Source organism: Oncorhynchus mykiss, chromosome 5, assembly GCF_057628025.1.
Source record: "Oncorhynchus mykiss isolate SJ-2025 chromosome 5, ASM5762802v1, whole genome shotgun sequence".
In the NCBI taxonomy this organism is placed as follows: Eukaryota; Metazoa; Chordata; class Actinopteri; order Salmoniformes; family Salmonidae; genus Oncorhynchus; species Oncorhynchus mykiss.
The window spans coordinates 15,102,545-15,165,000 of NC_143026.1; the positions used below are offsets into that span (position 1 = coordinate 15,102,545).

At 44.0% G+C, this 62,456-nt stretch overlaps 2 protein-coding genes and 2 long non-coding RNA genes across 15 annotated transcripts in view; 2 read left to right on the forward strand and 2 right to left on the reverse strand.

Moving 5' to 3' along the window:
* Positions 1 to 23,823, forward strand: part of sh3glb2b (SH3-domain GRB2-like endophilin B2b) — a 51,680-nt gene extending 27,857 nt beyond the window's left edge. For 5 of the 10 annotated variants that reach the window (XM_036976869.2, XM_090233835.1, XM_021601830.3 and 2 more), the window contains 5 exons: positions 4,536 to 4,625; positions 4,963 to 5,063; positions 5,187 to 5,201; positions 12,181 to 12,436; positions 22,217 to 23,823. In XM_036976869.2, coding sequence (XP_036832764.1) covers positions 4,536 to 4,625; positions 4,963 to 5,063; positions 5,187 to 5,201; positions 12,181 to 12,436; positions 22,217 to 22,324 — 570 coding nt within the window. In that variant the 3' untranslated portion in view covers positions 22,325 to 23,823. The remainder of the gene's footprint in view (positions 1 to 4,535; positions 4,626 to 4,962; positions 5,064 to 5,186; positions 5,202 to 12,180; positions 12,437 to 22,216) is intronic. The other 5 variants (XM_021601841.3, XM_090233839.1, XM_090233836.1 and 2 more) reach the window with 1 other exon arrangement.
* A 12,884-nt stretch (positions 23,824 to 36,707) lies between these two features.
* LOC110523275 (lymphotoxin-alpha) lies at positions 36,708 to 40,029 on the reverse strand. The gene is made up of 4 exons (XM_021601842.3): positions 38,799 to 40,029; positions 38,627 to 38,669; positions 38,462 to 38,503; positions 36,708 to 38,033 (listed from the first exon to the last, which is right to left on the reverse strand). The coding sequence occupies exons 1-4, from the start codon at positions 39,003 to 39,005 to the stop codon at positions 37,603 to 37,605; spliced, it is 723 nt and encodes a 240-aa protein (XP_021457517.3). The 5' UTR covers positions 39,006 to 40,029; the 3' UTR covers positions 36,708 to 37,602.
* Positions 40,030 to 41,102: 1,073 nt separating this feature from the next.
* Positions 41,103 to 52,336, reverse strand: LOC149983171 (uncharacterized). Of its 2 annotated transcripts, XR_016495877.1 has the most exons (3): positions 47,812 to 52,336; positions 42,765 to 42,836; positions 41,103 to 42,543 (listed from the first exon to the last, which is right to left on the reverse strand). It is a non-coding gene; the product is annotated as an uncharacterized LOC149983171 (long non-coding RNA). The 2 variants fall into 2 exon arrangements; XR_016495876.1 differs by having other exon boundaries at positions 42,765 to 52,336.
* Positions 52,336 to 60,745, forward strand: LOC110523276 (uncharacterized). 2 transcript variants are annotated; one of them, XR_016495879.1, is made up of 3 exons: positions 52,336 to 53,980; positions 56,019 to 56,505; positions 57,638 to 60,745. It is a non-coding gene; the product is annotated as an uncharacterized LOC110523276 (long non-coding RNA). The 2 variants fall into 2 exon arrangements; XR_016495878.1 differs by having other exon boundaries at positions 52,336 to 56,505.
* The last annotated feature ends 1,711 nt before the right edge of the window (positions 60,746 to 62,456 follow it).

A 62,456-nucleotide genomic window follows, 5' to 3' on the forward strand; every position in this document is an offset into this window, starting at 1 on the left:
CAGACTAAAAAGGTCATAGACTGCTTTAGAGGTGTGTGTGTGTGTGTCCGTGTCCCCAGTGACCTCAAAGTATTTGGACAGTGAAACATTTTTTTGGTTTGTTTTGGCTCTGTCAACTAAAACACTTTGGATTTGAAATGATACAATGACTATGAGGTTAAAGTACAGACTGTCAGCTTTAATTTGAGGGTATTATCATCCATATAGGTTTAAATGAATGGTAAATAATGTATTGGGTCATTTTGGAGTCACTTTTATTGTAAATCAGAATAGAGTGTTTAGAAACATGAATATTTTTATTTACAATAAAAGTGACACTAATGCATTATCTACCATTTAATTAATATTGGGCACAAAATCTGAAACAACCAAAACAAACAGCAAATGCATCCAACAAATTTGTGAAGTCACAAGCTTGATGTAGTCATTGCGTGCTAGGAATATGGGACCAAATACATAACTTTTTACTACACATTAGTGAATTTGTCCCAATGCTTTTCGTGTAACACCCGTCGGAAGAAGTGGACCAAGTTGCAGCGCAGTACATGTTCATGATTCTTTATTTAATCTGAACACCAAACAAAAGAACAACGAACGTCACGTTCTGAAGGCTACACAGAGCTAACAAAAACAACATCCCACAACCTAAGGTGGCAAAACAGCCTGCCTAAGTATGATTCCCAATCAGAGACAACGATAGACAGCTGTCCCTGATTGAGAACCATACCCGGCCAAAACATAGAAACACAAAACCTAGAAATAAAGAACATAGAATTCCCACCCAAATCACACCCAGACCAAACCAAATAGAGACATAAAAAGGCTCTCTAAGGTCAGGGTGTGACATTTGGTCCCCTAAAATGGGGGGACTATGTACAAAAAGTGCTGTAATTTCTAAACAGTTCACCTGATATGGATGAAAACACCCTCAAATTAAAGCTGGAGTACAGCCCCAAAAACTAAATAAATGTAATTGTTCCAATACTTTTGGAGCTCACTGTACATGCATGTGTGCATATACACTGAGTGTACAAAACATTAAGAACACCTGCTCTTTTCATGTCATAGACTGAATCCAGGTAAAAAACTATGGTCCCTTTATTGAAGTATCTTGTTAAATCCACTTCAATCAGTAGATGAAGGGTAGGAGACAGGTTAAAGAAGGATTTTAAGCCTTGAGACAATTGATATATGGATTGTGTATGTGTGCCATTCAGAGGGTGAATGGGTAAGACAAAAGATGTTAAGTGCCTTTGAATGGGTAATGATATTAGGTCAAATTTATTTAAATCAATCAAATTTATTTATGAAGCCCTTCTTACATCGGCTGATGTCACAAAGTGCTGTACAGAAACCCAGCCTAAAACCCCAAACAGCAAGCAATGCAGGTGTAGAAGCATGGTGGCTAGGGAAAACTCCCTAGAAAGGCCAGAACCTAGGAAGAAACCTAGAGAGGAACCAGGTTATGAGGGGTGGCCAGTCCTCTTCTGGCTGTGCCGGTTGGAGATTATAACAGAACATGGCCAAGATGTTCAAATGTTCATAGATGACCAGCAGGGTCAAATAATAATAATCATAGTGGTTGTCGAGGGTGCAGCAGGTCAGCGCGTCAGGAGTAAATGTCAGTTCATAGCTGATCATTCAGAGTATCTCTACCGCTCCTGCTGTCTCTAGAGAGTTGAAAACAGCAGTTCTGGGACAGGTAGCGCATCCGGTGAACAGGTTAGAGTTCCATAGCCGCAGGCAGAACAGTTGAAACTGGAGCAGCAGCACGGCCAGGTGGACTGGGAACAGCAAGGAGTCATTGTGCCAGGTAGTCCTGAGGCATGGTCCTAGGGCTCAGGTCCTCCAAGAGAGAGAAATAAAGAAAGAAAGAGTATTAGAGTGAGCATACTTAAATTCACACAGGACACCCGATAAGACAGGAGAAATACTCCAGATATAACAGACTGACCCTAGTCCTCCGACACATAAACTACTGCAGCATAAATACTGGAGGTTCAGACAGGAGGGGTCGGGAGACACTGTGGCCCCTGTCCGACGATACCCCTGGACAGGGCCAAACAGGCAGGATATAACCCCACCCACTTTGCCAAAGCACAGCCCCCACACCACTAGAGGGATATCTTCAACCACCAACTTACCATCCTGAGACAAGTCCGAGTATAGCCCACACAGATCTCCGCCATGGCACAACCTAAGGGGGGGCACCAACCCGGACAGGAATATCACGTCAATGACTCAACCCACTCAAGTGACGCACCCCTCCTAGGGACGGCATGGAAGAGCACCAGTAAGCCAGTGACTCAGCCCCTGTAATAGGGTTAGAGGCAGAGAATCCCAGTGGAGAGAGGGGAACCGGCCAGGCAGAGACAGCAAGGGCGGTTCGTTGCTCCAGAGCCTTTCCGTTCACCTTCACACTCCTGGGCTAGACTACACTCAATCATAGGACCTACTGAAGAGATTAGTCTTCAATAAAGACTTAAAGGTTGAGACAGAGTCTGCGTCTTTCACATGGGTAGGCAGACCATTCCATAAAAATTGAGCTCTATAGGAGAAAGCCCTGCCTCCAGCTGTTTGCTTAGAAATTCTAGGGACAGTAAGGAAGCCTGCGTCTTGTGACCGTAGCGTACATGTAGGTATGTACGGCAGGACCAAATTGGAAAGATGGGTAGGAGCAAGCCCATTTAATGCTTTGTAGGTTAGCAGTAAAAACTTGAAATCAGCCCTTTCCTTAACAGGAAGCCAGTGTAGAGAGGCTAGCACTGGAGTAATATGATCACATTTTTTGGTTCTAGTCAAGATTCTAGCAGCCGTGTTTATTTAGTGCTTTATTCGGGTAGCCGGAAAGTAGAGCATTACAGTAGTCTAACCTAGAAGTGACAAAAGCATGGATTCATTTTTCTGCATCATTTTTGCACAGGAAGTTTCAGATTTTTGCAATGTTACGTAGATTGAAAAAAGCTGTCCTTGAAACAGTCTTGATATGTTCGTCAAAAGAGAGATCAGGGTCCAGAGTGATGCCGAGGTCCTTCAGTTTTATTTGAGACGACTGTACAACCATCAAGATTAATTGCCAGATTCAACAGAAGATATTTTTGTTTCTTGGGACCTAGAAGAAGCATCTCTGTTTTGACAAGTTTAAAAGTAGAGAATTTGCAGCCATCCACTTCCTTTGTCTGAAACACTTACAGGGAAGGCAATTTTGGGGCTTCACCATGTTTCATCGAAATGCACAGCTGTGTGTCATCCGCATAGCAGTGAAAGTCAACATTATGTTCCCGAATGACAAGCTAGTCGGAAGACTTCCAGTTTGGTGTGGCGCCATTGCCGTTCCAATTTTCTGGAAGCTTGCTTCAGAGCTCGGGTATTTTCTGTATACCAGGGAGCTAGTTTCTTATGACAAATGTTTGTTTTTTTTTTAGCAGTGCGACTACATCTAGGGTATTTATTACGCAAGGTTAAATTGAGTTGCTCAGTTAGGTGGTTAACTGATTTTTGTCCTCTGACGTCCGTGGGTAGACAGAGGGTGTCTGGAAGGGCATCTTGGAATCTTTGGGTTGTCCGAGAATTTATATCATGACTTTTGATGGTCCTTGGTGGGGGTCTGAGCAGATTATTTGTTGTGATTGCAAACGTAATAAAATGGTGGTCCGATAGTCTACTACAAGGTCCAATAAGAACTCAGTGAGGAACGCGGCAGCGTAGCCTAGTGGTTAGAGCGTTGGACTAGTAACCAAAAGGTTGCAAGTTCAAATCCCCGAGCTGACATATCTGTGATCTGCCCCCCCAAGGCAATGTTCCTAGGCTGTCATTGAAAATAAGAATTTGTTCTTAACTGACTTGCCTAGTTAAATAAAGGTAAAATAAACGCTGTATATGGCCCAGGAGGCCTGTAAACAGTAGCTATAAAAAGGTGATTGAGTAGGCTGCATACATTTCATGACTCGAAGCTCAAAAGACAAAAACTGCTTTTTTGGGGGGGGGAATTGAAATTTGCTAGCAACACCTCTGTGTTAGCATCACCTTTGCGGGATGCGCGGGGGATATGGTCACTAGTGTAACTAGGAGGTGAGGCCTCACAGTAAATTCATCAGGCTTAAGCCATGTCTTAGTCAGGCCAATCACATCAAGATTATGATCAGTTCATTGACTATAACTGCCTTGGAAGTGAGGGATCTAACATTAAGTAGCCTTATCTTGAGATGTGAGGTATCACAATACCTCCTCTGCACAGATGGGCACTAAACACAATTAGCCCTCCTACCCCAGTTTACCTTGCCTAAATCAGTCCGTCCCATATCTGATTTGAGATGTGCAAGAGATTAGTCTCTTCAACTAATCTTGGTTACCCAGAAGTAAAATTATTGTAAAAAAGTTGTCACTTCCAGTTTAATCTGTCCACGAGAGATGACTCAATTACTGATAGGGGGGGGGGGGGGGGGGTGCAACTCAATATTTGGAATGTGTCTTTAATGTTTTGTACCCTCAGTGTATGTGGGTGTTCATGTGGTCTCTCCCGTCTTCTCCTATAGGCGGAGCAGGAGCTGCGTGTGGCTCAGACAGAGTTTGACAGACAGGCCGAGGTCACCCGGCTGCTACTGGAGGGCATCAGCAGTACACACGTGAGTCCAGAGACATCACACACACACTAGTCACGGGAGGATGCTGGATCAGGGCTAGAGATCAGGGGTAACTCTACTCCATTAAAGCAGTCAAACAAACAAAAAAGCAGGTTCTAACCAGTTCTCACAACCTATGTGTCTAAGATGGGTGAGTGATTAGATATTTAGAGCCTAAACAGATGGGACAAGTATTCAGCCAATTTTGCTCCAGCAAATATAAACTGTAACGTTGCGGTTTAGTAACAATCATTGTGAAAACCATTGAATGTGTGAAACCAGGCTTTTGGAAGTACAACTTGTTTCTTGTCTTTCACCCTGTCCCCCCTTTCCCTGATAGGTCAACCACCTGCGCTGCCTGCATGAGTTTGTGGAGGCCCAGGCTACATACTATGCCCAGTGTCACCAGTACATGCAGGAGCTGCAGAAAGAACTGAGCAGGTGAGCACTTTACTACGGAGGTATAGTTGGATGAATCATAACCCTTATGAGTGGGTTGAAGTGGCTTTGTTTACATACATGGGAAAATTCTTCAACATTTCCCTTTTTTCTCTCTGCTGGCAGTGCTAACAGCAATACGTAAGTAACTAGTGTTGTTGTTGATGATAGTGTTGTTTGTAGTGTTGCGTTTGTGTGTTTTTAAGAGTGATTTGTGCGTATTTGTAAATACAGTGCCTTCAGAAAGTATTCACACCCCTTGATTTTTTTTCTACACATTTGTTGTGTTACAGCCTGAATTTAAAATAGATTCCTTTTTTAAAAATTAGTATTACGTTTTTTTTTTTTTTATGCGTCACTGGCCTACATACAATACCCCCATAATGTCAAAGTGGAATTATATTTTTCAACATTTTTCCAAATTAATGAAAAATGAAAAGTTGAAATGTCTTTAGTCTAAGTATTCAACCCCTTTGTTATAGCAAGCGTAAATAAGTTCAGCAGTAAAAATGTCACATAATAAATTGCATGGACACACTCTGTGTGCAATAATAGTGTTTAATATGATTTTGACTTCCTCATCTCTGTACACCACACATACAATTGTCTGGAAGGTCCCCAAGTCCAGCAGTGAATTTCAAACACAGATTTAGCCACAAAGATCAGGGAGGTTTTCCAAAGCCTCGCAATGAAGGGCACCTTTTGGTAGATTGGGGGGAAAAATACAAAAATAAACAGACATTGAATATCCCTTTGAGCATGGTGAAGTTATTAATTACACTTTGGCTGGTGTATCAACACATCCAGTCACTACCAAGATTTGTATTTATTTATTTCACCTTTATTTAACCAGGTAGGCAAGTTGAGAACAAGTTCTCATTTACAATTGCGACCTGGCCACGATAAAGGAAAGCAGTTCGACACATACAACAACACAGAGTTACACATGGAGTAAAACAAACATACAGTCAATAATACAGTATAAACAAGTCTATATACGATGTGAGCAAATGAGGTGAGATAAGGGAGGTAAAGGCAAAAAAAAGACCATGGTGGCAAAGTAAATACAATATAGCAAGTAAAACACTTGAATGGTAGATTTGCAGTGGAAGAATGTGCAAAGTAGAGAGAAATAATGGGGTGCAAAATAAATAAATACAGTAGGGGGAAAGGTAGTTTGGGCTAAATTATAGATGGGTTATGTACAGGTGCAGGGATCTGTGAGCTGCTCTGACAGCTGGTGCTTAAAGCTAGTGAGGGAGATAAGTGTTTCCAGTTTCAGAGATTTTTGTCCGATAGACCAATTCAGATAGCAGCCGATAAGACAGCTAACGATTAGCGGGCCGCAGATGGGCGTTCAGGTAACGTCGCGACGGAGGGGCCAGTTGGATAACACCCTCGGGCAGTTAACGTCGGTAGTCCAGTCGTGAAGGCCCAGTGGGGCTCTGCATGGGCAGTAAAACGGGTCTGGATAGGTGATTGTAGCCCAGGAGTGGCTGATGGAACTCTTCAGCTGGCTAGTTCCGGAATAATTTATGTTTGCTCCGGGATCGACGTAAGCCAATAGTCACACGGATGGCAGCTAGCTAGCTGCGAGATCCAGGTGTAAATGTCCAGAGCTTGGGGTTGAAATCCGGGGATATGAAGAGAAAAATGGGTCCGGTATGTTCTGGTCTGAGTCGCGTTGTACAAAACTGGCGATAGCTTTTCGAGTAAACTGGCTAGCTTCTGGCTAGAAAAAGATATAGCCGTCTTTCCTATCTCCGTTGCCGGAGAGGAAGGAAACTGCTCAGGAATTTACCCATGAGGACAATGGTGACTTTAAAACAGTTAGTGTTCAATGACTGTGATAGGAGAAAACTGAGGATGGCTCAACACCATTGTAGTTACTCCACAATACTAACCTAATTAACAGTGGTAAAAGAAGGAAGCCTATTCAGAATAAAAATATTCCAAAACATGCATCCTGTTTGCAACAAGGCACTAAATTAATAATGCAAAAAATGTGGCAAATCAATTAACTTTTTGTCCTGAATACAAAGTGTTATGTTTCGGGCAAATCCAATACAACACTTTACTAAGTACCAGTGGCGGTCGGTGCCGTTTTAAGATAAGGGAGAACGATCATTTTTTTAATGAGCACGGCCTTATTTCTATTACAACATATTGAATCATGTTCATTCATATTCCATTCACCCAGATCAATGTAACATCTATAGGTTTAGGCTACTACCTGTAAAAATTGTGCTATTTGGTGTATTTTTTTTTGCGTTATTTGTAACTTATTTTGTACAAAATGTTTCTGCCACTGTATCTTATGGCAAAAAAGAGCTTATATCAGGACAGCGATCACTCACCTCGGATTAGACAAAGATTTTTTTCTTCAACAAGCAGGACACACAGAATGTACTTCAAACACCCGACAAGGCCAACATCCCTGTCATTGGCAAGAGTTAGAGACGCAGATACAGAGGACACAGAGCGGGGTGCCTCGTAAGGATCCGCAGACGGCTAGTGGGAAAGCTGCCATTACCGTCATTATTACTTGGACAATAAATTAGACGAGGTACAATCACGAATATCCTACCAACGTGACATCAGAAACTGTAACATCTTATGTTTCATGGAATCGTGACTGAATGATGACATGAATATTCAGCTAGTGGGATATACGCTGCACCGGCAAGATGGAACAGCACACTCTGGTAAGACGAGGGGGGTGGTCTGCATATTTGTGAACAACAGCTGGTGCACGAAATCTAAGGAAGTCTCTAGATTTTGCTCGCCTGAAGTAGAGTATTTATGATAAGTAGTTGACCACACTATTTGCCAAGAGTTTTCATCTGTACTTTTCATGGCTGTTTATTTACCACCACAGACGGATGCTGGCACTAAGACCGCACTCGGCTGTATATGGAAATAAGCAAACAGGAACCCACTTACCCAGAGGCGGCGCTCCTAGTGGCTGGGGATTTTTAAATCAGTTTTACCTAACCTTCTATCAACATGTTAAATGCGCAACCAGAAGGAAAAACATTCTTGATCACCAGTAATCCACACAAAGAGACACATACAAAGCTCTCCCTCGCCCTTCATTTGGTCAATCTGACCACAATTATATCCTCCTGATTCCTGCTTACAATCAAAAGTTAAAGCAGTAAGCACCAGTGACTCGGTCTATTAAAAAAAAAAGTGGTCAGATGAAGCAGAGGCTAAACCACAGGACTGTTTTGCTATCACAGACTGGAACATGTTCTGGGATTCTTCCCATGGCATTGAGGAGTACACCACATCAGTCACTGGCTTTATCAATAAGTGCATCGAGGACGTCGTCCCCACAGTGACTGTACATACATACCCCAACCAGAAACCATGGATTACAGGCAACATTCGCACTGAGCTAAAGGGTAGAGCTGCTCCTTTCAAGGTGCGGGACTCTAACCCGGAAGCTAATAAGAAATCCTGCTATGCCCTCTGACAAACCATCAAACAGGCAAAGCGACAATACCGGGCTATGATTGAATCGTACTACATCGGCTCTGACGCTCGTCGGATGTGGCAGGGCTTGCAAACTATTACAGACTACAAAGGGAAGCACAGCGTGAGTTGCCCAGTGACACGAGCCTACCAGAGGAGCTAAATCACTTTTATGCTTGCTTCGAGGCAAGTAACACTGAAACATGCATGAGAGCATCAGCTGTTCTGGATGACTGTGGGATCACACTCTCCGTAGCTGACGTGAGTAAGACCTTTAAACTGGTCAACAGTCACAAGGCCGCGGAGCCAGACGGATTACCAGGACGTGTGCTCCTGGCATGTGCTGACCAACTGGCAGGTGTCTTCACTGACATTTTCAACATGTCCCTGATTGAGTATGTAATACCAACATGTTTCAAGCAGACCACCATAGTCCCTGTGCCCAAGAACACTAAGGTAACCTGCCTAAATCACTACCGACCCATAGCACTCATGTTTGTAGCCATGAAGTGCCACTCCAATTTGCATACTGCCCAAACAGATCCACAGATGATACAATCTCTATTGCACTCCACGCTGCCCTTTCCCACCTGGACAAAAATAACACCTACGTGAGAATGCTATTCATTGACTACAGCTCAGCGTTCAACACCATAGTACCATCAAAGCTCATCACTAAGCTAAGGATCCTGGGACTAAACACCTCCCTTTGCAACTGGATCCTGAACTTCCTGACAGACCGCCCCCGGGTGGTAAGGGTAGGTTGCAACACATCCTCCACGCAGATCGACAACACTGGAGCCACTCAGGGGTGCGTGCTCAGTCCCCTCCTGTACTCCTTCTTCACCCACGACTGCGTGGCCAGGCACGACTCCAACACCATCATTAAGTTTGCAGACGAGACAGCATGTAGGGAGATCCGAGACCTGGCTGGGTGGTGCCAGAATAACAACCTATCCCTCAACGTAATCAAGACAAAGGAGATGATTGTGGAATACAGGAAAAGGAGGACTGAGCACGCCCCCATTCTCATCTACGGGGCTGCAGTGGAGCAGGTTGATGTCCACATCACCAACAAACTAGAATGGTCCAAACACACCAAGACAGTCGTGAATAGTGCACGACAAAGCCTATTTCCCCCTCTCATCCTCAAATGGTTCTACAGCTGCAACATCGAGAGCATCTGGTTGCATCACCGCCTGGAATGGCAACTGCTCGGCCTCCGACTGCAAGGCACTACAGAGGGTAGTGAGTACGGCCCAGTACATCACTGGGGCTAAGCTGCCTGCCATCCAGGACCTCTACACCAGGCGGTGTCAGAGGAAGGCCCTAGCCATCCCAGTCATAGACTGCTCTCTCTACTGCCGCATAGCAAGCGGTACCGGAGCTCCAAGTCTAGGACCAAAAGGCTTCTCAACAGCTTTTACCCCCAAGCCATAAGACTCCTGAACAGGTAATCAAGTGTTTACCCGGACTATTTGCATTGTCCTGCCCCCCATCCCCTCTTTTACGCTGCTGCTACTCTGTTTATCATATATGCATAGTCACTTTAACCATACCTACATGTACATACTACGTCAATTAGCCTGACTAACCGGTGCCCCCACACTTTGGCTACCCGGATTATCTGCATTGTGTCCCGCCACCTGCCAACCCCTCTTTTACGCTACTGCTACTCTGTTTATCATATATGCATAGTCACTTTAACCATACCTACATGTACATACTACCTCAAATAGGCCGACTAACCAGTGCCTGTATATAGCCTTGCTACTGTTATAGCCTCGCTACTGTATATAGCCTCGCTACTGTTATTTTTCACTGTCTTTTTACTATTGTTTTTATTTCTTTACTTATCTATTGTTCACCTAATACCTTTTTTTTACTTAAAAATTGAACTGTTGGTTAGGACCTGTGAGTAAGCATTTCACTGTATGGTCTACGTCGTATTCGGTGCACGTGAAAATAAACTTTTGATTTGATATACATGATACAAAAATGTTCCCTAAACCCATTATGAGGTTGCTGAAACCTAGCCTATAAATGAAAGTTTACAATGTAGATGCACAAGTCGAGAGACATTTTTGTAATCAAGGTGACAGACATTGACACATTCAATACCGCCTTGCACAATATTGCCTGCATCTAGCTGATCTAGGGTGTAATCATTAGTCCAACAGTTGCAAACGAGAGTTTCTATTGGACACATTCAGTTATGTTTGCTTCCATTTTAGAAAGGTTTTTCAACAGAATCGGGGGAGTGAATACACCCCTGATCACACGCAAACACTGTTCACTTTCATAGCAGCCACATACAAACAGCATGATCCCTTTGATCATTGGATAATTCCTACTCGCATCTACGTGCTCTCCTCTCACCTTTTCCATTCACTTGTGGACTTCAGTGCACAACACATAAGCTGTCTGTGGCCAAACTTTCATATCATAATGGCTAACTGCTACACACAGCCTACATCGTTGCAATATTAGCTAAGGTTAAGTCAACATAGCTACTAGAACTAACGTGTTAGTAAACCTGTTACAATCATGCAGTACAGTGTATAGTTAGTTAGCAAGCAGTTCAGCATTTACACTGGCGGGCCCCGGTGGCAATCAATTAATAAAACCAAAAGGTTACCTTGACTTGGAAGAGTTCCAGTGTTGAATAATCATAGCCAGCTAGGCAACATAACATGACCTTCATTACAAATCAGTGCGTTTTAATCAATTATTTGGTGACGTGAATATATTTAGCATAGTTTTATCTAAAATGCCTAATTTCTTTTAATGTTTCACTGTTTAAAATAGTATGAAATTCACTGAGGAGGAGCCTCCTGAGTACCACTCTCCTTATTTTCAAGCATAGTGGTGGCTGCATCATGTTGTGGGTATGCTTGTAATCGTTAAGGACTTGGGGGTTTTCAGGTTAAAAAATAAATTGAATGGAGCTAAGCACAGTCAAAATCCTAGAGGAAACCCTGGATCAGTCTGCTTTCCACCAGACACTGGGAGATGAATTGACCTTTCAGTAGGCCAATCATCTAAAACACAAGGACAAATCTACACTGGAGTTTCTTACTAAGAAGATAGTGAATGTTCCTGAGTAGCTGAGTTACAATTTTGACTTAAATCCACTTGAAAATCTATAGCAATACCTAAAAATGGTTGTCTAGCAACAATCTACAACCAATTTGACAAAGCTTGAATAATTTGTTTAAGAATAATGGCAAATGTTGCACAATCCAGGTTTGGAAAGCTCTTAGAGATTTACCCAGAAAGACTCACAGCTGTAATCGCTGCCAAAGGTGCTTCTACAAAGTATTTACACAGGGGGGTGAATATTTACGTAAATTAGATATTTCTGTATTTCATTTTCAAAACATTTGCAAAGATTTCAACAACGAAAAAATGTTACTTTGCAATTATGGGGTATTGTGTATAGATGGGTAAAACAAAAAACAAACAAAAAAAGTCTGTAAGACAACAAATTGTGGAATAAGTGAAGGGGTATGAATACTTTCTGGAGGTATTGTACATTCTAAATATGTACTTGCTTGGGAAATATTATTCCTTTATCACCTTAGCACCCTAATTTATTACTTATGACCCCCTCTTCTTCCCCTCTCCCGTAACCTGACCCCAGGTACCCAAACTCTTTTGCCTCGAACGCCAACCCCTCCACCTCTGCCACATGCCCCTCCCCTGTCTCCTCTGCCACCCTGCCAGGAGTCTCACCCCCATGCCTGGCCTCCACCTCCACCCCTGGCATCGCTCGGGAGCCTTCTGGCCAGCTGAAAATCCAGGATGTGCAGCAGCCTTCCACAGGCCACCGCAAGGCCAAGGTCCTGTATGACTACGACGCCCACGACACTAGTGAGCTCTCCTTACTGGCCGACGAGGTAGGAGCAGCCATGGTTCACCACATCTGCTATGGGGAACCATTTGGAACATGCTGTATTATGTAAAAAAATATCAATTCTGTGCCACAAAATACAAACATTGCAATCTTTTGTCTACAAAATGCCAATTGGTAATGGCATGTTACAAACTGCATCCCATAATCTGGGACATTTTAAACAAGTTAGCCTCTGTCTCTCTTTTAGGGCTGACCCATTTAGTTGGCTGGGCAATTGTTTGTTCGATAGGCTGTTGGTCGAATGACATTTCTTTAGTCGAGCAGTAGCAAAAAAACTAAAGTTTCTGATTCGCGCCTGTCTGAGTGGACTAATCCATTGTGGAGGTCTTGGGGATGGCACAGTCCATCACTCTAAGATGTGCAACTGAAATTGTATATGGTTATAAACTCTTCATGGACTGCACCAGATTGGCCAGTTCTTGCTGTGAGATGTTACCCCACTCTTCTACCAAGGCACCTTCAAGTTCCCGGACATTTCTGGGGGGAATGGCCCTAGCCCTCACCCTCCAGTCCAGCAGGTCCCAGACGTGCTCAATGGGATTGCGATCCGGGCTCTTCGCTGGCCACGGCAGAACACTGACATTCCTGTCTTGCAGGAAATCACGCACAGAACGAGCAGTATGGCTGGTGGCATTGTCATGCTGGAGGGTCATGTCAGGATGAGCCTGCAGGAAGGGTACCACATGAGGGAGGAGGATGTCTTCCCTGTAACGTACAGCGTTGAGATTGCCTGCAATGACAACAAGTTCAGTCCGATGATGCTGTGACACACCGCCCCAGACCATGGCGGACCCTCCACCTCCAAATCGATCCCGCTCCAGAGTACAGGCCTCTGTGTAATGCTCATTCCTTCGACGATAAACGCGAATCCGACCATCACCCCTGGTGAGACAAAGCCGCAACTCGTCAGTGAAGAGCACTTTTTACCAGTCCTGTCTGGTCCAGTGACGGTGGGTTTGTGCCCATAGGCAACGTTGTTCAAATCAAATTTATTTATATAGCCCTTCGTACATCAGCTGATATCTCAAAGTGCTGTACAGAAACCCAGCCTAAAACCCCAAACAGCAAGCAATGCAGGTGTAGAAGCACGATGGCTAGGAAAAACTCCATAGAAAGGCCAAAACCTAGGAAGAAACCTAGAGAGGAACCAGGCTATGTGGGGTGGCCAGTCCTCTTCTGGCTGTGCCGGGTAGAGATTATAACAGAACATGGCCAAGATGTTCAAATGTTCATAAATGACCAGCATGGTCAAATAATAATAATCACAGGCAGAACAGTTGAAACTGGAGCAGCAGCACGGCCAGGTGGACTGGGAACAGCAAGGAGTCATCATGTCAGGTAGAGGACCGAGGGCTCAGGTCCTCCGAGAGAGAGAGAAAGAGAAAATTAGAGAGAGCATACTTAAATTCACACAGGACACTGGATAGGACAGGAGAAGTACTCCAGATATAACAAACTGACCCTAGCCCCCGACACATAAACTACTGCAGCATAAATACTGGAGGCTGAGACAGGAGTGGTCAGGAGACACTGTGGCCCCATCCATTGACAGCCCCGGACAGGGCCAAACAGGAAGGATATAACCCCACCCACTTTGCCAAAGCACAGCCCCTCCTTGGGACGGTATGAAAGAGCCCTAGTAAGCCAGTGACTCAGCCCCTGTAATAGGGTTAGAGGCAGAGAATCCCAGTGGAAAGAGGGGAACCGGCCAGGCAGAGACAGCAAGGGCGGTTCGTTGCTCCAGAGCCTTTCCGTTCACCTTCACACTCCTGGGCCAGACTACACTCAATCATATGACCCACTGAAGAGATGAGTCTTCAGTAAAGACTTAAAAGTTGAGACCGAGTTTGCGTCTCTCACATGAGTAGGCAGACCATTCCATAAAAATGGAGCTCTATAGGAGAAAGCTCTGCCTCCAGCTGTTTGCTTAGAAATTCTAGGGACAATTAGGAGGCCTGCGTCTTGTGACCGTAGCGTACGTGTAGGTATGTACGGCAGGACCAAATCAGAGAGATAGGTAGGAGCAAGCCCATGTAATGCTTTGTAGGTTAGCAGTAAAACCTTGAAATCAGCCCTTGCCTTGACAGGAAGCCAGTGTAGGGAGGCTAGCACTAGAGTAATATGATCAAATTTTGGGGTTCTAGTCAGGATTCTAGCAGTTGTTGCCAGTGATGTCTGGTGAGGACCTGCCTTACAACAAGACCTACAAGCCCTCAGTCCAGCCTCTCTCAGCCTATTGCGAACAGTCTGAGCACTGATGGAGTGATTGTGCATTCCTGGTGTAACTCAGGCAGTTGTTGTTGCCATCCTGTACCTGTCCTGCAGGTGTGATGTTCGGATTTACCAATCCTGTGCAGGTGTTGTTACATGTAGTTTGCCACTGCGAGGACAATCAGCTGTCCGTCCTGTCTCCCTGTAGCGCTGTCTTAGGCGTCTCACTGTACAGACATTGCAATTTATTGCCTTGGGCACATCTGCAGTCCTCATGCCTCCTTGCAACATGCCTAAGGCATGTTCACGCAGATGAGCAGGGACCCTGGGCATCTTTCTTTTGGTGTTTTTCAGAGTCATTAGAAAGGCCTCTTTAGTGTCCTAAGTTTTCATAACTGTGACCTTAATTGCCTACCGTCTGTAAGCTGTTAGTGTCTTAACGACCATTCCACAGCTGCATGTTCCTTAATTGTTTATGGTTCATTGAACAAGCATGGAAAACAGTGTTTAAACCCTTTACAATGAAGATCTGTGAAGTTATTTGGATTTTTACGAATTATCTTTGAAAGACAGGGTCCTGAAAAAGGAACGTTTCTTTTTTTGCTGAGGTTATTACATTGTGCAATACTAATAAAAATGATTTTATTTTATAACAAATGTGCTTTCTCGCGTGTTGGATAGTGGTTGCTGTCCGCGGATCTGAAATACATCAGTGCGCTGTTGAATTGGCACCTTTTCCTAGACTACGTTGCTATGTGCATAATAGTAAAGTTAACCAGCATATTGGTGTTAAGAACAATGCAGTGGAGGCAGCAGCAGAATGAGGAGACGAGAAAACTGCCATTGCTTTATTGTTTAAGAAAGGTGAGGAGAAAGGAAACTCCAATTTTAGGTCTATAATCAATAGCTTAACTGTTAAATGTTCCTGGCTTTATAAATCATTCATATACAGTACTGTGCAAAAGTTTTAGGCAGGTGTGAAAAAATGCTGTAAAGTAGGAATGCTTTCAAAAATAGACATGTTAATTGATAATATTTAAAAATTAACTAAATGCAAAGTGAGTGCTTAATGACTTTCGCTGTATGTTTGGGGTCGTTGTCATGCTGCAGAATAAATTTGAGGCCACTCAGATGCCTCCCTGATAGCATTGCATGATGAATAAGTATCTGCCTGTACTTCTCAGCATTGAGGAGACCATTAATTCTGACTAAATCCCCAACTCCATTTGCAGAAATGCAGCCCCAAACTTTCAAGGAACCTCCACCATTCACTGTTGAACCTCCACCATGCTTCACTGTTGAACCTCCACCATGCTTCACTGTTGCCCGCAGACACTCATTTGTGTACCGCTCTCCAGCCCTTCGGCAAACAAACTGCCTTCTGCTACAGCCAAATAATTCAATTTTGACTCATTAGTCCAGAGCACCTGCTTCCATTTTTCTGCACCCCAGTTCCTGTGTTTTTGTGCATAGTTGAGTCGCTTGGCCTCGTTGACATATAGGAGGTATGGCTTTTTGGCCGCGAGTCTTCCATTAAGGCCACTACTGACCAGACTTCTCCGGACAGTAGATGGATATACCAGGGTCCCACTGTTTTCTGCCAATTCTGAGCTGATGGCACTGCTGGACATCTTCCGATTGAAAAGGCAAGTGAGCATGATGTGTCTTTCATCTACTGCAGTAAGTTTCCTTGGCCGACCACTGTGTCTACGGTCACAAACGTTAACTGTTTCTTTGGGATTCTTCAAAAGAGCTTGGAGTGCACATCAGGAAATCCCTGTCTGCCTTGAAATTTCTGCCTGGGAGAGACCTTGCTGATACAGTATAACGACCTTGTGTCTTGTTGCTGTGCTCAGTCTTGCCATGGTGTATGACTTTTGACAGTTTACTGTCTTCATCAACCTCACCTTGCTTGCTGAGTCTGGCTGTTCCTCATCTAGTATTTCATCACATACATTCATATTTCATATATTTACACACACATACATGGAGCTCTGCATGTTCTGTCTTTTATACAAATGTCTAAATCGGCTCTAACATACCAGCCCCTAATTGTTAACTTCAGTGAAATGCATAACAATTACTTAATATTCAAAAATACAGCCAATACACAAGACATACTATACCAGAGCAGTATTACGGTTCATAGCTATAAACAAATGGTCCCATATAGGACATGTGATCTCAGTCCCAGATTTGAAGTGTTCAAGTGTTGTGTCAATGTCAAGAGTTTGACGTCTCAAAATGTTAGAGTACGACATCTGACAATCCGAGGTGCACGTGATTCAAAGATGGAGCTCTGTGTGTGTGTTTCACTCAGCTTCCTCCAGGAGCAGATAGAGTTTATTGATAGGTCTCTGTAAGATGTTGGTCTTGGTCTTATCCATGACGCTCCGGACAAGACCTTTGGCCCCTGGCAAAACTTCCACCACACGCCCCATCAGCCAAGAGTTCCTTGGGACCATGTCATCCACAATGAGAACAAGTTTCTCTTAGTTTTGTTCCACTTGTTCCGCTCCTGCATAAGTGGAAGATGCTCCCTTATCCATCTCTTCCAGAAGAGGTCAGTGATATATTGTACTTGTTTCCATCTCCTCAGTAAGTATGTCTCCTTTCTGGAATAGTCCTTGTGGCAGGACTGGCTTTGCATTCAGATGAAGCAGATGGTTCGGAGTCAGGAGTTCTAGATCATTAGGGTCATTTGTTACAGTTGTGATTGGTCTGTCGTTCATGATCGCCTCAACTTCACACAAGGCTGTCTGCAAAGCCTCATCATCCACTACTTGCTTTTTAAGGACTAGTGGATATTTTTTTGGAATAGAGGATATTTTTCACCAGTCGGATCAACCTCTCCCATACTCCCCCATGGTGGGCTACAGAGGGAGGGTTGAATGAACATTTCATTCAGTAATGCATTTTGAATATTGTTGTGATTTCAACACTTCTCCTAGCTCTCTGTTGATGTTCTGCGGTGGTCGCTGCAGCAGGGCATGACTGGCCCAGCATGCATTTCTAGTCTACTTCTGCGCTGCTCTAGCCCCTTGTTCCCGCACACTGACTCGGTACCGGTGCCCCCTGTATATAGCCTAGTTATTCTTCTTATGTTACTTTTTATTATTACTTTTTATTTTAGTCTACTTGGTAAATATTTTCTTCTTCTTGAACTGCACTGTTGGTTAAGGGCTTGTAAGTAAGCATTTCACGGTAAAGTCTACACTTGTATTCGGTGCATGTCACAAATAAAATTAGATTTGTCATGGAGTGTCGCTAAATATTTTCATATAGAAACTGATAAAACACACAGGTGCAAAATCAAGGTAACTTAAAAAATGAGCCCCTAACTAAGGGAGAATGGGAAGGGAAGTGGTACTTTGCAAGTGCAGCTCAACCAGGCTACACACCACCTTGCTATAGTATGTTCCGAGACACCCCCATGCCCTATGCCCTGTAAGAAATGGAAGCCAAGCTGAGAGACCTATTGCAACTAGGTGGTGGTTTCGTTGTGTCCACTGACATTTGGACTAGCAGAAGGGGACACAGTTTCCTGGGGGTTGTCGCTAGTTTCATTGACGGAAAATATAAAGGCCACATGATTTTGTTGAGCTGTGAGCACATACAAGGACATCACATAGCAGAAGCCATTTACCAAAAATAAGTGTCAAGTGATACGAGTGGTGACTGACAGTGCAGTGAGCGATGAGCGGGACTTCCAACAGCTGAACTCCACACACACACAGAGAGAGAGAGAGAGAGAGAGAGAGAGAGAGAGAGAGAGAGAGAGAGAGAGAGAGAGAGAGAGAGAGAGAGAGAGAGAGAGAGAGAGAGAGAGAGAGAGAGAGAGAGAGAGAGAGAGAGAGAGAGAGAGAGAGAGAGAGAGAGAGAGAGAGAGAGAGAGAGAGAGAGAGAGAGAGAGAGAGAGAGAGAGAGAGAGAGAGAGAGAGAGAGAGAGAGAGAGAGAGAGAGAGAGAGAGAGAGAGAGAGAGAGAGAGAGAGAGAGATCGTCATTTGTGTGTTGATTATTTTATCAAACGGTGCGCTTAAAGCATCAGACAAGCTCAGTGCATATAGTTGATTTGATTAAAACACATAGGATGTGTTTATATATGGAAAAATACAAAAGTCGACCAATCGAACAGATGACTCTTGGTCGACCCAGATTTTTTGGGGGTCTGGGACAGTCTTACTCTCTGTAGTGCAGTGGTTTTCAACCGGTGTGCCTTGAGAATCTCTCAGGTGTCATTAAACTTTTCCTAATATTGATGAAAAAAAATACACTCACTTATAAACATGACCTGTGGAATGCTCATGGAGGTTTGATTTGAGAGCACTAGTGTCGCTCAGATGATAGAGTTGAAGTCGGATGTTTGCATACACCTTAGCCAAATACATTTAAACTCCATTTTTCACAATTCCTGACATTTAATCCTAGTAAAAATTCCCTATCTTAGGTCAGTTAGGATCACCATTTTATTTTAAGAATGTGAAATGTCAGAATAATAGCAGAGATTGATTTTATTTCAGCTTGCATTTCTTTCATCACATTCCTAGTGGGTCAGAAGTTTACATACACTCAATTAGTATTTGGTAGCATCATTGCCTTTACATTTTTTAACTTGGGTCAAATGTGTTGGGTAGCCTTCCACAAGCTTCCCACAATAAGTTGGGTGAATTTTGGCCCATTCCTCCAGACAGAGCTGGTGTAACGAAGTCAGGTTTGTAGGCCTCCTTGCTCACACATGCTTTTTCAGTTCTGCCCACACATTTTCTATGGGATTGAGGTCAGGGCTTTGTCATGGCCAGTCCAGTACCTTGACTTTGTTGTCCTTAAGCCATTTTGCCACAACTTTGGAAGTATGCTAGGGGTCATTGTCCATTTGGAAGACCCATTTGCGACCAAGCTTTAACTTCCTGACAGATGTCTTGAGATGTTGCTTCAATATATCCATGTAATTTTCCTCCCTCATGAAGCCATCTATTTTGTGAAGTGCACCAGTCGCTCCTGCAGCAAAGCACCCCCACAACATGATGCTGCCACCCCTGTGCTTCACAGTTGGGATGGTGTTCTTCGGCTTGCAAGCCTCCCCCTTTTTCCTCCAAACATAACGATGGTCATTATGTCCAAACAGTTCGATTTTTGTTTCATCAGACCAGAGGACATTTCTCCAAAAAGTATGATCTTTGTCCCCATGTGCAGTTGCAAACCGTAGTCTGGCTTTTTTATGGCGGTTTTGGAGCAGTGGCTTCTTCCTTGCTGAGTGGCCTTTCAGGTTATGTTGATATAGGACTCGTTTTACTGTGGATAGATACTTTTGTACCTGTTTCCTCCCGCATCTTCACAAGGTCCTTTGCTGTTTTTCTGGGATTGATTTGCACTTTTCGCACCAAAGTACGTTCATCTCTAGGAGACCGAATGCGTCTCCTTCTTGAGTGCTATGACGGCTGCGTGGTCCAATGGTGTTTATACTTTGGTACTGTTGTTTGTACAGATGAACGTGGTACCTTCAGGCATTTGGAAATTTCTCTCAAGGATGAACGAGAACTGTGGAGGTCTACAATTTTTTTTCTGATGTCTTGGCTGATTTCTTTTGATTTTCCGATGATGTCGAGCAAAGATGCACTGAGTTTGAAGGTAGGCCTTGAAATACATCCGCAGGTACACCTCCAATTGACTCAAATTATGTCAATTAGCCTATCAGAAGCTTCTAAAGCCATGATATCATTTTCTGGAATTTTCCAAGCTGTTTATTAAAGGCACAGTCAACTTAGTGTATGTAAACTTCTGACCCACTGGAATTGTGATACAGTGAATTGTAAGTGAAATAATTTGTCTGTAAACAATTGTTGGAGAAATTACTTGTCATGCACAAAGTAGATGTCCTAACCGACTTGCCAAAACTGTAGTTTGTTAACAAGAAATGTTTGGAGTGGTTGAAAAATTTTTATTTATTTTTTATTTTACCTTTATTTAACCAGGTAGGCAAGTTGAGAACAAGTTCTCATTTACAATTGCGACCTGGCCAAAAATGAGTTTTAATGACTCCAACCTTAGTGTATGTAAACTTCTGACTTCAACTGTACATTGGCACATGGTTACAGTGGCACATGGTTACAGTGCATCTGTATCGTTCAGTGCACTCAGACTGTTGTTAAAAATTGGCGTCGGTTCAGCTAAACCCTAGGGTATGGCAAAGTGGGGACTGTAGAAATATTGCCGCTAGTTATAGCTCACTGTTGAAGCTCACTGTAAACAAACACAATGCCAAGAGTGCAAAGCTGTCATCAAGGCAAAGGGTGGCTACTTTGAAGAATCTCAAATATAAAATATATTTTGATGTAACAATTTTTTTAGTTACTACATGATTACATAGGTGTTATTTCATCATTTTGATCTACTCACTATTATTCTACAATGTAGAAAATAGTACAAATAAAGAAAAACCCAGGAATGAGTGTGTCCACACTTTTGACTGGTACTCTATACCCATTGATTCTTGAAGAATATCACTTATCGATGCCTAATGAGCCTGCTCATCAGAACCTAAAATATAAGCTTGTTTTGCTATTTTGTAAACAAACACTATAGCCTTAAATCCTAGTTAAAACTATAATTGTTATATCATGGATGGTCTGTCCTTGTATCTATAGCTCTGTCCATGAGTTTGGGAGTGGTTCCATTTCTCCAGCCCCATCCCTCAGCTGTTTACCAAAACAGTGGTGGGGTGTTCTCTTTGTTATTGTTCGAACTGCTGATTGCCCTTTTAATGAAAATTGAATTGTTTCAGAAAACAAATGAATGTGATTCAAATTCTATAAGAACATATGAAAACCCTGATCTCGTTACAGCCCTGTCGATCTCTGTAGCATATGATATCTAAGGAGTTGTGTGTTGGTGAGTGATTTGTTGTAAGTGTGTGCACATGAGGCCTTGCCCAGGCCTGAGGGTTATACTACAAAGCAGGTTCACGCAGTGGTCTAAGGCACTGCATCGCAGTGCTAGCTGTGCCACCAGAGATTCTGGGTTCGAGCCTAGGCTCTGTCGCAGCCGGCTGCGACCGGGAGGCCCATGGGGTGGCGTACAATTGGCCCAGCGTTGTTAGGGACGGTTTGGCCGGTAGGGATATCCTTGTCTCATCGCGCACTATTGACTCCTGTGGCGGGCCGGGCGCAGTGCACGCTGACCAGGTCGCCAGGTGTACGGTGTTTCCTCCGACACATTGGTGTGGCTGGCTTCCGGGTTGTGTTTCGGAGGACGCATGGCTCTCGACCTTCGCCTCTCCCGAGTCCGTATGGGAGTTGCAGCGATGAGGCAAGACTGTAACTACTACCAATTGGGGAGAAAAAAGGGGTAAAAATATATATTTTTTAAATAAATAAATAAAGGTCTATAAACGGGTGTTTTTGGTTTGTGAGTCAATTAGACCACGCCATTTTCAAGCTTATCAAGCTAGGTAATAAAAAAGTTATTTCAGAATATTTAGGCAAGTTAGCTGGCTAACTACTTGATTCTACTTTGTAGTATTATCCCTCTGATGTGATGCCCGCTCTGTTTCAGCTCATCACTGTCTACACAGTGCCAGGCATGGACCCAGACTGGCTCGTGGGAGAGCGGGGCAACCAGAAGGGCAAGGTGCCTGTCACCTACCTGGAGTTGCTGAGCTAGATGGACCCACGTAGGGACACACACACGTACACACACCTCCTCAAACGCACGCTCACACACACACACGCACACATGCCTCTACCCTATGGTCTCATGGCACAGGAGGTTGGTGGCACCTTAACTGAGGAGGACGGGCTTGTGGTAATGGCTGGAGTGGAATAAGTAGAATGGTATCAAACATGGAAAGATGCCATTCCATTTACTCCATTCCAACCATTTTTATGAGCCGTCTTCCCCTCAGCAGCCTCTGCTGTCTCATGGTGCGCAACACACTTACTTTGGTCTCTGGCCAATTCAAACGCATATGCAAAAGGATTCAAAAGCTAAATGAGTTGATATATAGCGCATCAGAAGGGGAACAGTCGTAAAAATAGTGAATAGTCTATATTCTAGCTCTATAGTTGCTCTTTTCCCACTAGCTATTTGGAATCCATCCACCTTGCACGCTCTATCTTTCTTTCTCATTGAGAAATGACAGGAGCCGCTCGAATAAGGTGGCATATCTGGGTATATAGTGTATATAATAGACTCTCAATATATAGAGGAAAGGTCCTTCTTGTTTTATTTCGTTTTTCAGCCAAGCTAATTTAGTCATAGTTAGTCACCATTACTTTGACATTTCAAAGCCATGGGGAAAAAAGTAAAACCGGCTGTAAAATCCCCCAGCTGTAGGCCTGTAATGCAAACATCATCCAGAGTGACGCAAATATTTATCTCTCCAAGGTGTTATTAGCCATTGGCTATAACAACATAAAAAATGAATCTTGAAAGAAAGAGACTGCTGTACAGTTTGCTAACAGAAGGTGACTCATATTGGCTGAGTCATAAACAGGTGATGAAAGACGAGAGGAATAGTTGAATTTCAGTTCTTATGTTTTCTGACTGGTTGCATTCTGTTTATGTACGTATTCTATTGACGTGGCTTTTATTTCTTAGGTATCACTGTTTGACTTTTTTACGAGTGTTCCCCCATCTTGCCCTATTTGTGAGGAAAAAGACAAAACCATGGTAACTTTATTAAACTAACAAAGGTTAATGCAAATCAAAGTATTGAGTTGCTCTCTCAGTGGGTTGATCCGTTGTTGATGTTTGCGTGTCATTGTTGTTTTTGTTTATCCACTCTGGTTGCTGATGTTTGTCGAGTTTCGGGTGTGTTTTACTAGCTATCAGGTCTTAATGTTTGTCTTTTTGAATTTGTAGATGTTTTGAAATGGGTGTAGTTGTATGTAATAAGTTCAGACCTGTGGTTTCCTTTCCTCCCTGATCTCCCTTTACCCCTGTGTGGGTCGCCATCTCTCCCTGAACCCCTCAACCATTCCTCCTGTCAGTGTTACCAATATGCTGTTGTATGATTATGGTATGAATGGAACTTGAAGAAAATTAACAACAGCTTGTTTAAACTGATAAAAAATAAGCACTGGATAATCTGACACATTAAAACAAAACAACTGTTCATTTATAACATTGTACAACTGAATAAAATGTTACATTTCAACATTGTTTTTTTTGTGATGATGCAGTTCCACTCCTCATATTTTGTGTTTATTGGATAGATGTAGGAACGAGTGTACTGAAATAGCAGTGGACCAGAGTCAAACCCATGTTGCAGCGGAGGCAGGGGCTTAGACCGCTAGACCAGCCTAGGTCACATGTAATGTTTTTGAAAGACAGAGTGGGATGATCTGTGACTCACTGGAACCTTTCCCGGTTTGAGGAATTAATGCAGCCACAGAGTTACACACAGACAGGGTAATACATAGGGATAGACTGATGTGGTTTTCTGAAGGCACTCTGTGCAGCTACCTCACCAAATGTGGATTGTAGCTTTAAGACAACATCATTTAAAGGTTCCCTTATTTGGCCTTACGATAAGACCTAGGCCAGGATTCAATCTGATCGTGTTTTGTCTGATGTGCACCTTTTTAAAGGCAATGTTATCACATTTGTGGAGACTGTGTTCACGGTAAATGCTGTATATATCGTCTCAATCAGAAATTAGCTTTAAATATCATATAAAACTGATCTACCACTGATCGGATTGAATCCGAGTTAAAGTTAAACCTTGGTCGCAAATGGGTCTTCCAAATGGACAATGTGTTACGGTGAGTGAATTAGGACCCAAAAGCGAATTAACTTAAACAGAGCTTCTTTAATAACCAAACATAGGTAGGCTCAGATAGACCGGCAGATTCCGACAGGACAGGACAAGGTTACAGCAAACATGACGATAGTCTGGTTCAGGCATGAAACACAACAAACAAGAATCCGACAAAGACAGGAGCAGAAACAGAGAGAGATATAGGGACCTAATCAGAGGGAAAAAGGGAACAGGTGGGAAAAGGGGTGAATGGGTAGTTAGGAGGAGACAAGGAACAGCTGGGGGAAAGCGGGGGAGAAAAGGTAACCTAATACGACCAGCAGAGGGAGACAGGGTGAAAGGAAAGGACAGAAAGACACAACATGACAATACATGACAGTACCCCCCCACTCACCGAGCGCCTCCTGGCGCACTCGAGGAGGAAACCTGGCGGCAACGGAGGAAATCCTCGATCAGCGCACGGTCCAGCACGTCCCGAGAGGGAACCCAACTCCTCTCCTCAGGACCGTACCCCTCCCAATCTACGAGGTACTGGTGACCACGGCCCCGAGGACGCATGTCCAAAATCCTGCGGACCCTGTAGATGGGTGCGCCCTCGACAAGGATGGGGGGGGGGGGGGGAAGACGAGCGGGGGCGCGAAGAACGGGCTTGATACAGGAGACATGGAAGACCGGGTGGACGCGACGAAGGTATCGCGGAAGAAGAAGTCGAACTGCGACAGGATTAATGACCCGAGAAATACGGAACGGACCAATGAACCGCGGGGTCAACTTGCGAGAAGCCGTCTTAAGGGGAAGGTTCTGAGTGGAGAGCCAAACTCTCTGACCGCGACAATATCTAGGACTCTTAGTTCTACGCTTATTAGCAGCCCTCACAGTCTGCGTCCTATAACGGCAAAGTGCAGACCTGACCCTCTTCCAGGTGCGCTCGCAACGTTGGACAAAAGCCTGAGCGGAGGGGACGCTGGACTCGGCGAACTGAGATGAGAACAGCGGAGGCTGGTACCCGAGGCTACTCTGAAAAGGAGATAGCCCGGTCGCAGACGAAGGAAGCGAGTTGTGGGCGTATTCTGCCCAGGGGAGCTGTTCTGACCAAGACGCAGGGTTGCGAAAAGAAAGACTGCGTAAGATGCGACCAATAGTCTGATTGGCCCGTTCTGCTTGACCGTTAGACTGGGGGTGAAAGCCGGAAGAGAGACTGACGGAAGCCCCAATCAAACGGCAAAACTCCCTCCAAAATTGAGACGTGAATTGCGGACCTCTGTCCGAAACGACGTCTGACGGAAGGCCATGAATTCTGAAAACATTCTCGATGATGATTTGTGCCGTCTCTTTAGCAGAAGGAAGCTTAGCAAGGGGAATGAAATGAGCCGCCTTAGAGAACCTATCGACAACCGTAAGAATAACAGTCTTCCCCGCTGACGAAGGCAGTCCGGTGACAAAATCTAAGGCGATGTGAGACCACGGTCGAGAGGGAATGGGAAGCGGCCTGAGACGGCCGGCAGGAGGAGAGTTACCGGACTTAGTCTGCGCGCAGACCGAACAAGCAGCCACAAAACGACGCGTGTCATGCTCCCGGGTGGGCCACCAAAAACGCTGGCGAATGGAAGCAAGCGTACCCCGAACGCCAGGGTGGCCGGCTAACTTGGCAGAGTGAGCCCACTGAAGAACGGCCAGACGAGTAGGAACGGGAACGAAAAGAAGGTTCCTAGGACAAGCGCGCGGCGACGGAGTGTGAGTGAGCGCTTGCTTTACCTGCCTCTCAATTCCCCAGACAGTCAACCCGACAACACGCCCCTCAGGGAGAATCCCCTCGGGGTCAGTGGAGGCTACTGAAGAACTGAAGAGACGAGATAAAGCATCAGGCTTGGTGTTCTTAGAGCCCGGACGATAAGAAATCACGAACTCGAAACGAGCGAAAAACAGCGCCCAACGCGCCTGACGCGCATTAAGTCGTTTGGCAGAACGGATGTACTCAAGGTTCCTATGGTCAGTCCAAACGACAAAAGGAACGGTCGCCCCCTCCAACCACTGTCGCCATTCGCCTAGGGCTAACCGGATGGCGAGCAGTTCGCGGTTTCCCACATCATAGTTACGTTCCGACGGCGACAGGCGATGAGAAAAATACGCGCATGGGTGGACCTTGTCGTCAGAGAGGGAGCGCTGAGAAAGAATGGCTCCCACGCCCACCTCTGACGCGTCAACCTCGACAACGAACTGTCTAGAGACGTCAGGTGTAACAAGGATAGGAGCGGATGTAAAACGATTCTTGAGGAGATCAAAAGCTCCCTGGGCGGAAACGGACCACTTAAAGCACGTCTTGACAGAAGTAAGGGCTGTGAGAGGAGCTGCCACCTGACCGAAATTACGGATGAAACGACGATAGAAGTTCGCGAAGCCGAGAAAGCGCTGCAGCTCGATGCGTGACTTAGGGGCGGGCCAATCAATGACAGCTTGGACCTTAGCGGGATCCATCTTAATGCCTTCAGCGGAAATAACAGAACCGAGAAATGTGACGGAGGAGGCATGAAAAGTGCACTTCTCAGCCTTCACAAAAAGACAATTCTCTAAAAGGCGCTGGAGGACACGTCGAACGTGCTGAACATGAATCTGGAGTGACGGTGAAAAAATCAGGATATCGTCAAGGTAAACGAAAACAAAGATGTTCAGCATGTCTCTCAGGACATCATTGACTAATGCCTGAAAGACAGCTGGAGCGTTAGCGAGGCCGAAAGGAAGAACCCGGTATTCAAAGTGCCCTAACGGAGTGTTAAACGCCGTCTTCCACTCGTCCCCCTCCCTGATGCGCACGAGATGGTAAGCGTTACGAAGGTCCAACTTAGCCTGTTGATGCCAGGCAGATTTACGCCCCCTTTGGAGAAATTGGGTACCCCTAGTAAACTGAAAAAAAAAAATATTAAAAATTGCTAATATATGCATATAATAATTATTATTGGATAGAAAACACTCTACAGCTTCTAAAACCGTTGGAATTATGTCTGTAAGTATAGCAGAACTCACAGGGCATGCATTCTTCCAAACTAGTTTTTGTGGCCATGAAAGTTGGAGCAACTTTGACGTCATGCCCCCACCCTTCCCGACCACTTATGGATCTGGGGACACTTTCCATCTCTTCCACTAGATGTCCTCTTTCTTTGGAGCGTTCAATCGTTCAAATCGCGCGAGAATTGGCCCTATAGGAGTGGTTGGAGTAAGTGTCGCGATAAAAAAACCTGTGCGTTAGGGCGCGAATTGGTCACAGCCATTCCTTTGTGCCAGCACTCCTGGGAAGAGCAAACGATGCCCGGTTGAATTGAAGTTTGTTTTGCACGTCTAAAACATCATAAAGCTTGCTTCTGCACTTAGTTTGACCTGTTTAGTCGACATATAATGTGTAATTTTGAAGTTTTGATGCGCAACTTATCCGGACCGGAGGACGTTTTGGGTGCATTTCAGCTGATGTTATTAGCAGTAGCTAATACAAAGACGCAAGACTTGAAACCAAACGATGTATTGGGTAAGTATGAACCCTTCCAGAACATTCTGAACGAAGACCATCGAAGGTAAGGGAATATTTATGCTTAAATCTGTGTTTCTGTTGACTCCAACATTACGTGGAAATGTAGCTTGGAACTGAGCGCTGCCTCAGCATATGAAATAGTGTGCGATTTCTGTAACGTTAAAAATAAATCTAACACAGCGGTTGCATAAAGAAGCAGTGTATCTTTCTAACTATATGTAGAACATGTATATTTAGCCAAAGTTTATGATGTCTATTTACGTTATCTTGCCGAGCTACCTAGGTTTCCTGCGGGCATTTTTGAGTAATTTCTGAACATGAGTACACTGTAAATGGACATTTATGGATATATATGGCATATTATTGAAAAAAAAAAAATGTACTGTGTAACATGTCCTATCACTGTCATCTGATGAAGATTTTCAAAAGGTTAGTGAGCGATTTATTTTTTAATCCTGCTTTTATAATTTTATATTTTCTGGGACAAAATGGCTGCCGCTTGTCTTTGTTTCGGTGGTGGTCTAATATAAATGTGTGGTGTGTTTTCGCCGTAAAACATTTTAAAAATCTGACATGCTGGGTAGATGAACAAGGTGTTTATCTTTCATTTGAGCTATTGGACTTAATAATGTGTGGAGGTTAAATATTTTTAAGAATATTTTTGCGTTCCATGCGCCACCGTTTGAGCTGAACGGGGGGGAGGGTGTTCCTACAGAGGAACTCCTGGCATCAACAGGTTAGTGAAAAACCTGGCTCCCTGCAGGATCTCGAAGGCTGAAGACATAAGAGGAAGCGGATAACGATTCTTCACTGTTATGTCATTCAGCCCTCGATAATCTATGCAGGGGCGCAGAGACCCGTCCTTCTTCTTGACAAAAAAAAACCCCGCTCCGGCGGGAGAGGAGGAGGGGACTATGGTACCGGCGTCAAGAGCTACAGACAAATAATCCTCGAGAGCCTTACGTTCGGGAGCCGACAGAGAGTATAGTCTACCCCGGGGGGGAGTGGTTCCCGGAAGGAGATCAATACTACAATCATACGACCGGTGTGGAGGAAGAGAGGTGGCCCTGGACCGACTGAACACCGTGCGCAGATCGTGATATTCCTCCGGCACCCCTGTCAAATCACCAGGCTCCTCCTGTGAAGAAGAGACAGAGGAAACAGGAGGGATAGCAGACATTAAACATTTCACATGACAAGAGACGTTCCAGGAGAGGATAGAATTACTAGACCAATTAATGGAAGGATTATGACAAACTAGCCAGGGATGGCCCAAAACAACAGGTGTAAAAGGTGAACGAAAAATTAAAAAAGAAATGGTTTCGCTATGATTACCAGAAACAGTGAGGGTTAAAGGTAGCGTCTCACGCTGAATCCTGGGGAGAGGACTACCATCCAGGGCGAACAAGGCCGTGGACTCCCTTAACTGTCTGAGAGGAATGTCATGTTCCCGAGCCCAGGTCTCGTCCATATAACAGCCCTCCGCCCCAGAGTCTATTAAGGCACTGCAGGAAGCTGACGAACCTGGACCGACAAGGTAGTGCAGGATCTTGAAGGAGAGACAGGAGTAGTAGCGCTCACCAGTAGCCCTCCGCTTACTGATGAGCTCTGGCTTTTACTGGACATGAAGTGACAAAATGACCAGCAGAACCGCAATAGAGACAGAGGCGGTTGGTGATTCTCCGTTCCCTCTCCTTAGTCGAGATGCGGATACCTCCCAGCTGCATAGGCTCAGCTCCCGAGCCGGCGGAGGAAGATGGTAGTGATGCGGAGAGGGGGGCAACGGAGAGCGCGAGCTCCTTTCCACGAGCTCGGTGACGAAGATCAACCCGTCGCTCAATGCGAATAGCGAGTTCAATCAAGGAATCCATGCTGGAAGGAACCTCCCGGGAGAGAATCTCATCCTTTACCTCTGCGCGGAGACCCTCCAGAAGACGAGCGAGCAAGGCCGGCTCGTTCCAGCCACTGGAGGCAGCAAGAGTGCGAAACTCAATAGAGTAGTCTGTTATGGATCGATTGCCTTGACATAGGGAAGACAGGGCCCTGGAAGCCTCCTCCCCAAAAACAGATCGATCAAAAACCCGTATCATCTCCTCCTTAAAGTCCTGATACTGGTTAGTACACTCAGCCCTTGCCTCCCAGATTGCCGTGCCCCACTCACGAGCCCGTCCAGTAAGGAGAGATATGACGTAGGCGACACGAGCAGTGCTCCTGGCGTAAGTGTTGGGCTGGAGAGAAAACACAATATCACACTGGGTGAGGAACGAGCGGCATTCAGTGGGCTCCCCAGAGTAACACGGCGGGTTATTGATTCTGGGCTCCGGAGATTCGAAAGCCCTGGAAGTGGCCGGTGGATCGAGGCGGAGATGGTGAACCTGTTCTGTGAGGTTGGAGACTTGGGTGGCCAGGGTCTCAACGGCATGTCGAGCAGCAGACAATTCCTGCTCGTGTCTGCCTAGCATCGCTCCCTGGATCCCGACGGCTGAGTGGAGAGGATCCGAAGTCGCTGGGTCCATTCTTGGTCGGATTCTTCTGTTACGGTGAGTGAATGAGGACCCAAAAGCGAATTAACTTAAACAGAGCTTCTTTAATAACCAAACATAGGTAGGCTCAGATAGACCGGCAGATTCCGACAGGACAGGACAAGGTTACAGCAAACATGACGATAGTCTGGTTCAGGCATGAAACACAACAAACAAGAATCCGACAAAGACAGGAGCAGAAACAGAGAGAGATATAGGGACCTAATCAGAGGGAAAAAGGGAACAGGTGGGAAAAGGGGTGAATGGGTAGTTAGGAGGAGACAAGGAACAGCTGGGGGAAAGCGGGGGAGAAAAGGTAACCTAATACGACCAGCAGAGGGAGACAGGGTGAAAGGAAAGGACAGAAAGACACAACATGACAATACATGACACAATGACCCCAAGCATACTTCCAAAGTTGTGGCAAAATGGATTAAGGACAACAAAGTCAAGGTATTGCAGTGGCCATCACAAAGCCCTGACTTCAATCATATAGAAAATGTGTGGGCAGAACTGAAAAAGAATGTGCGAGCAGGTAGGCCTACAAACCTGATTACTAATTGAGTGTATGCAAACTTCTGACCCACTGGGAATGTGATGAAAGAAATAAAAGATGAAATAAATAATTCTCTCTACTATTATTCTGACATTTCACACTCTTAAAATAAAGTGGTGATCCTAACTGACCTAAGATAGGGAATTTTTACTGGGATTAAGTGTCAGGAATTGTGAAAAACTGAGTTTAAATGTATTTGGCTAAGGTGTATGTAAACTTCCGACTTCAACTGTAGTTCCTGAGTTCTTTAAATGGTCTGTAATTAAACCATGTTTAAAGAAACCAAATATTAATGTAATATAATCAGCCCTCATAACACCCACATATCAGCAGTGCATCACTGGCTGATGGTGTTAAAACTTGTTTTTTTCTGTCAGGTTTCCTCTCTTTGCGTCACTCAAAACCAATGGATTTCTATTTCAGAACCACGTGTCATACCCTAGAGAGAATCCCTCTCACTCAAACTCTTTCATCATAAACATCCCACAGTCTTTCCTCAAGATTCCAAAAAGGTCATAGCAATTTCACTTCGCCCCCACATTACTCATGTCTGGGCTAGTCCTGCCAACTGTTGTGCAAACAAGCTAATGTACAAGCAAGAACTTCCCTGCATTCCCTTGTGGAATACTGGGGATTGAGAGAAAAAAATGTTGGCTGTAGTTCATGTGCTACAGACATCGCTATGCTTGCAACCAGATCAGATGATGAAAAGATTACAACCAAAATATGCCAACATTTCCAGTCTAGTCTGATGGAAAAACACCTATGACTGAAGTTTGTCATGCAAAATTGTTTGCTTGAAAATACTTCCACAAGTAGATGTAACCAAACATATTGTTAGACGCTAACTGTGAACTGTAAGTAGTTGTTTCTCATTGTTTTCTCTCTAGTTTTAAATTGTCACACCTCAAGAAAAAGATGTGACCTCTACCAATCTACAGTATATTGAAATCCCATTCCCCTTACATATGTTGTTTTTTTAAATTATTGGAATTGTTAGAGACATGTAAAAAGGTGCTGAATTCAAGGATTGTACATGGGAACGTCTCATTTTTTTTTTTACATGGCTGATTAGCCTTCCTCAGAAGAGGGCGAGGAAACAGACCACGAAGAGAAAGGACACTGACATCGTGTGAACAATCAAAGACTTACACCCGGTGACAAAAGAGGTGCCGCCATTAGAGGAGAAGGCGGAACTCAGTCCACGAAGAGATTCCCCAACGGAGACCTTCGCCGAGTAATTATTTCATTATATTCTGACCCATAAGAGCGACAGTTCGGGGCAAGGTGTTAGGGCTAAACTAAGCAAAGTTAATAAATGTATCCAAGTGTGTTTTTCTCTCGTGCACTCTCTCTTTCTAAATTCCCATTTTGTGTAACAGGTATCATATTGTGTTGGCCCACTAGGGACCTGTTTCATTGTACTAAGTTCTAATCAATAGCCAACATTACGACAGTGGTCAAGACTAAATATATGTTGTTCTCTAATTCTGGCAAAATTGTTGATGGACTAGCTATTTATTCATTGAATGGTTCTCCAATCGATTAGGTTCCAGTCTATGAATATCTGGGCTTTTGGATTGACAAGGATTTAACTTTTAAAAAACATACTGATGAGCTACTTAAAAAGCTATGATTTAAAGTGGGCTTCTTTAAAAAAAAATAGGTCTTGCCTCTCCCTGAACAGCAGGAAGCAGATTGTACAGTCAACTTTCCTGCCAGTTCTTGACTATGGTGACACAATTTACCAGAATGCAGCAGCCACTACTCTTAAACCTTTGGATGCCGTCTACCATAGCGCCTTTCGCTTTATCACAGGTGACAGTTTTAATACTCGTCACTGCATCCTGTATCAAAAGGTTGGTTAGTCCTCATTAAAGTCCCGTAGATCACGTCACTATTCCCTTTTTGTTTACAAAGCTCTACTACACAAGCTTCCTGTTTACCTATTTTCATTGTTGAAGTATAAACATTTGGTTGGTTAACTCTTGAGGTTCCTCAGGTCCCCAACGAATTAGGTAAATCCGTATGTAGTTTTAATGCCCCTCACTGCTGGAACAATTTGCAGGGCTCATTACAATTAGATGTTCTGGTGCCACTCGGGCAGTTAAGGGTGTTACTTGAGGACCTAGTAGCTGTGGACTGTAAATGTTTTTCATAAATAATGTTGTTTTGTTTTACATTGTATTGTTGTGATCAGGGCACCCTTTGGAATAAGACCATGCTCTCAATGTTGTTGTCCCCTGAATACATAAAGGATGATAAAAAAGAGCAACAATAAGACCCTGCCCGGCCGCTGAGGTTCAGAGGAATAGGAGGACGTCAAAGGGCGGTTAATGTAGTGGAGGTGAAACAATAGTACATCAGTGATATCACCTTCCCTGGGATCTTAAGCCAACTGTCGTTCACGGCATTGAGTTGCAGTGTTATTGCAGAAAGTTGTTGGTCTAGCTTTCTCTATAGACTAATAGTCACAAGGTGCTGCTGACATTCTTAACTGTCCATATATCAAACCGTTATGTCAGCAATGATTGATGAGAATTAAGAGATGACGTTGTCTGTAGCGACCTAGTGTGCTGTACACCAGAGGGGAACACCCTTTTCCATGCTGGAGTAGAGACACAGGCAGACATTATAGATACAGGCAGACATAGATGCCCACCAGCGTGTCTTCACCCACGCAACCCTATTATAGCCACACTGGGTTATTTTTAATAACAAGGCTCTTCATTTGCCTTTCGCGTAAATTGTTTAGCACTGGGAAAGGTATGATGGTCAGATGTGAGCCAACTGTCACTTCCTTTGGACAACTGTGGCTAAGTTAATTAAACAGTATTTTTCCATCACTCTACGACCATTAATAACAATCACCTCTGACGTTGTCCACTTCAACTGTTCCTTAGGGTGTAGTTAAGATTCACGTTTGGAACGGCAAGTGCTGTTTGTATTTCCATTGTACAAGTGATGTCATTAGTTCAAATTCCCTTTTGACATACAGAGTTATTATTAAAGTGAAATATACAGATAGATACAGTGGGGAGAAATACTATTTGATACACTGCCGATTTTTCAGGTTTCCCTACTTACAATGCATGTAGAGGTCTGTAATTTTTATCATAGGTACACTTCAACTGTGAGAGACGGAATCTAAAACAAAAATCCAGAAAATCACATTGTATGATTTTTAAGTAATTAATTTGCATTTTATTGCATGACATAAGTATTTGATCAACTACCAACCAGTAAGAATTCCGGCTCTCACAGACCTGTTAGTTTTTCTTTAAGAAGCCCTCCTATTCTCCACTCGTTACCTGTATTAACTGCACCTGTTTGAACTTGTTACCTGTATAAAATACACCTGTCCACACACTCAATCAAACAGACTCCAACCTCTCCACAATGGCCAAGACCAGAGAGCTGTGTAAGGACATCAGGGTAAAATTGTAGGCCTGCACAAGGCTGGGATGGGCTACAGGACAATAGGCAAGCAGCTTGGTGAGAAGGCAACAACTGTTGGCGCAATTATTAGAAAATGGAAGAAGGTCAAGATGATGGTCAATCACCCTCGGTCTGGGGCTCCATGCAAGATCTCACCTTGTGGGGCATCAATGATCATGAAGAAGGTGAGGGATCAGCCCAGAACTACACGACAGAACCTGGTCAATGACCTGAAGAGAGCTGGGACCACAGTCTCAAAGAAAACCATTAGTAACACACTACACCGTCATGGATTAAAATCCCGCAGCGCACGCAAGGTCCCCCTGCTCAAGCCAGCGCATGTCCAGGTCCGTCTGAAGTTTGCCAATGACCATCTGGATGATCCAGAGGAGGAATGGGAGAAGGTCATGTGGTCTGATGAGACAAAAATATAGCTTTTTGGTCTAAACTCCACTCGCCGTGTTTGGAGGAAGAAGAAGGATGAGTACAACCCCAAGAACACCATCCCAACCGTGAAGCATGGAGGTGGAAACATCATTCTTTGGTGTTGAGGGGAGGATGGATGGGGCCATGTATAGCGAGATCTTGGCCAACAACCTCCTTCCCTCAGTAAGAGCATTGAAGATGGGTTGTGGCTGGGTCTTCCAGCATGACAACGACTCGAAACAAACAGCCAGGGCAACTAAGGAGTGGCTCCGTAAGAAGCATCTCAAGGTCCTGGAGTGGCCTAGCCAGTCTCCAGACCTGAACCCAATAGAAAATCTTTGGAGGGAGATGAAAGTCCGTATTGCCCAGCGACAGCCCGAAACCTGAAGGATCTGGAGGTCTATATGGAGGAGTGGGCCAAAATCCCTGTGGCAGTGTTTAAAAAAAATGCACCTTTATTTAACTAGGTAGGCTAGTTGAGAACAAGTTTGAGAACAAATTTGCAACTGCGACCTGGCCAAAATTAAGCATAGCAATTCGACACATACAACAACACAGAGTTACACATGGAATAAACAAAACATACAGTCAATAATACAGTAGAACAAAAGAAAACAAAAAGTCTATATACAGTGAGTGAAAATGAGGTAAGATAAGGGAGTTAAGGCAATAAATAGGCCATGGTGGCGAAGTAATTACAATATAGCAATTAAACACTGGAATGGTAGATGTGCAGAAGATTAATGTGTAAGTAGAGATACTGGGGTGCAAAGGAGCAAGATAAATAAATACTGTATGGGGATGAGGTAGGTAGATAGATGGGCTATGTACAAGTGCAGTGATCTGTGAGCTGCTCTGACAGCTGGTGCTTAAAGCTAGTGAGGGAGATATGAGTCTCCAGCTTCAGGGATTTTTGCAGTTCGTTCCAGTCATTGGCATAACATAGTAAACATAAATCCGGGACACTCCAATTAGTATGTGTTACGTTTGGTAAGCTATGCATTCATTTGTGGATGTCCATCATCCATTTCATATGATATGTTAAGAATTACATTTCATACATTACGTTATGAACTTGCAAAGAATATGATATGTTACGAATTCCAATCTAACGTTAGTTAGGTTAAGGTTAGGCTTAGGAGATAGGTTAAGGGTTAAGGTTAGAGTTGGGGAAAGGTTTAGCTAACATGTTAAGTAGTTGCAAAGTAACTAAAAAGTAGTAAGTAGTTGTTAATTAGCTAAAATGATAAGGTTGTCCGTGATGAGATTCGAACACTCAACCGTTATATTCAATGGGTACAAATCACTCATTTAAAAGTCCAAAAATGAATGTAGCAATAGCTTATCATGAAGGGGAGACCAGAGGGGTATACTACAAAGCAGGATAAAGGAGTTTGCCAGCTAACTTTCCTAAATATTATGATATAACTTTAAAGATAAGCTTGAAATGGGCATAGTCTAATTGTTTCAACAAACAAAAACACATACCGAAGTTTAGCTGTTTTACTTAACCAGAAAATCTATAGTTATTTCTGGTTGCTTATCAAAGTTAGCTGGCTAACTTGTTGATCATGCTTTGTAATATACCCCTCAGTAGTACTCAGTGGAGTGATTCATTTAACTGCAGTGTAGAAACATCTTTCCATTACACACATCCACTGACTAAGAAATGGAAAACTTCCAGGGATGATGACACAACCTTTTCAGGCCAGGATTCACACTTAGGAACCCACACACAGGAAGAGTTCAATTGTCATCTATCCAACTTTCACTGCTTTGCTTCAGGTTTCTCTTTCATTCAAGGAAGAATCCCAAAGTAGAAATTTGTTATTTACAGAAATTAAATACTTTATTCACAGAAAGGTCAATATAAAGTGTTTACTTGGTAACATATTTAAAGGGATAATTCACCCAAATTACAAAATGACATTCTGCTTCCAGGCAGAATAACAGACAGTAAAGGGAGTTTAATACCTTTCCCTAGGGCTACGGCCACACAAAGATTTTGTGTTAGAAAATTGCTAATTGAGCCAATGGGTTTGTATGGGAGTAATCCATTGACAGGTGATGGACAACAGAGATGTGTATGCAACTCGTCTGAAAATAATTTACTTGAGTTTTTGAGGGACACAAAAATAAAAACGTCATATGTCTGTAGCGGCTGTAGCCCAAGGGTCAAATCCTACGTTGACTCTTGCACAAATCTCATGCGTTAAAGATTAGGCAACATTTTGAGTTAGGAATTGACCCCACTTTATAAAATCATAATAAGTTATTTCATTTAACAACAATGTAATTAATCTTGATCAAGAAAGGAAATGTGTAGCAAACAGTACATATGAAATTAATACATTTATTTAACACGGCAAGTCAGCTTAGCAAATTCTTATTTACAATGATGGCCTAGGAACAGTGGGTTTAACTGTTTTGTTCAGGGGCAGAACAACAGATTTTTACCTTGACAGCTTGGGGATTTGATCTAGCAACCTTTCAGTTACTAGTCCAATGCCCTACCACTAGGCTACCTGCCACCCTGAAATAAGGTCAGCTTTATCAGAAGGAAAGCCTTAACTAATACCTGCATGTTACAGGAGCATTGTATCCACAAGGATTTTAAAATGTGCCTTGAAACATGCACTGGTCCTACTAAAAGTAAGCGTGGAAATAAATAATATAAATCCACACAGACTGACTATTTTTGGAATAGACATGTTCTGTCTAGAGGAGAAAAGCACCAATATACATGGTAGTCTCTGCTGAACAGTCAATCAGTTCATAATTGTCTTCATTAATGGACACCCTCAGGAGGTCCCCTTCCTCCAGAGCAACCACCTGTCCCGTGTACACAGTCCTCGCTCCTCTCCTATTATCTGGTATGCTATCCTTGACTTCCATGATAGAGCAATTTTTTGGGTATCTATTGGAGAATTTCTGGACTTTCAGGCTAAGAAAATGGATCTCGCCAGATACCTTGTCTTTATCCGGCATTCGAAAGTTGAACCCTACGTAGACATAGTATCGGCCTCCCTGAGGGACAACCAGAGCATGCTTCTCCTCATCATAGGTGAAATTTTGCATGTGCGCCAAGCCAGTTTCCCGGTGTTCCCATTGGATGTAATCTTCAGGCACGAAGTTGCACCTTGATGATGCTGGAGGTAGGAGAAGATGGAGAGGATCAGAGGAAATATATAAACGATTGTGATTCTGGAAATATATCCACTTGATATTCAACACACAAAAAGCCAACATTCCTGACTGCTGCCCTTGCACAATATTACCACAGCTCAATGTGCACACTATAGCCTAATTGCAAACTAAACAGTAAGTTTGATTAGGCATGTGAATAACACCATACCCATACACTAGGGATTTCTCAGTGATATCCAAAAAGCATGTGGTTCCTAAAAGAGAATCATAAAGGCACATCTAGGCTACATGAGATAATACAATTGTATAACAAGAAGAATTGGTATAAATCAGCAAACTTTTTTTTACAAAGTTGCAAACACACACATCCGGTCCATTCACATGCATATATATATATATATATATATAAACACGCTTTACTAAGACATACTTGTCAGGTGAGCGTTTGGCTTCGGGTTCTGTTCTTGACGATCTGGTAGGAAAAAGAAAACAACGTGCTTGCTTTACGCTGCTGATAGACGCGCCTCTCGAGGCTTAAATCATACAATCAAAGTAATGTACTATGGAAGACATATCATACGAAATAGTTACATACCTATAGCTTGCTGTCGTGAGAATTCTGCATGTTTGAATGAATCCTACAAACACAAGTTAATTATTAATGGTCACCCACAGTAATGAAAGTTAAAGCTCCATTCAAATCCAATGCTAAAGCTCTCCGGCATCTCTGTGCCCCGTTAAAAACATATGGATGTCACATTGCTTACCTTCTCATTACAGTCTCTATTCACACGCTGCGTAAAGACAAATACAGCTGCACAACCCAGAACCAAGAATAACGTGACAAGACGCAAGCGACTCTCCTGTCGCTTCATTTCTTGACAGTGTTTGAGCAAAAGAACAACAGACTCTTGCTGCGCCATTGAAATCAACGTATCGTGAGGAATCTCGTTGTTCCTTGCGCACTTATCCATATCAAACCACCACTACGAAGTCTAAAGTAACGTTTTATCATCTTATTGAAATACATCCCATTTTATAGTTCTGCTACCGCCTACGCGACTCGGCTGTCAGTGCATCAGTGCACATGTGCCCCGGGAAAATCCCCAAAGTCGTGCATTACAGACTACCCCTCATGTTGCTATAAATGACCACTCTCAAATTAATCGACAGAGCTGTGGGTGTAAAGGTAGTTTATCATGCACAAATTAAGGCAGTTCAATGTAGACAAAAGATTAATTACGCTCTTTTATCTTCTATTAATGGTGTATGCCTATGGATGCGTAGCTAGCTATGTAGCCGAGCTGTCTATGGATCCTAAGCGTTTGATATACATATTAGTTCAGAGCCTAGCTATGAACCTCAGCTATCATAACCAGTTGTATCAACTTCAAAACAGTCTGAATGACATTAATGAAGCCTATTGATTGAGTCGAATGTAATATAACTTTGTGCCAAGGATGCAAGTCCTAGTTACACAGAGGTGTGGACTCGAGTCACAAATATGATGACTTGCAACTCAACTTTGACTTGAGCTTTTTGACTCGAACTGACTTGATACCCTCCCCAAGCCCAGATATAAAAAATGATGCTATTAAAAAAAGGGTGAATTCAAATGGAGCCCTTGGAAAGATGATACCCAAAAGTATTATTTTCGGATATAAAGACTACTTGCAACTTGCAAAACATGCACAAAGAAAAATACAGACGGAGGCGCAACAACTTCCAGCTTTGGTCGACATTTGAAGCTGCACAAAGAACGGTAAGTCATGACTAATACAGCCGACAGCTATATAATGTATATCTTTGCTAGTGTAGCATGTAGGCTAACGTAACGTTCCACACCGTCAGTCAGTGCGAGAACGTGAACATTGCACCCCAAGATTGAGCCACAACTGGCTAGGCAGTTGATAGCCTAAATCCTGCCTGATGTTACTGCTGTTCCTATAACCATTGACATACGTTGGCCTCCTGTAACCACACACAGAGGGTGTGTGTGTGTCTGGGTTGGCGCCCCCCCTAGGTTTCTTTCTAGGTTTTGGCCATTCTATGTTTACCCCTAGGTTTCTTCCTAGGTTTTGGCCTTTCTAGGGAGTTTTTCCTAGCCACCGTGCTTCTACATCTGCATTGCTTGCTGTTTGAGGTTTTAGGCTGCGGTTCTGTACAGCACTTTGAGATATCAGCTGATGTACGAAGGGCTATATAAATACATTTGATTTGATTTGTGTACAAGCCCACATCGCACGATTGCGCCTCTTAGCGATCCTCAATAGTCAATCGCTATGGGGGTCTTTCTCATGGCTACACATGTATTTCCATGGAAATATAAAGTTTATTTGGAAAGTAATAAATATATATATTGTTAAAAGCATTCATGATTTGCGTAAATGTAATATACAATTACTCTTGTTAAAAAATATGAAATGGTATTACATTTGGTGAAGAGCACATTATGACTTGTTTAGGACTCAAAACTCCAAGTTTAGGACTTGAGACTTGTCGGTCTTGACTTGACTCGGACTTGCCTGTCTTGATTTGGGACTCGTGTGCTAACACTTGAGACTTACTTGTGACTTGTAAAACAATGACTTGATCCCACCTCTGTATATACATGTATGGGATCCCCACATTGTAGCCTGTACATTTAATATATTCACTGATCATGTATTCTACCTTCACAAATAAAGGTGCAGTTCAGTTATGAATGTCTTTGAGATTATTTTTCAGTCATATCCAATACCAGGAGTATCAAATTCCAGTCTTTGAATGATGCTGTGTCTGCATGTATGTATTGGAATTATGCACTTCAATAGTGTTTACCAATCTTGTTCCTGGGACATCAATGGTTACACACTGTAACTATGAAATAGACTAGAAACATGATATAACTAGTTAATGGCTTATTTGTCATTCATATATACAGAAATATATATTTTTTAAAACAGTACACTACACTTCCTATGCATCATGTAAATACTCTAAAACCAGTTCATCTCAATATCTAATTTCTTTAATCTGCAATGATCTGATAAACACAGAATTAGTGTAGTATTTAATCAAATGAGACTTAATTTCAACCAGTAGAGAACGTGAAACGCTTTATTTAAAGAAGTTAATTATCCAAGTGTATAAATACATAATACATGCATTATAAATATTATAATTGTAATACAATATTATAAATACAAGTTCAATCTGTACATCAATGCACATCTGGTGTGCATTATTAAAAAAAACAGAGGAAGAAAGAAGTGGTGGTGAGGGAGGTGTAAAAGACAGAAAGGGAAAGAGGTAAGAACATGGGAGCAGGGAAGACAGAATATAATTAATGAATCACAGTGCTACACTAATATTCTCTGTTCATCACAAGTATATAATACTGTCTCTAGTGGTGTCTCCTAACCAGCCTTGGGCTCCCAGTCGGCCCGAAGGTTATCTTAACCTCTCTTGGGTAGGGTGCAGTATTTTCAAGTCCAGATGAAAAGCGTGCCCAATGTAAACTGCCTTTTACTCAGGACCAGAAGCTAGAATATGCATATAATTGCTAGTATTGGATAGAAAACACTCTAAAGTTTCCAAAACTGTTAAAATAATGTCTGTGAGTTTAACAGAAAACCCGAGGAGAATCCATCCGGAATGTTTTTTTTTTTTTAGCTCAGCACTCATTGAAATGGCTGTCTATGGGAAAATCAATGGAATACCTCCCAGATTGCAGTTCCTTCCACTAGGTGTCAACAGTATTTAGAAAGAGTTTCATGCTGGTTTTGGAAAAATGAGCCAGAAATTGTAGTTTTTCTAGGTGGCTCTCATTTTGGCTGTAGTGTTTCCAAGTGCGTGGAAGAGAGCGCGTTCTTCGGTATTTTATCTACAGGTAAGGACAATAACGATTCTCTGTCTTAAATTTTTTAATTTATGTACGTATTAGGGTACCTAAGGTTTGATTATAAACATTGTTTGACTTGTTTGGAAAAGTTTATTAGTAACGCTTGTGGATTAATTTGTATGCATTTTGATGGAGGGAAAATGGGTGGATTATTGACTGAGTTTTTATGGATATAAAGAAGGAAATTATCGAACAAAATTACCATTTGTGATTTATCTGGGATCTTTTGGAGTGCCAACAGAAGAAGATCATCAAAGGTGAGGCATTTATAATAATGCTATTTCTGACTTTTGTGGCGCAGCTGCCTGGTTGAAATATGTTTTTCATGCTTTTGTATGCGGGGCGCTGTCCTCAGATAATCGCATGGTGTGCTTTCGCTGTAAAGCCTTTTTGAAATCTGACACAGCGGCTGGATTAACAAGAAGTTAAGCTTTATTTTGATATATTACACTTGTGATATTATGAAAGTTAAATATTTATAATTCTGTAGTTTGAATTTCACGCTCCGCAATTTCACTGGATGTTGGCCAGGTGGGACGCTACCGTCCTGCCCATAAGAAGTTTTAAGAGCGGGTGAGGTGGCGATGATGGAACTGGGGGTTGGCATCCTCTCTCACATCAAAACATACCTGCAGACAAGAGACAGATGGAGAGAGAGAGAGAGAGAGAGAGAGAGAGATCATGTTTAAGCCTTGTGCTTTTTTTAATTCTAACACTGTCAGTCATAATCATCAGGAAGTGAAATGCAAATCTGACCTTGGATCATTAACTCTGGGACAACTACATCAATCTGTATTTCAATATAAAGCATCTCTTTAATAATACTTGACCCAACCAAGTGACCTTTCACCTCTGATTATGCTGTTCCCTCTATGTAGCCCGTTCAGATGTGGGAGGGGTTCACCAGCACAGCTGATATCACCTAGCAGATTTAGGGAAAAGGAAAGAGAGGGATGAATTGGAGGAATACTTTTTGAGAAAATAATGTAGTTAAAGATACCATGTTCAACAGGAATCTGTGTGTGGCCTCACCTGGTGTTCACACTAAGTGGCTGTACTTTATATTGAAAAACATGCACAGACACACGAGGACAAAAAATATATCATGGTTATAGAAATAATGAAGTGTATTACTATTCTCCATGATTGGCTGTCTTCCCTATTCTTTGAAGGTGGAAGGAGCCACAGTTATAAACTCAGCAAAAAAAGAAACGGCCTCTCACTGTCAACTGCGTTTATTTTCAGCAAACTTAACATGTGTAAATATTTGTATGAAGATGACAAGATTCAACAACTGAGACATAAACTGAACAAGTTCCACAGACATGTGACTAACAAAAATGGAATAATGTGTCCCTGAACAAAGGGGGGGGGGGGGGGGGGTCAAAATCAAAAGTAACAGTCAGTATCTGTTGTGCTGCATTAAGTACTGCAGTGCATCTCCTCGTAGACTGCACCAGATTTGCCAGTTCTTGCTGTGAGATGTTACCCCCCTCTTCCACCAAGGCATCTGCAAGTTCCCAGACATTTCTGGGGGAATGATCCTAGCCCTCACCCTCCAATCCAACAGCTCCCAGACGTGCTCAATGGGTTTGAGATCCGGGCTCTTCGCTGGCCATGGCAGAACACTGACATTCTGTCACGTTCGTCGTATGAAGGAGACCAAGGCGCAGGGTGGTATGCGTACATTCTCTTTATTAAAAGAATGTACACCTAACAAAATAACAAACGAAACGTGAAGCTATACAATATAGTGCTGACAGGCAACTACACATAGACAGGATCCCACACCAGAAAGTGAGAAAAAGGCCTACCTAAATATGATCCCCAATCAGAGACAATGATAAACAGCTGTCTCTGATTGGGAACCATATCAGGCCAACATAGATATAAAAACAAACCTAGACCTACAAACCCCTAGACATACAAAAACCCTAGAAATACATAAAAACCCTAGAGTACCCACCCTAGTCACACCCTGATCTAACCAAAATATATAGAAAACAGGGATATCTAAGGTCAGGGCGTGACAGTACCCCACCCCCCACCCCCAAAGGTGCGGACTCCCGACTGCAAACCTGAACCTATAGAGGGGGGGGGGGGGGGTATGGGTGGGCATCTACCCTCGGAGCGGCTACGGTTCTGGACGCAGCTCCCCCTCCTTACGCTGATCCCTCCACTTCTGTCGAACCGGACCGTGGACCATCGCCGGAGGCCCCGGACTGGGGATCGTCGCTGGAGGCCCCGGACTAGGGACCGTCGCTGGAGACGCCGGAATGGGGACCGTCGCTGGAGACCCCGGACTGGGGACCGTTGCTGGAGGTTCTGGACTGTGGACCGTCTTTGGAGGTTCCGGACTGTGGACCGTCTTCGGAGTTTCCGGACTGGGGACCGTCTTTGGAGGTTTCGAACTGGGGACCGTCGTTGGAGGTCCCGGACTTTGGACCGTCGTTGGAGGTTCCGGACTGTGGACCGTCGTTGGAGGTTCCGGACTGTGGACCGTTGTTGGAGGTTCCGGACTGTGGAACTGTCAGGAGAATTCTATACTCTTGTTCATTTACCAATTCAATTATGTTACCCTCAGTCTGTTATATCAGGATTTGTAAGATACTGATAGAAACGAAAACGGACAGAGGCCCAGTCTACCAAAGTGAAATGTTTATTCATGGGAACGTTCTCCCGTGTACAGTACAGGACCTTCAATTTATAGTGACACACATACTTCCACACCAACCATCAAATCCGCCCGCCAATAGAGCCTAGGGGAGTACGTGATAATAGTGTCTTCCTACCCTCCCCTAAGATTAGGGAGAGACCTGGGACTGAGAAGTTCTCAGTGTCCCAGCCAAGGTCTCCCCAGATCTGGCTCAGACAGATAGTCTGTTCTCAAAACACTAGACACATTGTTCCCAAACGTTGATTCTGACTAAAACCACACACAGTATTATAATATAATCATCGAATGAGTCTAACACTTACATATATGTATTATAATAATCTAATGATTCAAATTAATTTCATACAATCACATGGTATCAGACCTATGGTTTCAGGACTGTATCATTCTAATAATTTATTAAAACACATTTCCTTATCAGGAACGTCTTTGGAGGTTCCGGACTGTGGACCGTCTTTGGAGGTGAAACGTCGCCGGAAGCTCTGGACTGGGAACAGTCGCCGGAATCTCTGGACTGGGAACTGTCGCCGGAAGCTCTGGACTGTGGAGGCGCACTGGAGGTCAGATGCGTGGGACCGGTACAGGTGGCACCAGGCTGATGACACGCACCTCAGGGCGAGTGCAGAGAGGAGGCACAGGACGTACTGGACTGTGGAGGCACACTGGAGACCTGATGTGTGGGACCGGTATAGGTGGCACCGGGCTGATGACACGCACCTCAGGGCGAGTGTGGAGAGGAGGCACAGGATCTACTGGACTGTGGAGGCACACTGGAGACCTGGAGCGTAGAGCTGGCACAATGTATCCTGGCTGGATGCTCACTTTAGCTCGATACGATACTGGCACAGGACGCATTGGGCTGTGATGGCGTACTGGCGATACAGTATGTAGAGCCAGTGCAGGATATCCTGGTCAGAAAAGGTGTACTGGAGACCTGGAGCGCTGAGCTGGCACAACCCGTCCTGGCTGGATGCCCACTCTAGCGCGGCAAATGCGGGGAGCTGGAATAGAGCGCACCGGGCTATGAATGAGCACTGGAGACACCGTGCGCATCACTGCATAACACGCTCCTCACAGTAAGCACAAGGAGTTGGCTCAGGTCTAAACCCAGACTCTGCCAATCTCCCCGTGTGCCCCCTCCCCAAATCTTTTTTGGGGGGGGCTGCCTCTCGGGCTTCCGTGCTAGCCGTGTCCCCTCATATCGTCGCCGTTCCTCTTGCGCTGCCTTCGCCTGCTTCCATAGCAGGCGATCCCTTCCAGCCTGGATCTCCTCCCACGTCCAGGATCCCTTACCATCCAAAATCTCCTCCCAGGTTAATTCCTCCTGACCACGCTGCTTGGTCCTTTGGTGGTGGGAACTTCTGTCATGTTCGTCGTATGAAGGAGACCAAGGCGCAGCATGGTATGCGTACATTCTCTTTATTAAAATAATGAACACATAACAAACTAACAAAATAACAAACGAAACGTGAAGCTATACAATATAGTGCTGACAGGCAACTACACATAGAAAGGATCCCACACCAGAAAGTGGGAAAAACGCCTGCCTAAATTTGATCCCCAATCAGAGACAACAATAAACAGCTGTCTCTGATTGGGAACCATATCAGGCCAACATAGATTTTAAAAAAAAACCTAGACCTACAAAACCCCTATACATACAAAACCCTAGACATACAAAACCCCTAGACATACAAATCCCTAGACATACAAAAACCCTAGACATACAAAAAACCCTAGAGTACCTACCCTAGTCACACCCTGACCTAACCAAAATATATAGAATAGAATACAGAGATATCTAAAGTCAGGGCGTGAGACATTCTTGTCTTGCAGGAAATCAGAACGAGCAGTATTGCTTGTGGCATTGTCATGTTGGAGGGTCATGTCAGGATGAGCCTGCAGGAAGGGTACCACATGAGGGAGGAGAATGTCTTCCTTCTATCGCACAGCGTTGATTGCCTGCAATGACTCCGATTATGTTGTGACACACCTCCCCAGACCCTGACGGATCCTCCACCTCTAAATCGATCCCGCTCCAGAGTACAGGTCTCGGTGTAACGCTCATTCCTTCGACGATAAACGTGAATCCGACCTTCACCCCCAGGAAGACAAAACCGCACTCGGCAGTGAAGAGCACTTTTTACCAGTCCTGTCTGGTCCAGCAATGGTGGGTTTGTGCCCATAGGCGACGTTGTTGCCGGTGATGTCTGGTGAGGACCTGCCTTACAACAGGCCTACAACCCCTCAGTCCAGCCTCTCACAGCCTATTGCGGACAGTCTGAGCACTGATGGAGGGATTGTGCGTTCCTGGTGTAACTCGGGCAGCTGTTGTTGCCATCCTGTACCTGTCCCACAGGCATTATGTTCGGTGTACCGATCTTGTGCAGTTGTTGTTACACGTGGTCTGCCATTGCGAGGATGATCAGCTGTCCGTCCTGTCTTTCTGTAGCGCTGTCCTAGGCGTCTCACAGTACGGACATTGCAATTATTGCCCTGGCCACATCTGCAGTTCTCATGCCTCCTTGCAGCATGCCTAAGGCACATTTACGCAGATGAGCAAGGACCCTGGGCTTCTTTCTTTTGGTGTTTTTCAGAGTCATTAGAAAGGCTTTAGTGTCCTAAGTTTTCATAACTGTGACCTATCGCCTGTAAGCTGTTAGTGTCTTAATGACCATTCCACAAGTGCCTGTTCATTAATTGTTTATGGTTCATTGAACAAGCATGGGAATCAGTGTTTAAACTCTTTACAATGAAGATCTGTGAAGTTATTTGGATTTTTACGAATTATCTTTGAAAGACAGGGTCCTGAAAAAGGGACGTTTCTTTTTTGCTGAGGTTACACTTGAGCCTGCTTACTGCACAACACAATCCACCAATCAGATTGACACATGAGTGTGTAGGTGTGGGTTATAGGGTGTCTAATTGTTCTAAATGTTTTCAATACGGGTGACTTAAAATAGCCTGTTTTGTTTTTGTACAGACATCACACCCTTACCTAAACAGCACCCTCACCTGAGAAGTAGAAATCAAAGGGATAGAAACTAGGAATTGAATAACTGCAGTTTACATAGCTAAGTAAATGTAAGAATATTCTTATTGCAATGTGGATGGCTCTTAAAAGAGCCTTTGGCTGTGCATAGTGTATAGTGTTGACAGGGAACAGCACCCTCTTCGAAGAAGTAGGAGGTGAAGATCTCCTGCCCTATCCAGAATGTACCTGCCCTATCCAGAATGGCCTACTCTGCCTCTCTTGATGCGCTGCTGGACCCCATCCTTGAAACATCCTGCGGAGCAGCAAACTTCTCTGGCACATGGGGCGAGCTGCAGATCCCCTCCTGGTCCTCGTGTCCATCCTCATGAAGTTATGCATAAATACCACTTGAAGCTTGATGATGAGTTGACCATTTGAATCAGCTGTGGAGTGCTAAGGCAAAAACAAAATGTGCACCTCTTTGAGTCCCCAGGACCAGGACTGAGAACCACTGCTCTTCATCTGTAGACAGGCTTTCATAGCTCTCTTTATCTGAGGACAGAAAACCTCACAAGAAACAGACTTCATTATACTCAAATTACACTTCAGTGAATATTATGTTACTACTACCCCCATCCTCTCTTCTAGGGATAGGAACTACACAAGTACCTGCCCTATCCAGAATGGCCTACTCTCCCACTTTGACAGTTGGAGGAGGGTGAAAGGATAGCAGCAGCGGATGAATGAGAATTAGTTGGGTAACATAGATAATTAAGATGTCTTATCTGCATAATATGCTTATTTGATATACTTGTTATTAGAATGTATCCCTTTGGACTCTGGTGTTGGCTGTTGCACTTCTTCCCTCAGCTGGGGCTCAGGTACATGGGGCCCAGAGAGGGGAGAGGTCAGGCTTGTCTTATGCAGAATATCAGAAAGGGAAGAGAACAGGATGGAACATTGTTTTCATGTGTGAATGTGTCTTTACCTATTCTTACACCATGTGAAGGGATGCCGTGATTAATGGGGAACCAATTACTTGTCTCCACAATGTCTGTGCGCAAGTCACTCCCTCCTTTGGCATTGGGGGGAGGTGAATGGCAGTGTCTGGAACCATTGTATGTCCTCTCTGATGTTGCACTTATCCTGGGATAGTGTATGACCTAAAGGCTCACTCCCCTCAGTGAGCTTGTCCAGGAGTGGGGTCAAGAAGGGGTTTACTTGAGATGGGAGTATCTAGAGTTGACAATTCAGTTATGCCATTGGGTGAGTTGGCGTTTTTGTGCTATGAAGTACCAGGAACGGGATTAGAACCTTGTTTTAGGGGCCAAACTGAACGATAATTTATAGCAAATGCTATCTGGCTACGGGATAATCCTCTCTCATTTATAAAGTCTTCCTTTGTGAACTGTCCCTTATATCTGTGGTTTGTTATGTCGACTAGGGGGTGGATCTTTGCTATAAAAGATCTCAGTAGCCATTGTGTTGTCACTCTCAACGGTTCATTAGAAATGGCGAATCGTTGAAAGTCATTGCTATTGCAAAGCTCTTATTATTAAAGATTTAGTTTAAGTATAACTCTGACTTGTGTGATAAGTTTGTCTCTCTCTATTTGATAGTAAAGAAATTAACCACCACACCTACAAATGCCTTTGAAGTTTGTTTTTTTACAGTGATAAATACATCAATATAGCTAGCTAATATGAAGTTAGGTAGCTGGTGATATTTAATTAACTTATCTTATTAACCTATCTATACAGTATGTAAAGTTGTCTCGATAGCTAGCTAGCCAACTAGTTAGCTCATTTAGCAGCTAATTTGAGTTAGCCTGCACTGTAGCTAGTTAGCTAATAATACATATTTTTTTACCTTATCGAAATGTATTAACTTACTTCAATAGGTTCTCCTAGCCATGTGGACAATTGGAAACAGAGCAGTAAAGTTTGTTTGTCACCAGAGCGTTTTAGAGCATATTACTTTTGAACTATTTACCCATTAAATTACCAAACACTCATACAAACTTGCTATGCTGAATTCTTGATGCACAATCGAACGTGCTGCTATATGCTGCTATGCGCTGCTAGCACGCCCACAAGCAAACCACTCTGGGTGGCCTAAGCGGCACGCAGCAATTTACCACGTGCTAGTGAACATGAGGCGCAACATGCTGACCACACCGCCCACATCACATGTGCGAGCATTGCAAAATAACTGTAAACGTACATGTTATGCAATCATTGCACCCACACTGCCTGCCCGCATCAGGCGCTAAAAATAGAACTTGGTTCTATTTGTGACGCGCTGCAAGTCCCTCCTCCCCGTCGGTTTTTAGCAGCATATACCCACGCGCCATCTCCTCATTGGTTTTTAGAGGCATATACCCACGTGCCATCTCCTCATTGGTTTTTAGAGGCATATACCCACGTGCCATCTCCTTATTGGTTTTTAGAGGCATATACCCACGTGCCATCTCCTTATTGGTTTTTAGAAGCATATACCCACGTGCCATCTCCTCATTGGTTTTTAGAGGCATATACCCACGTGCCATCTCCTCATTGGTTTTTAGAGGCATATACCCATGTGGGTGATTGAAAGATTAACTTAGTTCTACACTCCAGTCCAATTGATGGTGGTAATTTTTTATTTTTTTATTTTGATAAACAAAAACTTTATTGGGAAAGTATAAACAAAAACAATGGAGTAGGGTAGGTTTGGTAGAAGAGCAAGACAACAGTATCACTGTCTCTTTGCAGCCTCTCATTGGCATGGATGGCACAGCCCGGATCAGACTTTGAACATGAGATCTTTGGTCCCGTGTTGTGTCCAGAAGGGTCACAGCCATGGTGTTGTAGGGGGAGGCAGTCTACTTGGATCTCTGCCTTTCGCCTCTTGCGCTTCAGCCTTCAATTTCTTCCAAACTGCTCGCGCGCGTCAACAAGCTGCGTAGCCAGGTTTTGAGCGCCATTCTCGTCTTTGTGTGTCAAATAAGCTTGCAGACTAATCAGGACATAAATATGACTGCACATCACATAATTTAACACGTTCATTAGTAGTTATTTCACATCGATTACACTATCACTCGTATTTCATATGCCACAGCGATTCACCGATACCTATGCCATGATGCTGGTAAAGTTGTCTCGCACACCTGCCTGCTGTCACACTTGAGCGCAGACACACATCCCCAAGCTTTGGGACAGTGCTGGTCATACAAAAAAGCAAGCTAGCAAACAATGTTCTTCCCCAAAAACATAGCAAACGATATAGTCTAAAATCCCCTAATTTATAAAACAGTTATTTGATAAATGATGGTCAGACCCACCTAAGTGAAGCTAGACACAATAAGGATTAGCCACAATAGTGGAATTTGCAGTTCGACTTCAAAATAAAAGCATCTCATTGAAAGTGATGCAAATTAATACAAAAAGTGCCATAATAGAATAGATCATGCTAAAAGGAATGTTATACAGATGTAACAAAGTATAATCATTTGTTCATTTGACAAAAATCTGTTGAAATCACACTGTGGATGTATTAGACTTTAGAATTGCATTGGATACCTACGGTACATATTTCACTGTGCAGTCTTACCTATGGATTGTGGATCAATGACACGGGGCATCAGTCTACTCAGTGACACCCACAGAACATTAGCTTTTTAGCTCTTATTGCGGGACTCTGAAACCACTGTGAAATGAGCCACATTTATTGTACCAGTCAACCTACAATGTGTATTGAACACTATTCCAGAGGAAAAACAATACAATGTGTATGTTTTGGAGTCTGATAACTCTGAGGGGGACTTTAGGGAAAAAGCACTTGGGTACTGAGTAGACTGATACCCCATGTCATTGATCTCCAACCCTTAGGTAAGGCGGTACAGTGCAATATGAATGTCAATATGCACAATAAGCTGACTGGGGAAGTGATTTCCCACAAAGTCCTGAAATAAGAGCTAAAACGGTCATATTTGCGTAAACTCTTCACAATTGTGTTCTGTGGGTGTCACCGAATAGACTGATACCCCATTTCATTTCTCCACAATAAATATGGCATGATTCCACCACTTGTAACCATTTGTGTCACTTTCAAAGAGGGACTTTTATTTTCAGGGAAAATTCCACTACTAGAATATTGTTTCTCATGGTCTGAGAGTCCATTAGGTGCCTTTTAGCAAACTCCAAACAAGCTGACATGTGCCTTTTACTGAGGAGTGGCTTCCGTCTGGCCACTGTCCCATAAAGGTCTGATTGGTGGAGTGCTGCAGAGATGGTTGTCCTTCTGGAAGGTCCTCCCATCTCCGCAGAGGAACTCTGGAGCTCTGTCAGTGTGCCCATTGGCTTCTTGCTCACCTCCCTGACCAAGGCCCTTCTCCCCTAATTGCTCAGTTTGGCTGGACAGCCAGCTCTAGGAAGAGTCTTGGTGGTTCCAAACTTCTTCTATGTAAGAATGATGGAGACCACCATGTTCTTGGGGACCTTCGATGCTACATACATTTTTTGGTACCCTTCCCCAGATCAAGCAATTCCTTCGATCTCATGGCTTGTTACATTTAATTTTTTTATTGAATATATAAAACATACAATCTACTTGCAGTGAAGCCGCTCAACATCTACATCACATTAGTCATCTAACAGACTCCCATTCAGAGCGACCCACAGAAGCAACCAGGGTCAACACCCTGCTCAAGGGCATGTCGAAAGATCTCCCACAAAGTCAAAAACAGGGACCCGAACCAGCGACCCATCAGTCACCGGCCCAAGCCCCCCCCCCCCCCCCCTCACTTTTCAAAAAAACAGTTTTTGCTTTGTCATTATGGGGTAGTGTGTTAATTTGTTAATTAAGGAAATTTCCACGACATTTGGCGACGAGGATGTGAATCTTCACTCGGTGACCTCTCCTGATGACCTAGGTAATCGTGCACAAGGGATCCCTCAAACTCGGGATCTCAGGGAGACCACACTTCGGGAACGGAGCAGATGGACCAACCTAAGATCGGAGAGGCAGCGAGCAGAGTGGATACCACATCCCGAACATAGTAAAAAAAAAAGAGGTGAGATGAGCAAACCACACTTGAAGTTGAGTTGGATAGGACTTAGAGCTTGGTGAAGCCCTAGTGGAAGAAGGACCTCATTCTGTGTGTCTGTGTGATTGTCTAAGTGACCCTCAGAGGTGGTGAATTCCAATTATTTTAAATGTGCTAGCCAGGTATGCCCTGGGTTACTCTGTGTGAGTATTTTGTAGGAGCGTTTTGTGTGGGCGCGGTAGGTTGACTCTGTGTGGGTTACCTTTTTATGTTCTGATGTTCTGTGTGGACATCTGACCAGTTCGGTGTGACCAATCCTGTGTGGGTGATGAGTAAAATTCTGTGTGAAGTACTTAAGGAATTCCTGTTGTAACTGTTTTTCCTCTCCCTGTGTGTGTGTGTGTGTGTGTGTGTGTGTGTGTGTGTGTGTGTGTGTGTGTGTGTGTGTGTGTGTGTGTGTGTGTGTGTGTGTGTGTGTGTGTGTGTGTATGTGTGTGTGAGAGAGTGAGATTGTGTGTGTGTGAGACTAAGGAGCCATGGGCGCGCGTGAGTGCAAACAACCAGGCATTCCGGACTCCTACTGGAGCCTTGAAGGTTATGGTAGATAAATGGGGTAGGGATATTCTGGAATAGGTACTTCTATGGCATAGAGAGGGTGGTTTTCCTTTGACAGGGACACTAAGTGTGACGCTGTTAGACGAGATAAGACAGAGATTGGTAGAGAAGGAAGGTAAACTAGGAAAAAAGGATCAAATTGACTGGGTGAAATTCAGGAAATGGGAAAGGGAAGCTGACAAACGGAAGAAAAGACAGGACATATTTCGGGGAAAACCCTGTCAGAATATGGTAGTTCAGACTGAGGAAGGAGAAAAGAAGGGGAAAGATGAAACAGTGAGAAGGAATAGGAAGGATGATGATGACAGAGACTGTCCCCCTCCCTACTGTACTCCTCAAACTCTCTACCCAGTGTTGCCGGACCTCCCTCCTCCTCAGCCGCCTCCTGCTGATCCGCTGGATGCAAGACCACTACAACCTGCAGCCCCACCCCCTGTCTCTCCCAACACCACGGTGATTGATCGTCTGGCACGGAGCCTGGCTGAAGTCCTGACAGGGTCTGGAGTGACTCCGGCCAGTCTCACGGGGTCCAGCAACAGCAACAGTGGGGACCACAAGGAGTCCCTCCAGGCAGAGGACAAACTGGAGCCTGGCAGACCGGGCCGCCGGCACAGACGACCCTGTACAATCCAGGACAGGGACAGGAGGAGGAGTATTGACATGATGAGAAGACAGGGACAGTTGTGCTAAAATCCTCAGAGCAACAAGAGCATTTGTTTTTAAAGTGTCACACCCTTCCGAGAGTAGAGCCAACAGTGGAGGCTTGCGTCAATGGTGAGTCATTAATATTTCTTGTTGATACTGGGGCTGCTATGTCTGTCATTAACTGCAAGGCTATGATAAAACCTCCCATGTCTCATGAAATAGTCAAAACTATAGGGGCTTCAGGCCTCCCACTCAGAGAGCAGGTAACTATGCCTCTGCCTGTCTCCTTTTGTGAGGAGAAGTGTCAACATCAATTTCTCTACTCTGACCACTGTCCTGTCAATCTGATGGGCAGGGACCTCCTGTGTAAATTTGGCATCAACATAACATGTGACCGAACCGGTTTAACTGTTATTCATGAGGAAGATGAGGAAGTGGGGGAGCAATTGATGTTAATGTGTGAGTGTTGTGACTGGTATTATGCATGGGATGTTGATGATGAGGTGCCCAATATTGCTCGTGTTTTCTCAATGGCCATAACCCATTGGGGCCACGAGGGCAGTTTCATGTCTGAAGCAGGCTTACATTGCACCTCCCATTTTTCCATTGACAAGAGATCTCCATTATGAGACACAATGGCTGTGTGATACATTACAGAATGAGTCAGTGCAGTGGGAGGGTTTATACTGTAGCAGTGATTTCTGTGCTTTAGGGGTTAATCTAACCCCTGCACAGAAAGAGCTCTACCTGTTTGAGGATAGCGCACCACATGTGTCCATGGCAAAATCAGACAGAGTAGAATGGGTGGATACTGGAATTTGGATGAAATGCTTGGTTGATGCTACAGACTGGGAGATGCGCCCTGATGGGTCAACTTATTCACCCAGCACACTGACAAGTTGTTACCCATTCAGTTGGGGAACACCAACTGAGAGGGGTGTGCATGGTGTTGATCAGGTTTCTTTTTCTACCAATATCATGTTGTTGAGTGAAGACTCACCCCTCCTGAGAGGGGTCCCTGAATGCCTATGGGCAAGGGACAAGTATGATTTTGGGAGAATAAAGGGAGCTAAGCCAATGGTAGTCACTCCTAAAGATACCAGGCGCCCGTCTAGAGCACAGTATCCACTCAGTAAGGAGGCAATAGCAGGTATTACACCTGTTCATGCATCCTTGTTAGCTAATGGTGCTTTAATTCCCTGTCCAGAATCACCCTGTAACACCCCTATCTTGCCTGTTAGAAAACCTTCAGGTGATTGGAGATTTGTCCAGGACTTAAGGCCTGTGAACGATGCAGTTTTTGCCCGTGCCCCGGTGGTTCCTAATGTTACTACACTGTTGGGGGCGGTACCACCCACAGCAGAGTGGTTCTCTGTGATTGATTTGACAAATGCATTTTTCAGTATTCCACTGGCACCAGAATCTCAGTTCTGGTTTGCTTTCACGTTTCTAGGAAAGCGATTTACTTGGACCGTGGCTCCAATGGGTTAGGTGGAATCCGCCGCAATTTTTTCAGCGGCTTTAGCACAAAATCTGGAGGGTTTTATACCCCCTGAGGGCAGCACTCTGATTCAGTATGTGGATGATTTGTTGTTGTGCTCCAGCTCAATGGAAACTTGTGAAACTTGGGCTCTGTTGATATTTCTCGCTGAGAATGGCCATAAAGTTTCAAAGAAGAAGTTACAGTTGGTTTCACAGGCAGTGAGGTATTTAGGTCATGACATCTCTCCCAATGGCAGGCAGCTGGGTAAAGAGAGGATACAGGCTATTCTCTCTGTCCCACAGCCGGTTACTAAACGACACATGATGTCATTGACTGGTATGGCAGGGTATTGTAGGGCGTGGTTACCTGACTATGCTGAGGTGGTGCAGCCGCTTGCTGACCTTATTTATGGCCACAAAATGGCTATGAGTGACAAAATTAAGTGGACACCAGAGGGACTGACTGCTCTGACCAGACTGAAACAACTCATGACTACTTCTCCCTGTTTGGGGCTCCCTGACCATTCTAAACCTTTTAACCTTTTTGTTTGTGAGAAAATTTGTTTTATGTCATCTGTTTTAACACAGGAACATGGAGGAAAGCAGCGCCCAGTTGGGTATTATTCCAAACAGCTGGACAGTGTGGCCAGAGGTCTGGTTTGCTGTACATGCTCTTATTTCACAGGCAAAGACGGCCCATCTAACACCAGCTCGACTGCTCCATTATCAGAATGTTCTTCTGACAATGTGTCATGTGACCCTGAAGAGGTGCACTGTGTTAAATCCTGCTACTTTGTTGCCCACCGAGGATGATGGAGAGCCGCACGACTGTGCTGAACTGTTGGAGCTTGTCTCTAAACCAAGGTCGGATTTAACTGATGTCCCTTTGCAAAATGCACATTTGGAACTGTTTGTAGATGGCTCTGCTCAGCGTTCTGAGAAAGGAGAACCATTGGTTGCGTATGCGGTTACTACTGCCTCAACCACACTGGAAAGTGCTAAATTACCCTCCCACCTTTCTGCTCAAGCAGCAGAACTCTTTGCACTCACTAGAGCTTGCATATTAGCTAAAGGCCAGTCTGCTACAATCTATACAGATAGCAGATATGCCTTTGGTGTGGTACATGATTTTGGGACTCTGTGGAAACAGCGCGGCTTCCTGACCTCCTCTGGTAAGGCAATCTCTCATTCAAAACTTGTTGATAACTTGCTAAAAGCTATTTTGCTCCCTTATGAAATTGCTGTTTGTAAGTGCCTTGCTCATGCTAACTCTTCCGACCCTGTCTCCAAAGGTAATGCTATGGCTGACTTGGTAGCTAAGGCAGCAGCTGTCTCCTTGGAGGCCCCTCTTTTACAGATGGTTTTACTTCCTGATAGTAACCTCTTCTCTCCCACTGATATCTCTGACTTGCAATCCTCTGTAGGTCCTGTTGAGTTGAGGAAGTGGAAACGACTATGTACATATGACCAGGTGCAGAAACTCTGGCTGGGCCTGGCTGGGCTACCACTCTTACCACATTCATGTTTCCCCTACTTAGCTAAGTTGTCACATGGAAGGGATCATGTGTCAAAGGGGGGAGTTGTTGATTTTGTAAATACATTTTGGTTTGCACCTGGGTTTTCTGTGTTTGCTGAACAATTTTGTGCAAAATGTGTGATTTGTATGACTAACAACATGGGAAGAGTTATTCCCATGCCACTGTCGGCTCATCCGACCCCTGAAGGACCATTTGAACACATAATGATGGATTTTATTGAACTCTCTCCTTGTCAAGGTTACAAATATTGTCTGGTGATAGTGGATGCCTTCTCCAAGGGGGTAGAGGCATTCCCATGTCGACATTCCACTGCTATGGCAGTAGCCAAGAATCTCCTTAGGGAGATCATCCCAAGGTAGGGGTTACCATCTAAATTAACCAGTGACAATGGCTCCCACTTTGTAAACCTGGTGATACAGAACTTGTCTGAGAGTCTGCAGATAGACCTCAGGACCCATTGTAGCTATAGGCTGCAATCCGGTGGTTTAATTGAACGCGCTAATCAAACGCTGAAATCTAAGATGGTGAAGCTTATGGCAGAGACGGGACTTTCTTGGGTCACTGTGATCCCCCTGGCTCTGATGTACATGCGAGGGAGGCCCCACAGAACCACTGGATTGGCTCCTAATGAGGTTCTGACAGGTAGACCAATGAGGATGATTAATTCTCCCTTCCCACAGAACAAGCTGACACTGATGGGCTGTGACAATGACATGGTAAGTTATTGTACTGCTCTAAACAATGTTCTGAAGGCTATTTTCCCCAGGGTGAAAGCGGCTCTACCCCAGCCACTGGTGGGGATCCTGCACAAACTGCAACCAGGTGACTGGGTGGTGGTGAAAGACCTGAGACGAAAGCATTGGAACCAGCAGAGGTGGACTGGACCATACCAGGTGATGCTGATTACCCCCACTGCTGTTCACGTAGCTGAGAGGTCTACTTGGATCCACGCCAATCACTGCAGGAAGGTGCCATACTGCCCACCAGACCCTGAGGATGGAGGACCAGAGACACCGGAAGTCACTGACTAGATGGGAGGATCAGGCCCAGACTCTACGCATAATGTTTCTTGCTCTGGTCTTGAGCCTTCTCATTACAGTTGCCATATGGACAGTGACTCAAGGACAACCGGTCCTGGAAAGACAACATGGTACGGACTCGACTGATAACCATTCAGTCCCACTGCGGGACCTAAATAACAGCCACTCCAGCTCGAGCCAACGGCAGGCTCAGGACAGGAGTCCAGCAAACAATAGCCGCTCCCATATCGAAAGAAGAAGAAGGTCAATGCATCCACTGGATGAGCATCACAGTAGGAATCACGAGGGAAACACTTGGTGGTCACTGCTTAACTATACAGTAAAGACTGAACTGATGTTAGGAAATACCTCCTGTTATGTATGTAGCTTGTTTCCACATTCAGCGATCTCCCCATTCTTACAATATTCAGTAGAGGTCAGCATTAAAGACACTCTATGTGCACTAGAGGTGCTCTTGTCCAATGAGAACACAGGGGGCCAACCTTCACTAGGTAGAACACTGAGGGATAAATGCATTAATGGTAATTTGTCATCAACAAAAGATTTACGGGGGGGATTTGATTGTTCACATTGGTGTAGTAGAATCATCTTAGAACCTAGATCCCGTGTACCAGAACCTATTCAAGTCCAACCCCGGCGAACCCCATTTAGGACCTGTCATTGTCACAATCCAAGCAATATTTCCATACCACAATTGAATGAATCCTATCTGGGAATGTCAACATGTGTCAATTATAGTGTTTTCCCAATAGGATGTAGCTGGAAGAAGGGAACATGCAGCTCTGGATACCCCATTAGACTGAGGGTGGGACACACCATTATTGATGCTGAAACTGACAATCTTTCTCCTCATCAATTTGGCTCGGCAACATTTACTGATCATTATTGAATGCTGTATTTTTGGTAAACTAAACAACTCCCTTGTGGTATGCATAAAACTAATTCCTCTATTCCAAGCAGGTTAAGACTAATTAAGAGGGACATCTCGCAATACAATAATGTCCCTAGTGACTCTCGACGATCCTCGAAATTGGAAAAGTTCTGGCGTGGTTTAATCCCCTGGTATGGGGCATCGGAGAATGCACATGAGTTGGATAGGCTAGGATATCATTTGGAATCCCTGGTAAATTTGACCACTGCAGGGTTTTCTATGATAAGACCAGAATTACAAGCCACTCAACTCATGGCAACACAAAATAGGGTGGCACTTGACATGTTGCTAGCACATGAAGGAGGGGTGTGTCAAATTATAGGAGATCACTGTTGTACATTTATACCCCAGGGAGATGACAATTTGACTATTCTAGTGGAACATTTGAAAGAGCTTAGGGGTGTTCTCGAAAGGGAACACCAGCCTGACATCAACTGGAATCCGTTAGGATGGGTTCAGTCAGTGTTTGGTGCTTGGGCTGCGACAATTTTCCACTGGTTCATCTATGGTCTAATATTACTGATTGCTCTGTTGCTAATTATCATTTGTGTGAAGAAATTGTTTAATAAAGTGGTTGATGTTGTTCTTACTATGCCCTTGCTTGCAAATGAAGTAGGTGTAGATGAGGAATCTGAGATTGCTGGGCAACAATCAGGTGAACACAGTGAAATATTCTCACTGGACATTGTAGATAGAGAGGGTTCACTGTATATGAATGATTTCCCTGACCCATTCCCTATTCCTGACTATATCTCTGATAGTGGGGAACCCAATTCTAAGCATGAGGACTTAGAAGGATGACTGTCCTATAGGTTGTAATGATGCCTGTGTTTAGACACTGGTTCTCTTGTAATTTTGGGAGCAGTTATATGTTTTGTTATTTTTATTTTTTACTCAACAAATGTATTATTCTGTATGATTAAACAGGTGCAAGTCTGTATTATGGTATAAACATTGTAAACTCAGTTTCTGAAGGGTGAATACTTACATTGAAGGGATTTGATTCTTTATTATCTTTCAATTTTGATTATGGATTTTTTAATTGTATTATATACTCTGCAACTACTGTTAGTAAGGTGCCATGTTACTATTCTGATTCTTCAGAAGGGACTTAGTCCCTTGAGAGGGGCATGTTGGGGATTAATCAGAATTAGTTGGGTAACATAGATAAGATGTTTTATTTTCATGATATGCTTATGAGTTATTTCTCATAAGAATGTATTTTGTTGTACTATAGTGGTGGCATTTGCAATTATCTGTTCTCTGTCAAGACTAAGTTGCTTGGGCCGCAGAGAGGGGAGAGGTCAAGGTGTCATCATGTGTAAACATATCTTTTAAACCATGTGAAGGGATGATTAATGGGGAACCAATTATCTCTTGGCTCCACTGCGTCTGTATGCCAGTCACTCCCTACTTTTCCCATCGGGGAGAGGAGGATGGCAGTGTCTGGAATCATTCTATGCTCCCTCTTTTGTTGCCCCTATCTTGACCTAGAGCCTCACTTTCCTCTCCGTGAGCTTGTCCAGAATTGGTTGTATTTAGAATTGGTTGTATCTAAATTACAATTTGATATATATCATTGGGTGGGGGTAATGTCTTGGTACCATTTTGTCCCAAGGACGAGATAAGAGCTTTGTTTAGGAGACCAAACTGAACGATAATTTATAGCCAACTCTGTCTGGCTAGGGGATATTCCTCTCTGAAGTAAAGTCTTTCTTTGTGTAAGTTCCTAAGACCTGTGGTTTGTCATGTCGTCTAGGGAGGGGGTGGATCTTTGCTATAAAGGATCCCATTTGCCATTATGTTGACCACTCTCAACTTTTCATTAGAGATACTGAACTGTTAAAAGTCAAAATGCTATTGCAAAAGCTTAATTATTATTAAAGGTGAAGATTAAGCATAACTCTGACTGGTGTGTGATTTGCTCTCTCATCATTTGGTAATTAAGGAAATTTCCACGACACTGACTAAATACTTTTTTGCCCCACTGTACATGACGTAAAGACTTTGTGCTATATGTGCAACACAGCATTCCTAAACTAGCGCACAATGTCTGCTGTGTGGATCAAGCAGTCAACAAGTCAAGCAGTCATTTAAAAGAGTAACAACATTTCAGCGAGACAACTCAGAGGCGAAATCCATTAAAGCCAAGGTAATGGAATTCATCCTTTTATTCTCTGTCCCCAATGCACTAGATGACCAGTTTTGATAGCCTTCAGCCGTACCCTCATCCTACTCCTCCTCTGTTCCTCAGGTGATGGAGAGGTTAACCCAGGCCCTGTGTGTCCCCAGGCGCTCTCATTTGTTGACTTCTGTAACCGTAAAAGCCTTGGTTTCATGCATGTTAATATCAGAAGCCTCCATCCTAAGTTTGTTTTACTCACTGCTTTAGCACACTCCGCCAACCTTGATGTCCTTTGCCATGTCTGAATCCTGGCTTAGGAAGGCAACCAAAAATTTGGAGATTTCCATCCCCAACTACATTTTCCGTCAAGATAGAACTGCCAAAGGGGGAGGAGTTGCAATCTACTGCAGTTCTGTCATACTTTCCAGGTCTATGCCCAAACAGTTCGAGCTTCTAATTTAAAAAAATTATCTCTCCAGAAATAAGTCTCTCACTGTTGCTGCCTTTTATAGACCCCACTCAGCTCCCAGCTGTGCCCTGGACACCATATGTGAATTGATTGCCTCCCATCTATCTTCAGAGTTCGTTCTGTTTGGTGACCTAAACTGGGGTATGCTTAACACCCCGGCCATCCTACAATCTAAGCTAGATGCCCTCAATCTCACACAAATTATCAAGGAACCCACCAGGTACAACCCTAAATCCGCAAACATGGACACCCTCATAGATATTATCCTGAACAACTTGCCCTCCAAATACACCTCTGCTGTTTTCAATCAGGATCTCAGCGGTCACTGCCTCATTCCCTGGATCCGTTATGGGTCCGCGGTGAAATGACCAGCCCTCATCACTGTCAAACGCTCCCCAAAACACTTCTGCGAGCAGGCCTTTCTAATCGACCTGGCCCGGGTATCCTGGAAGGATATTGACCTCATCCCGTCAGTAGAGGATGCCTGGTTGTTCTTCAAAAATAATTTCCTCACCATCTTAAATAAGCATGCCCCTTTCAAAAAATGTAGAACTAAGAACAGATAGATCTGGAGTGAACCATGGGCTATGTCTGACCTCAACCAGCACAAAAACATCCTGTGGCGTACTGCACTAGCATGGAATAGTCCCCACGATATGCAACTTTTCAGGGAAGTCAGGAACCAATACACTAACTCACAGTCAGTTAGGAAAGCAAAGGCTAGCTTTTTCAAACAGAAATTTGCATCCTGAAGCTCTCACTCCAAAAAGTTTTGAGACACAGTAAAGTCCATGGAGAATAAGAGCACCTCCTCCCAGCTGCCCACTGCACTGAGGCTAGGAAACACTGTCACTACCGATAAATCCATGATAATCGAGAATTTCAATAAGCATTTCTACGACTGGCCATGCTTTCCTCCTGGTTACCCCAACCCCGGCCAACAGCTCCGCAACCCCTGCAGCTATTTTCCCAAGCCTCCCCAGCTTCTCCTTCACCCAAATCAGGATAGCAGATGTTCTG

What these genes read in the sequence shown, in the direction of transcription:
- LOC110523275 (XM_021601842.3), bottom strand. Translation starts at nt 39,005, where the DNA reads ATGGATAAGTGCGCAAGGAACAACGAGATTCCTCACGATACGTTGATT. An exon ending in ATAGAGACTGTAATGAGAAG is followed by an intron (nt 38,670 to 38,798) that starts GTAAGCAATGTG and finishes TTGTGTTTGTAG; the next exon opens with GATTCATTCAAACATGCAGA. An exon ending in GCCAAACGCTCACCTGACAA is followed by an intron (nt 38,034 to 38,461) that starts GTATGTCTTAGT and finishes TCCTACCTCCAG; the next exon opens with CATCATCAAGGTGCAACTTC.